At 34.8% G+C, this 72,089-nt stretch overlaps 1 long non-coding RNA gene across 1 annotated transcript; it reads left to right on the forward strand.

Annotated features, from left to right (window-relative positions):
• Positions 1–8,121: 8,121 nt before the first annotated feature.
• LOC141520077 (uncharacterized) lies at positions 8,122–20,412 on the forward strand. The gene is made up of 3 exons (XR_012477537.1): positions 8,122–8,209; positions 17,862–17,909; positions 19,923–20,412. It is a non-coding gene; the product is annotated as an uncharacterized LOC141520077 (long non-coding RNA).
• Positions 20,413–72,089: the final 51,677 nt, after the last annotated feature.

A 72,089-nucleotide genomic window follows, 5' to 3' on the forward strand; every position in this document is an offset into this window, starting at 1 on the left:
TAGGATAAAACACAAACTCTTTTGCCTGACATTTAAAGAGCTCTAAAATTTGCTCCCTCCTGACTTTTTTTTTTAGGTTTTTGCAAGGCAATGGTGTTAAGTGGCTTGCCCAAGGCCACACAGCTAGGTAATTATTAAGTGTCTGAGGCCGAATTTGAACTCAGGTACTCCTGACTCTAGGGCCGGCCCTCTATCCACTGCGCCACCTAGCTGCCCCTTTCTACCTAGCTGCCCCTCCTTCCTGACTTTTACAGAATTATTTCATGTTGCTGCCTTTTGGGCATTCTCCATTCCAATCAGATATACTAGGGATACCAAACTCAAATAGAAATATATCTCTGTGTACCCTACATAGAAAACATCACATTGGACTTGCTCATTCTATCAGTGCAACAACCAGTGACAATTTTGGGCTATCTGCAATGGAGAATACCATCTGTATCCAGAGAAAGAATTATTAATTATTGATTATAAGACTATTACCTACAAATTAGGAAAAAAACATTATCTTATTATGTAATTTTGCTATCTCATACTTCATTTTTCTTTTATAAGGATATGATTTTTCTCTCATCACATTCAACTTAGATCAGTATATACCATGGAAACAATGTAAGGCTAACAGAATGCCTTCTGTGGGGGGTGGGGGAGGGAAGAAAGAATGGGGGGGATTATAAAACTCAAAATAAATAAAATCTAAAAAAGAAAACATCAAATTATAACACAGAATTAGAAATTGAGGAGGTGCCCATCAGTTGGGGAATGACTGGAAAAAACATGCATATGGTTACCATGGAATACTATTGTGCTATAAGAAATGAGGACCTTGGTGGTTTAAGAAAAATCTGGGAAGACTTATATGAACTGATGCAAAGTAAATTGAGCCGTATCAGAGAACATTATAATAGTAATAGCAATAATGTATATTTATCACCTAAGAATGACATTGCTTTTCTCAGTAATAAAACCATTCAAGACAATTCCAAAGATCTTGTGATGAAAAATACTGTCTACCTCCAGAGAAAGAATTAATACAGTCTTTATACAGATGTAAGCATACTATTTATCTCTTTTTTTCCTGTGATATTTTAGTCTGTCTCATAATTATTATGAAAAGATGTTTTGCATGATTACACATGTATAATATATAAGAATATAATATATAAGAACCTTTATCAAATTGGTTACTGTCTTAGAGAGGGGCAGGGGAGGGGAAGGAAGGGGAAACAATTTGAAATTCACAATTTTAAAATATGAATGTTAAACATTGTTTTTATATGTAATTGGGGAAAATGTTTAAAAAAGAAAATCATACAAAAGGGAATTAATTCAAATACACTTTTTGCAGGTGAACTTTCCCAGTCCTACCAGCAGATTGTGCCTCTAGAGTTACCTTTCATCTACTCTTTTGTTTTCCTTATTTGAATATAAGTTCCTGGAGGGCAGGAAATAATTTTGATTTTTCTTTGTCCAGTGTCTACATTGTAAAGGACAGTTCCTGGTACAAAAGTAAGTGATTAACAAATATTTGTTGATTGGGTCAGAAGTAAGCCTTGAACTTGGGTCTTCTAGATTCTAAGCTCTTCAATCCATTCTGCCATGTCACTTTATTTATTTAAAAGGGGGTAACTTAATTTTATTTTATACCAATTTCCCTGTTAATTGGCTGCTTCAACTAAAAAAATCTATTGAACCTTGTATATTTATTGATTCTAAATTAATTTTTCCTATGGGTGATGAATGAACTGAGTGAGAATAAGCAGCAGGTAAACATGATTCTGGTTCATGACTTTTGGGATATGGCTACTCATAAAAATTGTTTTCTTTTGGGGGTCAAAAATACCTGTGTCTCTTGTCTAACAAGAATCAGATGGCATTAGTAGATGCTCATCTGGAGGCAGGGTGGCCTCTCTTCTTTCTGCTAATAGCATTTTTCATCCTTGGGGAGGAATAGACTAGCAATGCACTACCACTATGTGACAGTAAGGAAACATTTTGTCAGTAAATCTCCCCCCAATGGTGGCACATATTATCTGTATTCCAGGAAGCATTGTGCTGCAACAGGAGCTTAAAAAAATTCTTATGAGTTTTTGTTAGTTAGAAACTGCCTAAGGGGTCCAAATTTTGGCACACGCGTGTGCGCGCACACACACACACACACACACACACAAATACATAAATTTTGACATGAAGAGTCTGTATGTAAGTTGCCTTCATATTCTAGAAACTGGCTATGAATGAATTATTTGCATGGCATACTCACTAGGAACAATGTCTGGTGACCTGGAATCCATAAGAAGATTGAATTAGAATTAGAAGGGACCTTATAAATGATTGAATAAAGTGCCCTCATTTTATAAATGAAGAACTGAGACTCATGAAGTTTAAGTGACTTGACCAGGATTGCACTGTTAGTAAGTGTCTGAAACAATGTTTGAACACTGGTCTACTTGATCCCAAATATAGCCTCATGACTACACCATGTTGACTGTAACTACATGTAGCATATATCACACAATTGGTCATTACTCACCAAAAGTTATGTTTTCCTTTGGGAAGTAAATAAATCTCACCAAAATTCCATTTTGATTTTTCAGGATTGTTTTAGATGCTGGTTGGTGAGAGGAGGTGGAAGATAACCCTTCTTTTGTGGAACTGGAAAGTGAAGAGATACACTGAGTGTTTCATTCAGTTGGGAGCAATATCTTAAGCACCATTCCTCTCACTTTCCATAAGCAAGTTAAGTTAGTTTTATTTCACTTTGTTTTTTAAAAGGTATTGAAACAGATCCCAAATTTAATTTACTCAGAAGATTATGATGTGATTTTCTGGTCATTTGAATATAAACTATCCTCCTCCTTCATCTTACTACAGACCCTCAGAATGACAAATACTGACATTGGAATTAAGGGTATATGGCAAGGGTGAATTAAAGGTATATCACAGAGATTAATCAATTAATGGACATTTATTAATGCCTAGTCTATGCCAGACACTGTGTTAAGAACTAGGAATACAAAAAGAGGCAATAAGACAATTACTCCCCTCAAGGAGTTTCCAATCTAGTGGGGGAAATGATATGCAAACAAATATGTATGAAGCAAGCTGTATAAAGGATAAATAGAAAATAATAGAGGGGTTGGGAAAAGCTTGCGGTAAAAGATGAACTTTTAGCTTTGACTTAAAAGAAGCCAGGGTGGGCAGTAGTCAAGAGTTGAGGGTTGAGAGCATCCCAAGGCATTCCATAAGCCAAAGAAAAATGCCTGGAGCAGAGAGGTATAGTATCTAGTTCATGGAAAAGCCAGGAGGTTAGTGTCACTGAATTGAGGAATGTGAGTCAGGAATAATGAATGTGTAAAAAGATTGGAAAGATAGCTAGGTTATGAAAGGCTTTGAATGCCAAACAGCATTTTGGATTTGATCTTGGAGGTATTAGGAAGCCATTGGAATTGATGTCTGTATGTGTGTGTGTGTGTGTGTGTGTGTGTGTGTGTGTATGCACCATGATTGGCTCTGCCTTTGAGGAAAATCAATTTAGTGACAGAATAGAGGATGGATTGGTTTGCAGAGGGAGTTGAAGCAGGTAGACCAACATCAGGATACTGAAATAATATAGGTTTGAAGTGATGAAAGAGTGTACTAGACAGGTGACAGTGTTAGAGAAGAGAAGGGGGAGAAGCTGAAATCCATAGGCTTTGGAAACAGACTGAATCAGGGATGGTGGTGGTAAGAGATTGTTAGTAGTTCAAGATGACTCCTAGATTGTAAGTCTGAGGGACAGGGAGGATGGTGTTGCCCTCTACAGTAACAGGAAAAGGGAAGGGTTTAGGAGAAAAGATAACGAATTCCATTTTGGACATTTTGAGTTTAAGATATCTACTGGAAGGAGCAGCTTGGTTGCCCAGTGGATAGAGCACGGGCCCTGGAGTCAGGAGGACCTGAGTTCAAATTTGACCTCAGACACTTAATAATTGCCTAGCTGTATGTCCTGGGCAAATCAATCCCAATGCCTTAAACGAATAAAATTAAAAAAAAAAAACAGATGTCTACTGGACCCCTAGTTCAAAATGTCTGAAAGGCAGTTGGAGATGTGAGATTGCAGAACAGCAGAGCGTTTGAGACAGGATGGATAGATCTGAGAATCACCTGCATAGATACCAATTAAATCCATTCAAGCTAATGAGATCAAATAAAGTAGAATAGAGGGAGAAGAGAAGAGGACTAAGGACAGAACCCTACAGAATACTTACAATTACAGGCTGTGATTTGGAGGAAGGGTCAGCAAAGGAGAAAGAGGAATGATCAACCAGGTGGAAGATGAACCAGGAGAGAGTGGAATCACCATTGAGGTACTTAAAGAAGAGAATGTCAAGGATGAGAGAAGAGTCACTGACTGAGCCTGAAGGAAAGGTCATTGGACTTGATAACTTAGAGATTATCAGTAACTTTGGAGAGAGCAATTTTGATGGAATATAAAGTCAAATGTTGGATTATAATGAGAACAGAGAAAATGGAGAACCAATGATAGAAGCCTTTTTGAGGAATTTAGCTTCAAAATACTGAAGAGATAGAGGATGATGGAAGAATTCTAGATGACATGGTGGGGAGAGTGCTGGTCAGAAGGACCTGAGTTCAAATGTGGACTCAGACATGTGATACTTTACTAACTGTGTGCCCTTGGGCAAATCACTTAACTCTGATTGCCTCCCATCCAGGGTCATCTCCTGTTGTTCTGATACATATCTGGCCACTGGACCTAGATGGCTCCAGAGGAGAAAATGAGACTGGTGACTTAGCACAGCATCCCCTCACTTAAATCCAATGTCATGGCATCACTTCCCTGATGTCATGGTCTTTGAGAATGAAGGACAAACATCAGGGAGGTGATGGAAGGATGAAATGAGATTTTACCCCAAAGGATGGGGAAGACATAAGCATGTTTGTAGGCACTAAGGAATTAACTAGCAGAGAGGGAGAGATAGGAAGAAAATGAAAGAATAAGAATGACAGGGGTGGGGGTGGGCAATCTGCTGAGGCTATATAGGATAATGTTCAAATTACGATCATCCTGAAGTATTCCTTCTTTCCTTTCTTCTTCCCTATTCCATAATATATCCTCCCCACCTTTTCAGTCTTTTTACATTTTTCAGCTTCTCCTCTCACATACTCATTGATTCAGGATCAAAGGCCTTTTTGCTTTTCCTCAAATAAGACACTCTTTCTCATGACCCCAGCATTTTCATTTTCTGTCCCTCATTCATGGAAAGCTCTTCTTCCTTATCCCCATCTCCTGGTTTTCGTGATTTTGTTCAAGTGAAAGTCAAAATCTCACATTCTACAGGAAATTTTTCCCAATTCATCTTGATTCTAGTGCCTTTCCTCCTTTAACTATTTCCTAGTCATTCTGTATAAAGCTTGTTTATATATATAGTTGTTTGCATTTTATTCATGCCTCATTCCCTTCCCCCCACCCACTATTAGGTTATAATTCTCAAGATTACAGAAGACTTTTTCCGTTGTTTTTTTTTTTTTTTAAATTTGTGGGCCAGTGGGGTTAAGTGACTTGCTCAAGATCACACAGCTAATAAGTAAGTGTCTGAAGCTGGCTTTGAACTCAGGTCCTCCTGACTCTAGGTTGGGTGCTTTATCTACTGCACCATCTAGCTGTCTCCTTTCTGCCTTTTGTCTTTTGCATTCTCATCATCCTTCATTCCCACCATATCTCCAGCACAGTGCCTGGCAAATAGTAGATGATTAAGAAATGTTTATTAACAAACTGAATATATTAATTTAATTTCTTTTCTCTGCTTTCACAGAGTCAAAATAATTTGTATTAAAATAATTTCTTTTGTTCATTTTGAGCCCCCAGATGGGGAAAACCCCAGTAATTTGAAAGAGTATCTCTATTTTCTCTCTGTCCCTGAGAAACCCCAGAGTCCCATTTCACTTCTTCTAGCCTCCCCAGAAACACACGTGCGCGCACACACACAAACGCACACACACACACACACAGACATACACACACTCTCAATATCTTAGAGAAATTGATTTCTTTTGAGAATACATGGTAAATACCAAATGCTTTTATTTTTTAAGGAAAAATGATTAACAGAAATTTGCCAGTTATGAAGGAGGGAGATGGTATTTCACCTATTTTGTTTTCTGTACCAGAAATAGTCACTGCCTTTCTGCTTTGACTGTGAGCATCAGCATCATTCAACTACAGATTTTCCCAAGCACCTCAGTCCAGTTGCCCTGCAATTGAAGTCACTTGGATGTGAAGACTGTGACTTCATTATTGAAACTTTTTAGGCTTAGGGAGTATATCAGGTGCCACTGATAGTCCCCTGCCTCCATCAACATCTCTTGTTCTCCTCTCCATTAGAGAGAGAAGAGGGGCAGCTAGGTGGTACAGTGGATAGAGCACTGGCCTAAGAGTGAGGAGGAAAGGAGTTCCAACCCAGCCTCAGACACTTGATTCTTACTAGCTGTGTGTCCTTGGGCAAGTCACTTAACACTGATTGCCTCACATCCAGGGTCATTTCCAGTCATCCTGATTCATATCTGACCACCAGCACCCAGATGGTTCTGGAGGAGAAAGTGAGGCTGGTGACTTAGCACAGCACTCCCTTTCACTCAAATCAATTAATTCACATGCTTGTCATGGCATCACCTTCCTGAGATCATGGTCTTCTTTGAGAATGAAGGATATCATCATCATAAGAGAAAGAAGAGATTGAATTTTTACTCATAGTCTCCTGGCTCTCCAAGGGTCAAGGAAATATGCATTTGTGAACTCAGTTGCATAACTATTAATCTCCCAGGAAGAGTAAAGTGTAGTTATGTCATGCAAGCTTGTGACTGTGTGTTTTTGTAGAATTTGTATTAAGCATTTCTTGTATTAACCATTTAGGGAGACCTTAGATCTTATCCAAGATTAAACTTTAAGTGATTTTCCCTAGCATGTGATCCAAGGGGGAATGGAAAGATGTTTGTATCCAAGAAGTAAAATGAGAGTTATTACCTTTATGACAGGAAATGAAAGTCTAATGGTAAGGTTTCTGCTTGCACTGAGTGAGGGATGGTGATGAGGAGAGAGAATAATCACAATGATGAAGTCCTAGCTCCATTAAAATTTTAAAGTGTAGTATCTATAACCAATTCCTACTAATATATATTAGAAATAAAAAAGACTGGTAGAGGAGGTCTCAAGAAAGCTAGTTGGATATATTTTATCCATGTGTTTCAAAGAACTAATGAACTCTCTCTGGATGAGTGAATTGGATTGATGATTTTTCTCTTGAAGGTTCGACCTACTTTTTAAAAACTGGCAAGTTAAATGGAGTTCTAGACAGATTTTACAACTACTTAGCATAAATTATACTATCTGTGACAATGAAATCCTTTGTCATGTCACACACATCCACTGGCTGGGAATCCTCAAGCATTTTGCTTTCTCTGATTTTAAAATGATATTTCTCAATTTTCCAGGGAATTTCACATTTTTAATTCATCTTCCAGAGTTCATTCTTGGGAGAAGTCCTGATGCTTGAAGGAAGCCTGGAATAATAGAATGTCTTTTCCATGTTCCTACTACTAGTAGTTCTTTAGTAAAGAAGAAGACTACACTATCCAACAAAATGATTGGAGTCATGAATTGCACAGTTATGACTATTATAGTGAGGGGTATGCTGTGAAAGGTATCCTTCTCCTTTGCCTTTATGAGAATCATTCTACCTCATGGACTCATTAATAGGAAATGGGACTATTGGAGATGGTCTGGCTGGTGTAGGAGTCTCTTGGCCTTGAATTGGTTTCATTTCCTACTCCCCCCACCCCATATCAGCAAGGTCTCATGGTGTACCTTCAATGCCTGTAAAGCACCAATCCTTTTTATTTCATATATATATATATATATATATATAATATATATATATATACACACATACATATATATATATATGTATATTAGTAGGAATTGGTTATAAATTCTTCACTTTTAAGATTTCAGTGGATCTTGGACTTCACCATTGTGATTATTCTCTCTTTTTATCACCTTTCCTCATCCAGTGCAAACAGAAACTTTACCAATAGACCTTCATTTCCCATCGTACAGGCAAAATTGCTTCTCTTTTATTCGTATCAGTGAGGCACCACAGGTACCACCAATGCCAGGCAAGCAGGAACTTGTGACATCTGGCGACATAATGTGAGTACTGGGGATATCCTAACCAGTCTCTTGATGGTCTAATCATCAGTTTTGTCTTTCCTCCCCACCTTCCCTCTTTGAATTCTGAGGTACCCATCTATGATATAATTAGCAATAGCTTTAACACTTGAACAATGCCAGCTTACCATTCTTTATCCTCTCCCTAAAAAATGGGGGGAAAATCAATGGACATTAAATGAAGGACTCAAGGAGTGCTTTCTGGCAGGCCATAAGCATCATAAATCATGGAATGTAATTTGAACTTTTCATGGTTTACAAACTCCAAGAGTTTGCTCTTAATTGAGTTAGATTTATACTCTATTCCATTCTTCTAAGTCTTCTCTCACTCGCTGCTACAGAATAACCACTATTGTCCATGTGATCTAAATCCCATACTTCTATTAGCTCACTGCTAAAACCCATCAAACACAATGTCTATTAATATTGCCTAGAACAGTGGTCCACCATTTATGCAAAGGTTTTTGTTGAAATTCAGCTAGGAAATTACCATCCTTTCTGATGTCAATGAGATGTTCCTATAAACTAATTAGAAGGTCTTATATTTTTATATTTTTAGCTAGTGCATTGAAAACTCACTGAAATTCTCTGTTTTCTAACAGATTGCAAGTTTGTCTTTCCCAATTCTAAAGTATAAGATATAATTTATTTGTATTTAAAGAGATATGAGCATTTAAAAGTTAAGTTTTTAGTTTGGTTTTTTTTTTCAAGGCAATGGAGTTAATTGGCTTGCCTGAGGCCACACAGCTAGGTAATTATTAAGTGTCTGAAACCAAATTTGAACTCAGGTACTCCTGTCTCCAGGCCTGGTGCTCTATTCATTGTGCCACCTAGCCCAAAAGTTTAGTTTTTAAATTATGATCACTGAGTGGTATTATTATTATTATTAGCTAATATCAAACTACTATTTAAAATATGGTTCATTCATTAATAAATAAGTCTATGTTTAAAATTCCTTTGATTATTTTTATTGCTTTTGGTGAATTGTTGTCACATCTAATTAGATTATCATTGTTTTTATCTCATATGATCAGATGACTGGACCTCAGGGAAGGATCTTGTCATTTGGCAAGAATTCAGTATCTACCCAGACTCCCATGAAACAAGATAACCCCCCCCCTCCCATCAACAAGATAATGACTTTCTACTAAGCTCATCCTCCACCATCAACAAGATAGTAATTTCTTTCTGCACAGGTTGTCTCTGAGCTACCACCTCTTATCTGCATGTCCCTGATCACCTCATCTTTGTCCTTACCCCCTTCTTATCTGAGATGCTAGCTTCCTTGTAGACTAGTTCATGGGGAACATCACCCCCATTAGAAAAAAAAGGCCTTTTCTTGAATTTGGAGATAATCTGTACCTGAATTCTTTTGGGAAGACCTGTGACATACTTTCCTGTACTTCATCAATAATATAACTGAAGAATAATTATTCTCTTCAATCCACAGTTTCTTTATAGAAATCTTTTTTTTTTAGGATTTTTCAAGGCAAATGGGGTTAAGGGGCTTGCCCAAGGCCACACAGCTAGGTAATTATTAAGTGTCTGAGGCCGGATTTGAACTCATGTACTCCTGACTCCAGGCCCAGTACTTATCCACTGCACCACCTAGCCGCCCCCTATAGAAATCTTTTAAAGCAATTAATTCACTTCATGAAGGTTAATGGGTTAGTTTTTTTTTGTTAAATCTAGATTAAATAAAACATTTAGATTATATGTACTATAGTACATAAAATCATATTTCTAGATATACATAAATTGTAGTAAGTCACAAAATGCTGAAAGTGAATTAAGGAGTGAGGGCAAAATCACAGACTTCTTGGTATTATATAGCTCTATAAGTGCATCAATAAGGTATATATGAGGATATTACATGCCATATATGTTGTGTCTGTCCAACAGTAAAGCTTTCTTTCTTTTAATAAAAATACGTATAAAGATGTTTAGTATTTTCTATCTGAACCCACATGTGCACTATTCTAGAGACTGCTAATATGTATTAATTTTTAAAATTTTCTAATGCTTTTAAATTTAACAAGAATTTATTTGAAATTCACTAAGTACAAGGCATTATGTTTTCCCACAGTTACTTTCTTTGTTTTTTAAGTTAAAGTTGCAATGATGCGGCTTGTTTTTTAGACTACAATTATTTGCCAATGCACATTCTTTCCCCCCATGAATCCTTCCTCCTAACAAAGAAACTCAGGCAAGCAAAACCATCTGACAAATCAACCATTTCTGACAATATATGTGATACACTTTCCTTCTAAGATGAGGTAAGAGTGTTCCCTCATCTGTTCTATGCGACCATGACTGATTACTGCAATTAATTTTAATTCAGTTACCTCTTATGCTGTTTTCATTTACATTATTGTATATACTGTGTGATCTCATTCTCCTCTTTTGCTTATTTGATCCATTTCAGGTCATCCAAATTGGATCATATGTCTCTTAATTCCTCGTATTCATCATCTCACTGCTCAATTCTATTAAATCCATATACCATGATTGTTCAGCTTTTTTTCCAATTTGTTTGTTTTCAGAATTCTCATACTAGAAAAAGTTTTGTTAAGAATATTTTAATACTTTTCTTTCTGTCTTTGATCTTTTGGGAGATATTTGCTCAGTTTTGGTTACACTGAAAACAAAAGCATGATTAATTTAAGAGTATATTAGTTTGATTGTCATCCTATAGCTCCTCTAAGACTGACTCTTTTATCTATATTAATAATTTATATATATGAGGTAAAATCTTAAAGTTGTTTCAATGTTCATTTATCTTAGAGATTTGGAGCTATTTTTTTTAATAGGGCACAGTTTGAATTTTTCTAGGAAGTTGCTCATGTACTGTGACCACTTATCCTGTTCTCATATATTCTTGTCAATAGTGTGTATATGTATGTGTATATATATGTGTGTGTGTATGCATATGCATGAATATATATGCATATATACACCTCTGTTTATATATGTCTATATAATATGTAATATATATACATATATGTGTGTATATATATATATAAATATGTTGTTTATCCTTCATTTCTGAAGAGGACCAATTGCATCATGATATTGAGGTCAGGGTACAGAGTGTTTGATTGTGGCTGATCAATCCAATATGAGTTCAGAAAGCTCTATCAAAGGTTGAGCACAAATAGTCTGTTAGAATATTTGGGGTGGAGATGTCTATGGATTTTTTGCAGATCATGTTTCCTTTATGCTACTACAATTCTGCTTTGCTTATGCTGGTGGTTCCATGTTAGAAACTTCCATATCTCATAGTCAATAGTAAAGTTCTTCAGAAGACTTTGTAATGTTCTTGTATCTCTTCTTCTGATCCTCATGTGAGTAATGGCCTTGTGTAATTCCTCTTAAAATTGTCTTTAAAGTAAATACACATTTGACATTTGAGCTGTGGATGTGCATTCTCTGTAGTAGAGTTTGAATGCTTGGCAATTCAGCTTGAGAGAGGACCTTAGTGTACAGTACCTTATTTCAGATAATCTTTAGAATCTTTTTAAGACAATTCAAATGAAAACAGCTCATTTTGCTGGCATGGTACTGGTACACTATTCAGGTTTCACAGTAATACAACAGTTAAGTCAGCACAACAGCTCTGTAGACCCTTAGTTTGGGATGCAGCCTATGCCTCATCTTTTCCCCACTTTCTTTCAAAGCCTCCCAATTCTGAGTTAGCATTGAAAATATGTATATGTGAACATTCCTGGAAAGTGTATTGCCGAGATAAGTGAATTTAATCCACTGCATTCAAAATTTCTCCATTTACCGAGACCAGTGGTTACATTTGTGGAAAGTGCAGTGCTACCTGTTGGAGGACCTCTGTTTTCTTGGTGTTAATTTTCCGGTCAAGATTAGCATAAGAAGCAGAGAATTGATCCATATTCTATCTCAGACTCGGAGGCTTCCTTTGACTTCACAGTCATCTGTGAATAAAAAGTTGCTCAACAACTCTCCTTTCACTTTGGTCTTGGTTTATAGTTTCTTCAAGTTAAATAGTATGCTATCAATGTGGTACTTGATCTTGATGCCATTTTGATCCTCATTGAAAGTACCTGATGAAAATTGTGGTAAATGTCATGTTAAAAAACATGCGAGAGGGGCAGCTAGGTGGCAAAGTAGATAAAGCACTGGCCCTGGAGTCAGGCTTAATAATTGAGCAGTGACCTTGGGCAAGTCACTTAACCCCATTGCCTTGCAAAAACAGCATCAAAAAAAGCATGGGAACTGGTGAATGGGAACATGTGAGGGCATTATTCTTTCATGATTCCATTTGGATTCCATCCAGAATCCATGTCAGCATGACATTATGAAACTGAAATGTGTACCCACATACACACACATGCTCACATACACACACATATATGTATGTATGTATAGATAGATATAGAAATAGGTATCTATCTATATGTATGATATCAAACACAATAAATATATTTCATATATCCACTTGACTGGTTCTCATTTTAACTGCATTGATTTTGTTCATGGAAAAGCTTTTAAATTTAATGTAATTGAAATTGCCTACTTTATTTTAAAATGATTATCCCTTGTTTGGTTAAGACTTCTCCCACTAAATATTGATCTGAAAGATAGCTTTTATATTTTCACTTGCTTTTTTAATATGCTTCTTTACATTTTGGCCACATCCTTTTGTACCTTTTTGTAATATAGTGAATAAAATAAGATTACTAGATAAAGAATTAAGGACTCACAATGACAGAAAAACAATATAGAAAGCATTATATTATATTGCTTATTTTTTTTTAATAAAAATGAGAATGTCACGAGCAAAGTTCAAATAGAAGAGGGATGCAGCTAAGGGGTAAGTTGTAGCATTTAGATTGTGAGAAAGGTATTTTAAGAAAACTTTTTCTTTCTTTATATAAGTAGGAGCATAGTTCCTTAGGATAACTGATTCAGCTTCCCCTTTGAGTAAATTTGGCCTACTGCAATGATTTAATAAATCTATAAGCATTTATTAAGCATTTCCATGTAAGATACTATATGAGGAATATGAATTTCAGCATAAAGACAGTCTTTGCTTTCTAGTACATTACATTCTATCTGGGGAGAAAAATATATAAAACCGAGTTGAGAAAAGGAAGGGGAAAGAAGTTATCTGAGCAGGGGAAGTCCAGAGCCTCAGGAATGGGTACCCTGAGAAGAATAAAGGCAGAGTTGACTTAAGAATATCCCAGGAAAATAGAAGGAAGAGAACTTGATGGTAAAATATAAGGATATAGAGATCTGACAAGGTATCTCTTGAAATATTTTTCCATAATTTTTAAATTTTTATTTTTTAAGTTATACAATAAAACAAGCATTCTATAACATAATGTATTTAAAAGATGATTTTGCATAAAACTGCAAATCTACTATGCACAACTTGCTATCCCTTTTAAATATATAACAAAATTATAAAGTAAATTTCTTTTTCTTTTTTTTTCTTCCCTCCCTCTACTTTACCCTAGGGATGGCTACCATTAATAAATAGCTATTGTTGACCTTTAATAACAAATATGAATCTCCCTATTATCAGAAATCACTGAATAGTGCCAACATCCTGGAGGGAAGAAGATTCACATTGCTTTGTGAAGGTCTTTAGAATAACTGATAAGGTACTCCTGTTAATGGAATAGGTGATATTGAGTTCCCCCAACCCATTCTGAGTTGTCCTCTGTCCCATCTTGAGGTAAGGGCCAGTCCATATATGGACAAATCCAGAAGTAGATTTCTAGATCCCTCCTGATAATGAAATTGTATAAGAATCCCTCTTAATTTTGGCGATCCAGTTTTCTAGCTGAACTTCTATATACAATGCATATCTGCAAACTTAGAAACATATTAATAAACATGTATGTTAACCTAATTCTGTTTCTTCTTTTAAATCAAACTTTTAAAGACTAACATTTATCCCTTATTTAAAGGCAAACTCTGAAGGTTAATGTTTAATTTAATGATTTTTTTGAAGATAAAAACTCACAGAGGTCATCAGTAATTATTTGTTAAATTATTCTAAATATACTTTTATTTGTCAGTTCTTTCTCTGGATGAAGATAGCATTTTTCTCTATATGTCCTCTACAGTTAGTTTGGGTATTTATAATAGACAAAATAACTTATTTGCTCAAAGTCGTTCTTTTTTTAATCGATATTTTCTTTTCTAATTATATGTTATGATAGTTTTTCAATATTGATCCACATGCATATGCATATTTTAAGTTACATAATTTCCTTCCACCTTCTCTTCCCACCCTTTCCTCTCAGTAGCAAACAGTCAGGTGAATATTGTACATATACCTTTGTGCTAAACATATTTACAGGTTAGTCATTTTCAGTATAAAGAATTAGGATTAAGGGAAAAGAAAAAAAGCAATAAGATAGGAAAGAAATACATGGGACATTTAAAAAAATGAATGTAGTGTTAATTTAGATTCTGAAGGATACTTTAGCTTGTTTGTTTTGTTTTGTTTTTCTTCCTCTGGATGGAGATAGCATTGTCCGTGGTCTCCTAGAGTTGTACTAGGTCTCTGAACTGCTGAAAGGAGTTGCTTCCATCAATTCATAATATTGTTGTTAACGTGTACAATGTTCTCTTGGTTCTGTTCCCTTTGCTCAGAATCAGTTCCTGTTAGTCATTCCATGAGATTGTTTTCTTATAGAACAATAGTATTCCAACTACTATAATGTGTTCAGCTATTCCTCAATTGATGGGCATCCCCTCAATTTCCAATTCTTTGCCACTACAGAAAAGAGTTGCTATGGATATTTTGGAACATATGGGACTTTTTCCATTTTTTTATGATTTCTTCTGAATATAGGTCTAGTAGTGGATATCGCTGGGTCAAAGGGTATGATCAATTTTATTGCTCTCTCAAAGTCATTCTTAAAACAATACTGCTGTTATTGCAAACAGTGTTTTCTTGGTTTTGCTAATTTTGTTCTTTATTATTCGTGAAAGTCTTTACATGTTTTTCTAAAGTCTTTGAGCTAATCATTTAGTATAGCACACTAGTATTTCGTCACAATCATATGCCACAATTTGTTCAGTCATTTTTCAGTTGATGAGCACTCCTGCAATTTCCACCACAAAGAGAGAGGTGTCATAAACATATAGAAAAAGAACATGGAGGTTTTGTTGTTGTTGCTGTTGTTTAATCAGTTTTGGATCAGACCAAATAGTGGTATCACAGGGTCAAAAGGAATGGGCAGTTTAATTAAGTTTTGGGTATAATTCCAGTTTGTTTTCCAAAATGGTTGGATCATTTCACAATTCTGCCAGCAATTTATTAGTTTGTCAATTTTTCCATATACTGTCCTACATTTGTCACTTTGCCCTTTTACCATTTTATCTGGATTCTTTTTTAAAAAAGTATAACTTTCAAGTTGTCCAACAATTTTTATCCTGTATCTCTTTGATTTGTTCTCCAAATCAGTTGTTTTTTGAATAAGATGTTTCAGATTCTCTCCTATTTTTCCAGTTTTATTATATCTTGGTAACCAATTCGATTTGCTCAATTATGGTTTTCAAGGAGTTATTTTAAGATTTTGTTTCTCTTTTTCTGATTGATTGCTTTTATTTTCATAATTTTCTTGAATTGCTTTTATTTTTTCCTAATTTTTCTAGTTCTCTCTACTTTAAGAATTAGCTTTTTAGTTTTTCTAAGATTTCTTTATGAATTGTAACCAATTGATGTTACTCTTTAGTGAACAAATGGTTTTTATTTAACCACATTATCTTCCTTTGAATATGAACTCAGAACCAGCTATTAATAATTTTTTCCTTTGCTTACACCTTTTGTATTTTTAATTTGTTTTGTGTTATTTTTAACTGATTATTATTATTATTATTATCAACATTTAATCCTGAGTTGTAAGTAATTTTTCCTGAGGCCTCAAGTTCTTATTCTTGTTTTCTGAATTGTGTCCAGGGACACCTCTTTTCCTTCCCTTTGTCACAGCCATACTGGCTTGAAAATGTTCTTGTTCTCTCCAGTACTGTACTGCACTCACTGAGTTTATGCTTGTGCCACCTTGCCCACAGCCACAACCAGGGATCCCATCCAGTCAGTACCTCTAGACTGGCTTTCAAAATCAGCAGGGGGTCCACCAATTTTCTCTCACTCAACACCTGCTGTTCCTTAGATGGAAGTTTGTGAGGTGAAAGTTCCTAAGGTGAAATTTCTTAAGGCTGTGAACTCTTGAAAATTGAAATGAAATTTTTTGAGACTTAGTTTTCTTCCCTTGGAACCTATTGCTTGTTGATTCAGTGGAGAGGACCTCACTAAGACCAAACCTCAGGTCTTGGAGTCTTCTCTGAGGTCCTCTCAAGATGTCTTAGGATGAAAACTGCTTTACCCTTTTATTCTTGCTGCTCTGCATTCATTTCTTGGCCATTTTCTATTTGTTTGTGGAGGAAATCTGAAGAGCCTGGAAATTTCTGACCATACTTGACCATTTTTACAGAATGCATACTTCTCTTATAATATTAAGGGAGAGGATAAGATCCCTTGATGTAATATATATAATTAAGAAAAGTTGAATTTTATCTTTTTTAAGAAAAATTGAATTTGAATCTGAAATGAAAAGTCTATACCTGTTTAGTAGGCAGTACAAGAGAAAATCACCAAGAAATGGGCACTTGTTTAGGAAACAGTAACATTTTAACATCATATTGTGATTTCATTATAGAATAATGTGAATTGTGGTTTTAGAAACAATGAGAGTGTCATTGGACATGTTTTTATAAGCCAGTTACTATTTTAAAAATCTGGAAGAAATATAGGAAAAATTGGGTTAAAGGTGAGAGAGAGAGAGAGAGAGAGAGAGAGAGAGCGAGAGAGAGATTATCCAGATGGTAACAGTCAAGGGGAGATTTGAAAGGAAAGCTTTAGGCTAATAGTATCTTGTGGAAGCTGTTATCATTTCTGTTCTCATCCCACTCCCACTTTTGAATTGTTCCTTTTGGTTCTATAGAGAGGACTTGAAAGCATGTCATATGATGGTTGTTTAAAGAATCTTGATATGTTTGAATTGGCAAAAAGAAGACTTAGGGATGGGGATTTCCCAGAATTGTCATCCTTCAATATTTGAAGGGTTATAAAATAGAAGAGGGGTTTAGTTTACTTTAATTGGCCATGGAAAGAAGACATTTTACTGAAGGATTGAAAATAATAGGGAGGTAGACATTAGTTCAATTACAATTTTACCATCAGGATTACTAGAAAAAGCAATATTAAGTAGTGAGTTTCCATCATAAGTATGGAAAGTTGAATGACTACTATAAAGAATAATCAATTTAGAGCTAAAAGGGGTTTTAAAAATAATATATTCCAATGCTCTCATTTTATGGATGAGAAAATTGAGAGCCAGAGAGAGGGAAGTTACTTGTCCAAAGTCACATATGGGCAGAATTGGGAATAAAATTCATGTCTTCTGACTTTGCACTCAACATTCTTTCCATAATACCATCACACCTCTTTTGTGTAGGTAGATGGTTTATATATTGAATAGGAGATTGGAATAGGTAACATCTAGGATTCATTCCCTACCATAACTCTATAAAATTAATATTTATGAAAGTTGATATTTTATCCTTGTTTTTTTTCTTCTAGTCTTGAGAATCTTTCTGGCTGACAAACTCTACAGAATTTTAATCAATGGTATGCTACTTTTCACTGTCCTCCATTTTTCTCTTTTTACCCAGGTAGCATCAAGGTAAAACCTGATATCATTATGACTTCTTTTTCTGCCTGTATTGATCTTAATCAAAATGTTCACCAATATGTATTCCTTACTTCCCAATAGAATACCTGAGGGCAGGAATTATTTTAATTCTGTTCCAGCACCTAGCATAGTATCTTGCTTATAGTGGTTTTTAAAAAAAAATGTTGAATTGAAATATTATAATACTAATAGCTAATATTTATTTACTTTAGAGTTTACAAAATATTTTTATATGGTCATGAATGTAGGTATGTATATAATACATATATTATATACTACATATAAGCAAATGAATGGACATATATATGATCATATTATACAGTTTATAAACTTCAAGGTATTACATAAATGTTAGCTATATTTATATATATAGCTATTATTAGTTACATATTATTGTTAAGTATTATATACACACTATATGCCTATATATACACAATATGTGTATTTTGCACACATGTATACACACATGTATGTTTTTCTTACATTATTGTCAGATACTGACAGATGAGGAAGATGTGGCTCAAAGAGGTTAAGTGATTTTGCCCATATAGCTTTTAAGCTTCAGAGGTCGGACTTCAAGCTGGTTGGCACCTGATTCTGATTATGTTCTTTACCTTTCATACTGTATCCTAAGGGGTTAAAAAGCCCCCATTGAACAAGGAATAAGGATAAGATTTAGAGCTATGATTCCACTGCTACTGGAAAGTTCTTGGTGAGGATTACAATTTTTGAGAACGCCTCCTCCCCCCTACCCAGCTTTTGTCATAACCCTGTTGAAATTTAACAGTTTGAAGTTAAAACTTATTAGCATAATTATGAAAATATTTTAATAGTTTAATATCTCATAATAGTATTAAATTCATAAGTCTCCAAAAGTCTTCTGCCACACCTTTGAGAACAAATGTTGGTACCTTACTTCCTCTATCCATGATATTAAAGGAAATATTTATTTGGCTTTCAGATTCTTGATCTAGGGCCAATTTTATCCCTAGAGAATTACTTTACTATACACTGACCACTGTAAGTCTCAAAGGAGCTATGAAATCTTAGCATTCTGTAAATCTGACCCCAGTAGAGAAAAAGAACATGAGGCTGCACCATACCTCAAATGTATCATCCTAACTACCTCATTGGTCTACCTCTTTCATTCTCATCTTCTAGCACCTTCACCTAGATGAATTGGAATAGGGGATGGGCAGGAAAGGCTATTAGAGAAAAGGATTTTATAGTGAAAAGATGGGAAAAGCGATTAATAAAAGATGCATTGAGCAGCTAATTAGGACGGCAGTAGAAATAAATTATGTCTACTCTACAAGAGCTGAACCTGTGAACTTGCTAGAATGGGTATTTGCTGACAGTAGTACCAGGGACTATCAGGACTAAATGGTCCATTGTCAACCTTTTTTTTTTTAATATCTATACCCTGAGACCCATTGGACTCACACTAGGACTGAATAATCTTTTCCTCTCCAATTTATTCCCCACCCTTCTAAATCTATGGAGGGGTTTCCCTCCCAGGTAAGAATTGACCATTTCAGGTAAAGTGTAAAACAGAATCAGACCATGGAAAATATGGCTTAAGGGGGTGGCTAGGTGGCGCAGTGGATAAAGCACCGGCCCTGGAGTCAGGAGTACCTGGCTTCAAATCCGGTCTCAGACACTTAATAATTACCTAGCTGTGTGGCCTTGGGCAAGCCACTTAACCCCATTTTCCTTGCAAAAAAAAAACTAAAAAAAAAACCTGAAAATATGGCTTAAGGAGTGTGAGTAGTCCAGTTTGGCTGAAAGATATAGAAGGTAATAGTGAGAGACAAGGCTTGGAAAATTGGTTGAGATAGAAGATGATATAGTCTGGACTTTATTTTAAGAGATACATCAGGATGAAAGCTTCAGATAAATGAACTCTATTGTGGCTTTTAATAGTTCTGTCATTTATCTATCACTTTTAGGTTTATGAAGACTATTACACCCACTATCTCATTTAATTGTCACAACCGTGTGAAAAGATTACTACAAGTCCATTTTACAGATGAAGAAACAGGTTGAGAAACAGGCTACCTTGGTTATTGAGCCCAAGGATGACAGCGGAGCATTAAAGCCCATTCTTCTCCCCAGTCTTATAATCTTTCTATTATACTTCCCTGCTGTTCTCAATTATTATGTACTAAGTTCATGGAAAATTGTCAAAGAAGATGTATTATCTTTGGGCTAGATACTGTGATATAGTACAAGATCAGTCTTTATTTTATAGAGCTTAGTTAAGGTATGTATACAACCAACTATAAGACTTTTGTGAAGTTATCAGTGACAGGTTGCACTTAAGGTATCCTTAAATCTTCATCAAAATAACAGAAATGCTAAAAAGAAAAATTGCTAAGAAGAAAGAAAAACTGGTAAAATATTTTAGATTGGCTGCAAAAAATGGTCACAAAAAGTACTGTATACTGGATAAAAGGCCTAGGGTTCAAGTTCTGTCTCTTACACAAACCTACCTGGCAAGTCAATGAATTTCTCTTTGTTCTAGAGAACTCTTTAAGGCTAAATGTTGCAGAGAAAGTGTCAATCTGCATTAATAAGGGGGATTTCTTTTCCTCACCCCACAGGGAACCAGAAGTTTCCTATATCAATGAAGTCAAAGATCTAGGATCCTAACTACAAAATAAAATGAGAATACTTAAAAACTCTGATGTTATAAAATATATTCAAGTATATACACACATACATATGTACACACATAAACATATAGTACACATATAGTATATCAGGAGAGCTAGGTGGTGCATTGTATAGTGAGTTGGGTTTTAAGTCAAATCTAGTCTCAGACACTTATTACTTGTGTGTGACTCTTGCCAGATTTCTTAACTCTGCATCAGTTTCCTCATCTGTAAATTGATATAGCAAACCACTCCAGTTTTTTTGCCAAGAAAACCCCAAGTGATCTCATGAAAAGGTGGATATGATTGAAATGACTGAACAACATCAACAACAAATATCTTCTGTCTGTCTCTGTCTAGCTGTCTTTCTGTCTTTGCCTCTCTCTCTCTCTCTCTCTCTCTCTCTCTCTCTCTCTCTCTCTCTCTCTCTCTCTCTCTGTCTCTGTCTGTCTAGGAGTGAGAAATATACCAGGATTCCTTAAACAGATAAGTGATAAAGTTAAAGATTTAAATGAGAATAAACTCTAGTAAGAAAATCCAAAGAGGAAATCAACAGATGAACTCTGAGAAATAACAAACCAAAACGAAATGATATCCTGGAATGAACATCCAAGAATAATGCAAGTTCCCTAAAGGCAGGGGTCTTCTTCTTATCTTTGTATGCTCGAAGTTTATCACAAAGACTTTCACCTAATAGAAACACAGTGAATATATGATGAATTGAAGTTCAAACTAAACTATACTTTTAAAATGATGGGATAAAAAATAATGAAAAAAATAGTCTTTATGGAGAATATGTTGTAAATTCTATAATATCAGTAAAAAGGATAAAGAACAGGGTTACCATCATTTAATTTAAGGTCACAGACAATTCAAGAGCAGCAGAAACTACAAAATAACTTCAGTTTTCAAAATTATGTAACTATGAGTAATAAAGTAGTACATAATATCAGAAGCTGTAAAGAAATAAAAGAATTTGATTATTTTACCCAAAGAGCCTATTTAAGAAATCATTCTGGATTTATTCAGAGCAAATCACATGTAAATAGAAATATTCCCTAAGACAAAGACTATGAGATGTTTCAACTTTAACTATCTGGGATATATCATTTTAAAATTTCATAACTGTAACTTCAAGTAAAAGATCTCTGATGGTTCTAGGAGAAGAAATACAGATGCAAACTACCAAAAACTATTTCTTTGACTCACTGGATTTTTCTAGTATAACTGGTAGTAAAGTTTATTTCAGTTAGGGTGGCTAGTTGGTGGTTTGGATAGAGCACTGGCCTTGGAGTCAGGAGGACAGGAGTTTGAATCTAGCCTCAGACACTTGACTCTTACTAGCTGTGTGAACTTGGGCAAGTCACTTAACTCTAATTGTCTCATATCCAAGGCCATATACAGTCATCCTGATATCCTGATTCATATCTGGCCACTGAACTCTCTCTCTCTCTCTCTCTCTCTCTCTCTCTCTCTCTCTCTCTGGAAGAGAAAGTGAAGCACCCCCCTCACTCAAATCCAATTCATGTTTGCCATGGCATCACCTCCCAGATATTATCATGGTCTTCTTTGAAAATGAAGGACAAACATTATTATTTCAACTGCTCACAATTCATTTCATTAGTAAAGTCATCATTTATTCAGTACTAAAAAAATTCTGTATATATCTTGTACCAGGCAAACATAGAGAGAAAATGAATATTGAAAGCCATGACTTCTGAATACTCACTGGTTAATATGCATTTCCTTCAGAAAGCAGTGGTTGAAATTGCATAAAATGTACCAGTATAAACTGTACAATTTTAAAGATTGAGAAGATCCAACTCAGGAAGCATCAGATATACTATCCTTGTTTCACAGATTTTTGGCATCTCAGTCCACAGTATCTTGCAACTTAATTCTACCCTTCTCAGTGAATCCTTTATTATAAAATTTTGCTTGAGCACTCTGCTTAGCTTGCCTATATTTCAGTTTCTTTTTATCACATAGTTTGTCTTGAATGTAGCTGAATGTTGATAAGTGTTAACAAAACTATAGCTTCTTCAGGATCAGCAAGAATCTGAAACTTTTTCTTCTAGTGCCATTCTCTGTTCTAAGCCAATGTTGGAAAGTCATTATTTGTAAGGGTTATAGTTATACATTTTAAAATGGCTAATATAAGTCAAAGAATATTCAAATTTCTTAGTACTTAAGGTATTCGGAATATTTTAGTGACATTAGGGCATTCTCTTCATAAATTCATGAAAATGACAAGCAGAGTCTCAAGTGGTGAGAGACCACTGACCCAGTGCCAGCTACATTAAAACCAACTTCCCTTTAAGCAATTGTTCCAGTTTACAAAGCACTGACTCGGTGTGGCACAATTGAACGAGCACTGACTTTGAAGTCCTGGGTTCAAATTCTACCATAGGTATTTATGCAAGCCTGAACAAGTCACAGGGTGCCTTGGTTTCCACTTTTATAATGAGGGATTTGGATTAGATATCCTCTGATTTCCTTCTAGCTCTAAATATAAATGGATGGGGCAGCTAGGTGGTGGAGTAGATAGAGCACCAGTCCTAGAGTCAGGAGGACCTGAGTTAGAATCTGGCCTCAGACACTTGACATTACTGCTCTGTGGACAGGTCACTTAATCCTAATTGCCTCCTCCTCCCACATCTAAATGACAAAGACAAGATGTTGCCTGTATTTCAGTACATGCCTCTTCCCCATAATAGTTCACAGTAGATGAACCAGTGTGGTTTAAAGTGAATTCAGTTTGGCTAACCAAATTGAAAAAAAGTTGGCTCAACATCTAGAGATTATATTACTCTTTAATTAAAGCTGTAGCAAAGAAAATAAATTCATATATTACTTCAAATTAATCTCAGCTCTGTATCTAATGTGAGGCAAAGAACATCATGGCTATTATCAAGAACTAAAAGCTTAAGGACAAAAATCACCCACTCACTATAAAATTCATCTCAGTTTGCTAATTTAGAATCTTTAAAATTTCATAACCAGCAAGAAAAAGCATTGGATGTATTTTTAAAAAAGCATTTAGCCAAAGTCCATCCTATGACCCCATATAAATGGTATCCCATATCTATTTCAAATAAGTTTCCAGTTGGGAGTCTTTGTCTAAAAATAAATGACAGTTTTTTTTTTATTAACTTCAATTCCTACATTAGGAACCTATGAGTTAATTGGTGCCAGAGTTTCTGCCACAAATTCAGATTTTAAACCTTCCTCTATTCAGTAAATGGCCATTCATGATAATGACTGGGGTTAAAACAAAATTCTGGGGACCAGCCTCTTTAAATTTAGAGATAGACCCTCAGAATTTCAGTTAGAGGGCATCTCAGCAGTCATCTATTGAGACCTGATTCTCTTCTGACAGCTCTATAATCCTGACCTTCCTCTATAATTAGTGACATTTTCACCCATAATTCCTCCTCCTGTGGAGGGATTGGAATACTTTGCCCTTCAGTACCAGTTTCAGTCTCATTCTTTATCTTCACTGCTCAGCTTCTTTTGACGTTCATGGTATCAAAAAATTTCCACTCAATCCATACTTCGGTAACTGTTGCATAGCACCTCTAGATGATTCTACATTTTTCTCAAGGAGTTTAGATCAGATTCACAATCTTCCTCTCCTTCTTGACTGCTGTACTTCTAGATGACTTCACTATCTTCAATGATTTTCTTTCAACCTTCCTAAGCTCCCAATTCTTGATTCTTCTAAACTTCATGACCTATTCCTTTATTCTACCTCAGCTATATTTAGGAATGGTAACATGCTAGATTGTAGGATCACAGATTTAGAGCTAGGAGGAATTTTTATAATTCATCAAGCCCAACCTCAACATTTTGCTAATGAGGAAACTGAGGCTCAAGGTCACACAGCTGCTAAGTGTATAATGTAGGCTTTGAACTCAGGTCTTCCTGACTATAGGACCAGTTCTCTGCCCACTACTCTATACTTACAAGTATTCCACTAATGTAACAAAAAAACTATCTTTAATGACTATAACATGTCATTCAATTACTCACTGTATTCCACTTTTCTTAGCCTCATTCTTTTCTCTCATTGAAACGTTACTCTCTTAGCCCCTCATCACTTTCTCGGTTATAACTACACTGACTACTTTCTTCCTTCTCCAGTCTTGACCCTTTGGTTAGCCACTTCAACTCTATACTATTTTCTGTTCTCAAAAACTCTTGCCTCATTGTACAACCATATCTTATAACTTGTCAATCCTTGATTGTCCTAATAATTTCCTCTTCCATTCATAGCTCACATACTATAAGCAAATTTGGAGGAATATGTAAATTTATTATCTTATGAACTGTGCATTCATTGCATTCCTTTTCTAAATTTTCCTATTTTTGTTGAAGGTACCATAGACTTCCAGTATTTCATGGTTGTACCATCTAGATGCTTCCCAGTCAATTCTGTTTTTAAAGGAGCTGTTATCTTTTTCTTTCATTTGCCCAATTGTATTTTTAAAGGATTTGTTTTCTTCAGTTGATTTTTATGCTTCTTTTTGTACAATGTTGAATTTCTCCTGCAATTCTTTTCCCAATTTTTCTATTTATTTTAAGAATCCTGATTCATATTTTTTTTTTGTTTTTTTGCAAGGCATGTGGTTAGGTGACTTGCCCAAGATTACACAGTTTGGTGATTATTAAGCGTCCAAGGCCAGAGGATACTATATGTGTGTGTGTGTGTGTGTGTGTGTGTGTGTGTGTGTGTGTGTGTGTGTGTGGTGTATGTGTGTGTATTGATTATTCTATTAAACACAAATATTTGCATAGAGGTAGAAATTAAAATGGAAACTAGGATCAAAAGCAGATTCTTCTCTGACTTACAATGCCTGATTAGGAGGTTGAACACTGACTAGTGAAGGTTGCCCAGTCAGGGCTTCTGGTTCATTAACTTCTAAATTACTTGTCCAATTCGTTTTTTTCCCCAAGTAGCTTTGACCCACCTGGCAACAAGATGGAATAGTTTGCATAAAGTAAATTTATAAACACTTCATTTTTAATGCTGTGCTAGAAGATTTAATTACTTGTGTATTTTAATTACTTGAGTGTGCTCAGCAAGAGGGTATGTTGTGGAGAAGGTATCAAAAGTAGTAACAGAATCTCAAAAGTTTAGAGCTATGATAAACCTTGGGCATTATCTAGTCTAGAGATTATTTACCTGTAGTTCATGAACTTTGCTTTTGTAAAATATTTTAATAAAGGCTTCCTTTGCAATTCCATATATTTTGTGTATTTAAAAAAAAACATTTATTCTGGGAGGTACTGATAATCTTCCCCAGGCTGACAAAGGGGTCCATGAAATTAAAAAGGTTAAGAATCTCTGATCACCTTAATGGACTTGCTCATTCCATCAGTGCAACAATCAGGCACAATTTTGGGATATCTGTGATGGAGAAGATCATCTGTATCGAGAGAAATAATTGTGGAGTTTGAACAAAGACTATCATCTTTAATTAAAAAAAAACCATTTTCCTATTATGTAATTTTGCTATCTTTCATACCTTATTTTTTTCCCTTAAGGATATGATTTCTCTCTTATCACATTCAACTTAGATCAATATATACCATGGAAAACATTGTTAAGACTAACAGACTGCCATTTGTGGGGGGTGGGGTGGGGGGGGAGGGAAATGAAATTAGGGGAAAAACTGTAAAATTCAAAATAAATAAATTTTAAAAAGAATAATCTTTGATCTAACCCCAATACTACTCCTATGGGCAAGCACATAGAATTTAAGGCAATTACTGAAATTCACACAGATAGTCATTGGCAAGGTAGAACTAAAACCTGGATCTCCTGACCCACAAGAGATCTCTCTCCACAACATATTCCTTTGTCACTATAAATAGTATATAAAATACTGGTTCTGTGAATCTGGGCAAGAAACATAACCTCTCATTATCCTTAGGCCAGGCTCTAAAACTAAAATTTGCAGAGGAAGAAATTTTACTATGTTTAGCCATAAAAAGATGAGAAAATACATCTCCCTTAATTCTTTGAGGAAGCTGGGGGAATATTATAGGTGTGGAATATAGCATATACTGCCTATTGATATGTTAATTAATTTTGCTGAACTAGTTTTTTTTTTCCTCCCTTTGTTACAGAGGCTTAATCTTTGTATAAGATGGAAGATTATATTTGAAAATGAAGGTGATATAAACTAGCAGTTATTAATAAATGTAAAAAAAACCCAACCTCAAATACCAAAACAAGACCTTGGGGCAGGGAAATATAAGAATTATCCAGGATGCAAAGGCACAGATAAATGGTGATTCTGAGGGAATGCCTACATCAGTAAAACCACAGATCCATCAGAGCACTGAAGCACAGAAGAATTTTTTTAAGTTTTTCTTCTTTCTGGCCCTTTTCTTTTATCTGAACAGAAGATTTCTGTAGTCCTTGTTGAAAGCTTTCTCTTCTTCCTCCTTCTCTACTTTCTCCTTTTCCCTTTTTTCTCATTATCATCTCTTTTTCAGGTAACATATTGCCTTACATTTTTTTTTAATTTTACATTGTCATTCTTGATTATATTCTGGAACCTCCTCATTGCCCCTTAGGTTATATATAATATTGATAATTTTTAAATCATAGGTTCTCTGATTCACAGCTTCATAGAATTATCAGCAAAGTATTGATGTTCTAGAGATGAACTTCTGAAGTGGTAAGCCATTTAGGATCACAGAAACCCTGCATAATTTCTAAAATGTAATCTAGTCCAGTCTCCTTTTAGATATAATTTGGGGCCATTAGTTCTTTATCTAAAAGAAAAAATAATCTTGTTATATATAGGTATTAATAAATATATATATTAATTCAATGAGTTGTCCATTCATCTTTATGTCATAATATGAATTTTTTACCTACTTTGTTTTTCCTATATGGATGGTTAGTTTTACGTTGCTGTGGAATTTTGGTCAAAACTACATTGATCTCAGAACAGTTCCTCATTTCTTATCTGACTACACTACTTGGAGACTTTTCTTCTATATACTTGAGTCAGATATCTTCTCAGTGCTTGCCTCCTCTTCCACCCATTGCACCTTTTGAACTTCTTTTTGGGTGATGCTTTTCTCCATTGGATTGTATGCTCTTTGAAAATAAGAACTATCTTTCATCATATTTATGTCCCTAGAACTTAACACAATATCTGGCACATAGTGTCTGCTTAATAAATGTTTGTTTATTGATTTCAAGGATACTTTATAGTATCCTTTATAGTAGCTCTTATAAGATGGTCTCCAAGGAGGGAGGCATGTACCCAAGGAATGCCCATAATATATTAATGTATTAAAATATATTAAGCTTTGATAATAAAAAGAAACAAATTGATACTGGTACTCTCACTGAGTTTGTATGTCAGATGGTAACTGTCTCTCATCATACAGGAGATATGCTGAGTTAAGAATAGGATTGGTTGACAGTGTGTTCATGTTATTCATTATTTTATTATTTTTAAATATCAAAATTCATTATTCTTCTTTCCACTTTCACCTATTCAATGCAAGGAAAGAAAAATTCCCTTATGAATTCCTATGATTTTGAAGTTTTTCTTTGGGAGTTCATTTATGACTTGTTGAATTTTTCTTCTCATATTGTGTTACTTAAATCTTTTCATATTCTGTTAATCTGGCATTTTATATGTTTGTATGTATTTGCTCATTTTATTTAAGTTGCTAGTTTTATTGGCTTATGGGTGGGAAAAATTTCTGATATAATTTATATTTCTTCATTTATTGGTTTTTGGTTTTATTTTTAGGTTTTTGCAAGGCAAATGGGGTTAAGTGGCTTGCCCAAGGCCACACAACTAGGTAATTATTAAGTGTCTGAGATCGGATTTGAACCCAGGTACTCCTGACTGTAGGACCTGTGCTTTATCCACTGTACCACCTAGCCGCCCTATTTCTTCATTTATTGTAAAATTCTAATTTAATTATTTTGCTTGTGCTTTTTAATTTTCCTTTAGTTTTTTAATCAAATCATCTAATGATATATATGTTTTTAAAAAGCTCTCATTTTTATTATTATTTTTGTTTTTATTCTCCTTTTAGTTTTATTCATCTTTTCCTTGATTTCTCTATATTACAGCTGGTATTGAATTGGAGTCTTTAATTTTTTGCTTTTTTCCTATTTTTTTGAAGCTGCATTCCCAACTCATCAATCTATTCCTTCACTTTCTCTCTTTTTTTAAAAAAATCAATGAACATATTTAATCCATATAATTTTCCCTTAAGTAATACTTTGGCTCCATCTCAAAATATGTGAAAGGTTTTATCATTGTAATTATCTGTAACAAAATAAAATATTATCTACAATTTATTCTTTGATTCACACTTATTCAGGATTAAAGTATTTAGTCTCTAGTTAAATTTTTTAAAAATGCTTTTTTGAATGGTTATTTACATAATGTAATTTTTATTACTTTGTGATCATTAAAAGATCTGTTGATAATTTCTGCTTTTCTGTAAGCAGATTGTTCAAATCTTTACCTCCAGGCCACTGTGGAGACTAAAAGAGAGCTTATGATAACTATAGGTTAATTTGCTATGTAAACACAGACTTGTGAAGGAGAAAGATCAGGTAGCTAGAAGGTGTAAAATGTTGATAATGCCAGAGATGAGTGAAAGTTATTTAAAGAAGTCTTTTAATATTCTTTTTTCTCCCAGAGTTTTTCAAGTGAGTTAGGTCTAGTTCTTAGGTTCAATTTACATTCTCATGTATGAAATGGGACTCAATCAATACAAAAATTTATTAAGTAACTATAATGGAAGAAAAATCTATTAAGCAACTATAATGAAAGAAAAATCCTATATTTAGGGTGTCCCAAAATTTTTAATGCAGTTTTAATTTTTTTTTAAATAGCTTAAATTTTTTATAGATTACGTTAAGCTATTAAAACTGATAATTGAACTAAGACTTTTGGGACACCCTATATATAGATCTGCATAACAAAACGAAGAGATCATGGGAGCATTCTTTATGGTACCAAAAACTAGTAACAAAATAATATTGAAAAATGAGTAAATAAAATTGGTAAAATGGAATATTATTGTGTCTTAAGAAATGACATATGTGAGAAATCAGGATAAATTTGGGAATTATACAATAAATGATTCAGAGCAAAGAAAGCAGAATCAAGAGAAAAATATACCCAATGGCTACAAAAATTTAGATGAAAAAAGTTCACTGAACTTAGTTAATAACAATGGTTCTATAAAAGACAAGATGTAATACATGTTTCTATTTAGGGAGGTGAGGAACTATGGGTATAGAATTTATTATTTACTGTTCATATTGGGGTTTTCTGTCAATTTTGCTGAACTGCCTTTAATAGAAAGCTTTGTTTATTCTTCATTGTTGGGAAATATATTGACAAATAATTGTAATGTTTACAACAAAATTCAAAATGGAATTCTTCAAAAATGAAGTAGTTGAATGAAGTAATTTTTAATGTCCTTTAAGACTGCAAAATTCCAGGATCAGCTCAGTCTTTTTCCAGTTTGCTATGCAAATGCAGACAAACCATACAAAAGTCATTTCCCACCCTTTTTTGGTAAAGAAACTTGACAGCATATTGATATCTTTGAATGAATGGAATTGTTCAAGTGAGGCATAATTTTTTTGTTCTTAGAAATATGCACAGTTGCTGATTTCAATAGACATCTATTGTTAAACTAAGGACTTTCTTGTTCATAAAATATAGATGGTGAAATGTATTTGTTGGATACAGACATGTATAATGATAGAATATATTGTGTGTGACCTGGAAAAAAAACAAAATAAAGCAATCCATTTATAGGTGACAAGAGTATATAATGCAAACTTTTGATCAGTTTTGGCTGTATCTTTAAATCTGGAAAGTTCTCAGAGGAAAGCTTGCAGAATGAATACAAGCAACAAACTGAGATCAATTTACAATGAACAGATTGTGCAAAATATGTCAATAAACATGTTAAAATAATTGGAAAATTAATTAAATGTACATAATTTATAAATTGAAACTGGGATTAATCCATGTAGATGGTAATCTGGTCCTGAAAAATCCTTATAAAATATTTTAATTAAGGTAATTATACGGTGAGTAGCCATGAGGGACTGTTTATATGTCTAGGATCTTAGCAATTTACACATTATTAAATATATGATTTTTTTGCAGCGCTTTTTGTTGGTACCTGATACCAAGAATTCTTGACTCAAAGGTGTCCAATGATGATTGCAAAGGGGGAAATCTGCATATTTCTTTAGAGCAAGAATGGTCCCTAGATAACTAGACTATCAGCAGCATCCGTCATCTATGCATTTTTTATGGTCTCATTTGGGAAATGTCATGGTGTATCAGAGCTGTATAAATCAGAAATTCCTAGATTAAATCCAATCTTTAAATGTCATTGGAAAATGAAGGAATCATATTGAGCCAGTTCTCCATTTAAGATGAAACGAAAAGCATTAAAAACAGGCAGAGAAATCAACTCAGATCTGAGAAAAATACTTGGAAATAAATGAATGGACTAGTGAATTTTCATAAGACATAGGCTTGTTCATGATGATATCAACACTAGAAAAATGACCTTTTTCATTGGGTGGTAATAAACTTAATGGCTTTTTTTTGCAGTCTTTTATATGTAACTGTAAAGTCAGATTCAGTCATTCATTCATTGGACAGATAGTCATTGCTCAAGGCCAAACAGTAGGCATCAAGGTAGATGCAAGGAGGAGCATAAGGCATGATTCTTTGAGTCCTTTTCCAGACTATATTAAAAACCCTACAGCAATATTGATGAAAGAGAAAAGAGAAAAACAATCATATTCCCATTAGTTATCTATCAAGTCTCCCTCCGGCTCCTCAGTTAGCATGAAAAAGGACTAATAGTAGAAGAAATAAGTTGGGGAAAGAAAGGAAAGGCGGACACATTTCTTACTTGTTATGTATGTGAAGTGAAATAATCAACAACCTGACATCAATTTATCTTTCTAATTGTCTCTTTTCCTATAAACACAAGCTCTCTCTCCTTTGGGTTTTTTTTTCCTTTTAAAATGTTTTATTGATTTTAAAATACCCATTGCTGTAATTTCCTAATCTACATCCCCCTTTTTAAAGCCTTTAGTAGCCTGGCTTCAACCCATATTTTTAACCTAATTATATATTACTTCCCACATCAATTGTTCTTACAAACAGGGCTTCTTTCTGACCTGTTATAATTCATCTCATCTCCCATCTCTGTCCTTCTACACTGGCTATCCTCCATCCTTAGAATGTACTACTCCCCAATTACTGCTTCACCAAATCCTCCAATTCCTTCAAAAGTTATATTAAGTACCACCTTCTTCAGGACATCTTTTCTGATCTCTTTCAATTCTTATGCCCTCCTTCTTTAACCCCTTTAGCCATTATCATGTATTCATTTGTTATTTGCTCTGTATTTATTTTGTATGTATATGTAAGTGTATATATATGTGTATATTTTTGAATGCATATATAAACATACATATAGATAGATAGCTATAGATAGATAAAATTATAAAGTTATCTCCTTTGATAGAATATAATCCCCTTGAAAGTATGGATTATTTCATATTTTTGTCTTTGTGTATCCCCTGTGATCAGTACACTGTCTGACTCATTGGAGGCACTGTTTTTTGAAAAATGCTTATTGATTGAATAGGTTGGAGCACTCATCATCAGCAACTCAACTTGGTTTCAACATTCCAGAAGAAGATACCCCTTCCAGAATGACTTGATCACTTCAGATCAGTCATTTTGTAGCTAACTCAGTCTTGGAAGATTCTATATTGCCTTATTTCCTATAACCTCCTTGCCCCTGTGATTAGAGGTCTAAAGGATAGAGTATTAAACTTCATCCAAAGCTTTCCTTTGTAGAGGACAGAAACTGCTCCTTAGGTTTTCTATCAGCAGTTCTGTTTGGTTCCAACTTCAGAGAACAAGATGGTGTTCCATGGTAGTTCCTCCCCTTTTCAGCTTTCATTTGTATTTTATCTTCTCCTACTTGAAGACTGGAACTGGTTTCTATTTATATCCCCAGTGCTTAGCGTGATGTCTGGCACATAATAAGTGTGAATCAAATGTTTTTTGAATTGGACTACGAGGAAAAGATCAATGTGAGATAATATTGGAAAGACAGAATTGGTTGGTTGTTGTCCTTTATCAGGGCATAGTGTGTCCTACTGTGACTGATCAAACTCATATGAGCTCAGAATGCTCTACTACATTTTGGGCAAATATTTGTGCCCAAGTGAACATCTGGAGTGGATTATTTAAATTTGCACATCTCACCTTCCTTTTGTGTTACTTCCATTTCTACTTTGCTCACTAGTGCCAGTACCTTCTTTGATGTGGGCACATAATGGTGGTGGTTCTTTGCCGGGTGTCCCATGTCAAGCAATCAATTCCACAGTTCTTCAGAGAGACTTTGAGAGTTTCCTTATACCTCTTCTTCTGGTTACTTGTCTTGTGTGAGTTCTCTGTAAGATAGTCTTTTAGGCAAGCATAAATTTGGCATTACATGTGACCAGTCCATTGGAATTGCACTCTCTGTAGTAGAATTTGACTTTAAAGTAGGTTAGTTTGAGAAAGAACCTCAGTTTCTGGTACCTTATCCTTTCAGATCAATCTTCTTAAGACAATTCAAATGAAAGTGATTCAGTTTCCTGGCATGGTGCTTGTATACTGTCCAAGTTTCATATAATGATGAAACCAGCACAATGGCTCTGTAGACATTCAGTTTGATAGTCACTAAAATACCTTTTTTCTTCTGTACTCTTCTTTGGTGCTTACTATATACTGATCTAAATCTGACAATGCATGTATCAACCTCATATAAGTGTGTACTGTCCAGGTTTCATAGGCATACAACAATGAGGTCAGCACAATGCCTCTATAGAACTTCAGTTTGTTAGTCTAATATCTCTTTTCTCCTGTACTCTTCTTTGGAGCTTATCATACACTGAGCAAATTCTAATAATGCATGTGCCAACCTCATTATCAGTGGATACATCCCTGGAAAGCATACTACCAAGATAAGTGAATTTATCCACAATATTCAAAATTGTATTTCTAAATTTGATTGCCTGGGTAAGTTCATCAGTATTTTATGTCAATCAACTTGAAAAGGCTAAAAACTTAAACTAAAGTGGAAGGAATTTAGTATGTGACTTTTTGTTCACAGATGATTACACAATCAATGCATTTTCTGCAATTGAAATGCTAGATTGATTTTTTTTGCTGCCTGAGTTAATTATCAATTAACCAAGAAAACATAGATGCTCCACCAGCCAGCATCATACAGTCCATATGTGGAATCATCAGTTAAAGCAAATAACAGGGGAAGCTAGGTTGCTCAGTGGATAGAGCACCAGCCCTGAAGTCAGGAGGTCCTGAGTTCAAATTGAGCTTCAGACACTTAATAATAGCCTAGCTGTGTGACCCTGGGAAAGTCACTTAACCCTATTGCCTTAAATAAACAAAAATTAAGAAAAAAATATAAAGCAAATGGACAGAGGTAGGGTGGTATCAAGTTAAATGTTGAATGAAGAAATCTGAACCTTACTAAGTACATATGGGGAAGCCACTGAAGATATCAAAGTGGGATCTAGCAGGAATAAGGAAATAGATTTGAGATTAGATGTATTGAGAAACTATCAAGATTCTCTAGGAAGTTGATGATGAGATTCTATAATAATGACTGTGATAGGGGAAACAGAAAGATGCTTAAGATTTTGCCAGAATGGAATTATCAGGAGTTGATTATGGGAAAAGTTAAATACAACACCAAACTTTTGAGGATAGGAGACTAGATGAAGGGTCATGTCCCTGATAGAAATGATACATATTGGGGTTTCAGAGAAAGATATCAATTTTGAAAATGTTACACTTGAAGTGTTTGTGAGACATACATGTAAACATGTACTGTGAGAAGTAGAAAAATTAAGGTTGAAAATATATATTTGCAATCCATCTTCAAGGGGGTGGAATGATTTAGTTTTCCAGCTGAGAATGTGGTAAGAGTTTGGAGATTATTTTTAATCCTAATTCTAACATAGGGCTGGGTCTTAGAATGAGCATTCCCAAAATATGGCCCTGTATGGAACACTTTGATTTTTCCCTGTCACTGAAGAAAGAGAAAGACTACAGAATATGAAGGGATATCCATAAATATTTCTTCAAGAAAACTGAAAACTTTTTTCCAACTCCATTCCCTAAGCAGTAAGGATAAGTGATGATCAGCTTCATGCTATATACAAACCCATATAGAGTAAAACATCTCCCAGAAGCTATCTTCAAAAGAAATCAGAAATTCCCTGCATTTGGTAGGTCTCATTCTTTCTGAGATTCTTTCATGATTTCTCCCAAGAGAGAAAGAATGGTACAATGGAGAGAACTGGTTTTAGAGTAAAATTCTTAGTTTGGATTCAAATCCAAGTTCTGGGACTTATTACCTACATGATCAGGTGTAACTGATTAACCATTAGAGTCATATTCAAGTAAAATTGATTGCCTTGGGAATTAGTGAATTGCTCTTACAAGTCCTCAAGGAAAAGACTGAATGACCATTTGTCAAATATATAGAGAATTGTTATTCAGATATGGGCTGGCCTAGATGATCTCTTAGGTCTTCTCTAACTCAAATTCTATTTTTAAAAAAATTTTTAAAAATAGAGTTTAGAGGTAAAATGAAGTAGAGGGCCTAAGAAATTTGCATTAGAAATTTGGTTGCTGTAAGCAATTAAATGAAACAATTGGAATAAAACTATTAAATAATAATTAAAATAAAAAATTAAGTAAAACAGCCCAGAACATTGAAAAGAGTTCTGGATTTAGAATCAGAAAATCAAGCTTTTAACCTAATTCTATCCCTATGTACCTTGTGACCTTGGACAAGTCTCCTAATCTCTATGTTTCTCAATTTCCTTAGCTGTAAAATGAGATGACTGGTTTAGATATTCTTAAAGATTCCTTTGAACTCTAAGTTCTGTGAGTTGAGTGAATAGAAAGCCAGGTCCTTGGGTAAATTGACATTCCCTCTCCTCATCTTCTTGCATACCCATCTCTCTAAGCTATCGTATTCAGTCTGAAGAATCATTAAATGACTCTTAGAGGCAGTCAAGGGGTCAAGAGGATGATTCCCTAGCAGGATCTAAAATCTAGCCAGAGGCTTATGAGAATACTTGCATCATATTGGTCCTTGGGAATAGAGCTGGGTTTCCAAAGACAAAGTTCTAGTCCTCTTTTACACATATTCCCTAAAGCTATAGGTCAATTTTCTTTGATTTCTTTTCCAGTTGCATACCAGTCTTTTTTTTTTTTAAACCTGATTTCTCTGTTTAAAAATAATTGTGGGAATGTACAATGTGATTTGCCCAGAATCTATATTCTTAAAGGAAGATTGTGCTAATGAATGCCTGAAGTAGGCATCTCAAATATTCAGGGGAAGAATGCAAAATGATACTTATTCCTTTAGATTGGAGAATTGTGCTTATAATAATTCAGATTTGTATTATACTTGGTTCAATGTGAATTTATCTGTGATTGAGCTACAACATGAAAAGGTAGTTACTTGAAGATCCAGAGAAGATAAGTCCAAAATGACTAAGAGCAAGTCATATAGAAAGGCCTTAAAGGGATTCCTGCTATAAATCTCCCAACAGTCTAGCCCCAGTACTCAGAAACCTCATAAAACTAAACATATATTGGTTTTGCCAAGTCAACCAACTACTTCACATTCTGTTTTCCTATGCATACTAATAGGATGTCTTACCATACAGGTTGTGGAGTATTTGAAATTGTTTTGACAGAGAGACAGTGGAGAATTTCAAGAAGTTCTTGAAATATATAATGTGTAGTTTGGGGACAGTGATAAGTGGATGCAGGCAGATACCCAAGTTATTTGTCAAAAGGGGAAGTTGACTTGGAGAAACAAGATTCAGGAAAGCCCAGGCTAAGAATGAACTTTTGGTCAAAAGTCAGATAAAATAGACAACCAGTTCATCATTGAACTTCTTGATTTCAAGAATACTTCATGAAGGATTTGCATGAACTGATGCTGAGCAATGTGAACAGAACCAGAAGAACATTGTACACCATAACAGCAACATGGGGTTCATGTTCAATCTTAATGGACTTGCTCATTTCATCAGTGCAGCAATAAGGGACAATTTTAGGATATCTACAATGGAGAATACCATCTTTTTTCCAAAGAAAGAATTCAAAGTTTAAATAAAGACCAAAGCATATTACCTTTAATTTAAATAAAAAGTTATCTTATGTAATTTTGCTATCTCTTATATTTTATTTTTTCCTTAAGGATATGATTTCTTTCTCAACACGTTAATTTTGATATATATATATATATATATATATACACACACACACATATATAGCATGGAAACAATGTAAAGACTATCAGACTGCCTTCTGTGGGGGTTGGGGAGGGGAAACAAGATTAGGGGAACAATTGTAAAATTAAAAAAAAAAAGATACTTCATGAACACGGTCTTCCATAAGATCTTCTCTAGTCATCTACCTACTCCCTTGGGGACATTACTGATATCTAAAATACCAATTTGATGCTTAGAAAACACCCATTACTAATATAGTCTCTGAGGACTGCTTTCCTTTGAAGGGTAGTGTCAAAAAGTCCTTCTGATGATATGTCCACCAATTCTTTCTATATCATTGATGCTGAAAGGTATGCAGACACAGATTCACTACTGTTATTGTCATCACTAATTTCACACTTTAATAATAATAATAACTAGAATTTATTATGGAATTTTATGGTTTGCAAGGTGTTTTACATTAAATTTTTCATTTTAACCACAACAATACAGGGAGGCAGCTGCTTTTTACAGATGAAGAAACTGAAGTATACAAAGGTTGTTTGTCTTGTCCACAGTCACGAAAGTTTGAGGCTGGTTTTGAATTCAGTAATTCTTTATTTTAGGTTTTATACTCTGTCCAATATGTTCCCTTTTCTTAATCAGTCAGCTGAGCAGACTGATTTCATCTCAAGAGATATTAATGACATGAGAAACCACACACACACACACACACACACCCCTATCAAAATAAGTTTTCTACTGTAGATACCGTAGCTGATCTTAAGTGAAAGTCTCTCTTAGGGAAGAAAAGGGGAAGTAAAATACAGCTAGGCTGGAGAGGGAGAAAATCAGCTGAAGGTTTTTATCCCTAGTACAGACCAGGTCCTGGGAGCTAAAAAGCAAGCCAGCAGGGAAGGTCATATTCCCTAGGCAAGTCTGAACCCTGGGAGCATTGGGGCAAAACACAGGACTGGACTGGAAACAAAACATTACATAGGCAGAACCTAGACATAAATGAGGAAACAAACCTCTGCATAGGCAGAGTGGCTGCACAGGCAACATTTTGGCAAGTGATAAATTAGGGATCAGACCCCAGCCCCAGCACAAAAAGCTCAGGACTATACTTCCTATATCCCAGGAGCAGAGTTAAACAATGAAAATGAGCAAAAAAACTGAAAGAGTGCTAAACATAGAAAGCTACTATGCAGATAGAAATGCCAACTCAGAAGAAACAATGATAAATTACCTACATGGGAAGTCTCAAAAGAGTGTATGAATTGGACTGAAATCCAAAACCTCATAGAAGAGTTTTTAAAAGAATTTGAAAAACCAAAGAAGAGAGGAAGAACAAAAATAGAAAAAAAGAAATGAGAGCCATGTAGAAAAATTATGAAAACTTGACCAAAAATATCAACTCCTATAAAAGGAAAAATAATTGATAAAAGAATGTAAATCTTCAAAAAATAAAATCGATCAACTGAAACAGGAAACACAAAAACTAACTGAAGAAAATAAAACTGTAAAAATTAGAATTGAACAAACAGAAACTAATGAATCTATGAGACACCAAGATTTCATCAAACAAAATCAAAAGACTGAAAAAATTGAAGAACACATAAAATATTTCTTAAGAAAAACAAATGACCTGGATAATTGATTGAGGAGAGAGAATTTATGAATTACTGGTCTACCAGAAAGTTTAGGTAAAAAAAATAAGAAAATATCTTTTAGAAAGTTATCAATGAAAACTGTCCCAATATACTAGATAAAAAAGACAAAATAGTTCTTGAAAGAACACACAGAACACCTCAAGAAAGAGATCTAGGATAAAACTTCAATAATTATCCTATGTCAAATTCCAGAATTTTCAAATAAAGAAGAAAATACTGCAAGTAACCCAAAAGAAGCAATTTAAATACAAAGGAAGTACAATCAGAATTACACAGAACTTATCAATATAGAACAATTAACAAACCAACAAATATTCTATCTGTCAGATCTATGGAAAGGGGAGAAATTTTTGACAAAAGAAATAGAGTACATTATAAATTGCAAAATGGATGATTTTGACTATATTAAATTAAAAAGGTTTTCACTAATAAAATCAATGCTGCCAAAATTAGAAGGAAAGCAGAAAGCTGGGAAACAATCTTCACAACTAGAAGTTCTGATGAAAGTCTCATTTCTAAAATATATAGAGAATTTCATCAAATTTATAAGGTTACAAGTCATTCCCCAATTGATAAATGATCAAAGGATATTAACAGTTTTCAAATGAAGAAATTAAAGCTATGTATAATCATATGAAAAAATGATCCAAATCATTACTGATTAGAAAAATGTCACTTAAGACAACTGAGGTATCACCTACACTTATCAGATTGATTAAGATTGACAAAAAGGGAAAATCATCAATTTTGGAGAGGTTGTAGGAGGATTGGAACATTAATGCATTGTTAATGGAGTTGTGAACTAATCCAAACATTCTGAAGAGTAATATGGAACCATGCCCAAAGAGCAATAAAACTGATCATACCCTTTGTCCCAGAAATACCAATACTAGGCCTATATCAAGAAGAAATCATAAAAAATGAGAAAAGTCCCAACATGTTCCAAAATATTCATAGCAGCTTTTTTGTAGTAGCAAAGAATTAGAGATTGAGGGGTTGCTCATTAATTGGGGAATGGATAAGCAAGTTATGGTACATGAATACTATGGAATACTATTGTTCTATAAGAAATCATGAATGGTTGGACTCTAGAGAAGCATAGAATGAATTACAACGTCTGATGCTGAATGAAGGGAGCATATAACCAAGAGAACAATGTACATATTAACAACAACATTGTGAGTTGATTACTTTTGATTGATAAAGCTACTCTCAGCACTTCAGAGACCTAGGACAACCCTGGGAGATCTATTATGGACAATGCTATTCACATCCAGAGGAAGAAAAAAACCAAAACAAAACTAACACAAAATCTGAATGAACATTATGTTCATTTTTTAAAAATTTCTCTTATATTTTTCCTATCTCATTTCTATACCATTTCTTTTCCCTTAATCATAATTCTTCATACAGAAAATTACTAATATGCAAATATGTTTAACACAAATTTATATGTACAATGTTCAATAGGACTGTTTACTGAAGAGGGGAAAGGAGTGGAAAAGGTGGGTAAGAAGAAAATTGTACAAAATAAATCTGCATGTAGATGAATATAGAAAAGTTGTTATAACATGCAACTAGAAAAATAAAATAAAACATCAATTAAAAAAGAAAACTATCTTTGCATGTAGGTGAAAAATAAACAAGTAACATATTATTAATAAAAATTTAAAAATATATCAGGTGTGAATAAACAAATTTGAAGTCCAGGATATAACTTGTTGCTTTTGTTCAGTTATTTCCAGTGTGTTCTACTCTTCATGGTCCCATTTGGAGATTTTCTTGGTAAAGATACTAGAGTGGTTTGCTATTTTCTTCTCCAGTTCACTTTGAAGATAAGAAACTGAGGCAAACAGGAATTAGTGACTCACCCTGGTTGACACAACTAGTAAGTGTCTGAGGCTAAATTTGAATTTGGGGTCTTGAGTCTTCTTGACTATCCACTGAGCCACCTAGATACCCTGTACCCTTATAATAACTGACATTTATATAAATTTTTAAAGGTTTACACAAAGTACTATAGTAATATTATCCCATTTGAGTACCCTAACAACTGCATGAGGTAGATATTAATATCCTTATTTTATAAATGGTGAGATTGAGGCCTAGGGAAGTTAAGAAACTCTGGGGATCATATAGCTACTAAATGTGCTTATCAAGATTTGATATCAGATCTTTTTCACTTCAAATTTAGCAAGCTGATTTACAGCTTCCCAAGATATTCTCATTGGAAGATACACAAAGGAACTTCAAAGCATTATAGGATCAGAGATTTAGAATTATACCTCAAATGCCATTTAGTCCAACCACCTTAATTTTACAGATGTGAAAACTGAGACCTAGAGATTGTGACTTGCCCAAGTTCTCAAGTCATCTAATTAATTAGTAGAAAAGTAAATACAATACAGTTTGAGGATGGGTATTCAGAAGAGGCTTCCTAGAGGAAGTCCCATTTCGAACCACAGTCTTGTGGGAGTTAATTTTTAGGTGAGAATTGTTGATAATATGTATGAAATCATATTTATGGCAGTTTATGTTTGGAAGATTGTCTTCTGGAGTTTATCCCAGTCATCTCAGAGTGATATTGGTCTTCTGGACAGAAGAAAAGTTCCTTAGTTTAATAAAAGCTTGTTGATTAATTGATCCTTAACACAGAAACAATTCCCCCATGTGCTTTTGTACTGACTATTCCTAATTCCATAAAAGAATTTACCTTACCTCATGAAATCCCTCCCTTCCTTTAAAATTCATCTTAGTATAATGTCTGTTCTAATGCTGCATCCCTACCCAAGTTAATACCCTCTTTCCCAACTACTTGTACCATATATCTATTTATTCTGCATATATGTACATATATACACACACACACACACACACACACACACACACACATATATATATATATATATATATATATGTTATCTTTCCTATTAGAATGTAATCTTGAGATCAGTGAAGTTCTCATTCATGTTTTTGTATCTCTGGTACTATAAAGCCTGGTAGATACTTAAAGATGCTTGTTGATCAATAGAATGATTGATTGATTGATTGACAAAATTGGATTACTGTGGGTTGGTAGACACAAATGCAATATTTTTTAATTGATTACTTAAAAAAACACCAAGGTCATATCAAAGATTTTTCTTTATAATATAATTTATTAATTTTGGAAATAGTCACATATTTTCCACAGACTTTACATTTTTTAATAATTGAAAAGTTTGGAACTTATTTTTCCCATTTTGTTTATTTAAATTATGAGTTTGGTTGCTTGCACACATTCTCTTGCTCTTGAGATCATAGGATTATAACTCTCGAGTTGGAAGGCACGACAGAGGTCATCGAATCCAATCACCATATTTTTCAAATGAGCAAGTCAGGGAAGAGACTGTTAATGATTTAGCAAGCATCAGTGACATTGTTGGGAAATGGAAGAGAACTATCATCCAACTCAAAGGATAACCCAATATGCATTTAACTCTTGTTGCATGTAGATATTCTGTTTTAAATGATCCAATGCTACTGGTCTGACTCATAAATAAAATAGGAGGCATGCAATCTCTCTTCTATATAGACCAAGATTTATGAGGGTTTTGACTTATTTGACCTACAGAGACAATTATTTCTGTATTCTAGGCATCCTAGGATTTGATCCTGTTTTCATTTGAGTCTTAAGTAGTTTCTGTATAGAGGCTGCTAAATATGAATTTTTTTTGATATTTCATTTCTTCCCTTCTCTAACCCTGCAAACCTTCTCTTGCAACAAAGAATCAAAAAGAAAAAGAAAAAATTCAACAAAATCAACCAAAGCGTTAATATTATCTGATGTCATATGCAACAAAATATTACACATACACCTTTGCACTGAAGAGAGGGAGTTAAGTTCCTTTAACTCTTTTTTAGGGACAAGTGTAGTTATTAATATCATTTGGATTTCAATTTCATGTTCTTTCACTTTTCTTACATTCTTTTAGTAATTGTATTGATTGTTTTCCTGTGTCTGCTAACTCCATTAATCAGTTCACATATCTTCTTTTATTATATGGTTGTTTTTTTCAATCTTGTCTTACTCTTTGTATTTCCATTTGAGGTTTTCTTGGCAGAGATACTGGAGTAGTTTGCCAACTAATTTTAAAAATGAGAAAACTGAGGCAAACAGGGTAAAGTGATTTGCCCAAGGTCACACAGCTCTGTGTCTGAGGCTGAATTTAAACTCAGAAAGATGAGTCTTTTTGATTCCAGGTTCAGCACTTAACTAATTGCCCATTGTCTTCTTAGGCTTCTCTAAATTCTTCATGTTTATCATATCTTACAGCAAAGATGTAGTCTATGGTTTTCATTGCATTTATGTCTCCATACCACAGTTGGTGGGCACCTCCTTTGTTTTCTTTTCTGCCACACTTGGTGATGATATGTGGTATAGTTTTGGACCTTGCTTTCTGTCTCTGACCTCATCTTTGGAGTATATGCCTAAGAATCTCTGTGTCAAAGTGTGAAGAGATCTTAGTTACTTTTATAGTCACAACTTACTTTTCAGAATGGTTGAACTAATTCATAATTCCACCATCATAATATCATAATATCCATTTATCTGCTTTTCATAGCTCTAGAAGACACCATTTAAGCATATATATATGTATATATATATATATATATATATATGTATATATAGTTCTTTGTGTTGACTGTTTTAAAAAATTTTTTGTATCCTCAGTATTTACCATAATACCTTACACTGATAGGTGCTAAAATGATGCCATTTGGATGGAATTGAATTAAAGAAAGATTAGTCCAAGTTCCATCAGGAGTGCAGTAAGAAAAGACACTTGAAAGAAAAATAGGAGAGAGAAAAATGAGACCAAGGTTTGTGATGATAGAGTATGTCAATTACTTTCCTGGTGCTTTAAAGAAGAAATAAAGTACATCAAACCAAGATAATTTACCTTTTTCTTGACTTGCAATCTTATCACCTTTTTTTTAACTTTTTGGCATGAACCAGGCCTTTGATAAACACCTTAGGAGACTTTTGTAAGTGCAAGCATTATTTATTGATGAAGAAAAGGCAATGCCATTAGGAACAAGAGGATAACATTTAAAAAGGTAATAAATAATGCAGTCTAATGAAGATACAAGTAGAATGATGAACATTGTTCTAGTGGTAAAAAAAATATCCCAACAAACCGCTGTTGATAAAATGGATAGAAACAGGAGTATGCTGACTAGATAATGTGCCTCATTTTCCTGCCTTTCTAAATATCTTCTGGGCAAAAAGATCTTTTAAGCAAAACAAAATTTCCCTAACAAAAATATTAGGCTTATGGAAGGAATAGAGATGGGAAAATTGCATACTTGATCACTTTCCGGTTGCTTGGGTTATCCCATCCAAAGCTATTCTGCATTAAAGTCATTAATAAATTATCACCAAATCCCCATAGAAATTTCACAAGTGCTGTAATGTTATTCATCTATTTGCTCATTTGTAACCTTTATGGTATTGCTCTGCCTAGTGTTTTTATTTGGGGGAGAGGAGACATTAATTCATGTCAAGTGAGAAACAATGCTGTTTCCTACCTGCTAAGTAAAAAATAGAAGTGGAAGAAATAATAATCTATATTTTTGTGAACCAGCTAACTAATATTACATGGTTTGGCAATGATTAAATGTTCCTTTGTATATATTATATACTTATATATGCATCTGTATTTGCTTACCAAGTTCCTAACACAATATATATATATATATATATATATATATATATATACAAACATACATATAAATATTTATCATATATATACCATATATATGTATATGGTAAGCATATGTATGGACATATGTACTTTTGTATATATATTTTTCATATATAGACATATATATTTGAGATAAAGTGGAAAGTGAATGGAAAGTTGGCTTTGTAGTCAGGAAAATCTGGGTTTAAATTCCACATTATCTGTATAACCCTGGGCAAGTCACATGATCTTCAAATGACACTGGCAACTCTTTAAGACTATAAGTTGCAGAGAAGTTGCTGACCTGCTTTGGAAGAGGGACTCTCCCTCTCCTGAAGTTCTGCATATCAGTAAAATGACAGTTCCCAGACATAAATGGATACTTAAATATGCATATATATTATACATCATTTCCATTTGAATGACTCAAATTTATAACTCTAGTCAATATCAACATTTCAAACTAATTGCTTTTTTGTGTCCTGCATGGAGAAATGTCCAAAATGTCGACTTGTCCAAAAAATCAAACTTCATGCCTATTCTACAAATGTGTGTCTCCTTCACACTTCCATATTTACTTAATGCTATGAATGCCCCAAATCATCCAGACTCAAATTCTCCCTAGTTTTTTGCTCTTTCTTCCTTTTATATCCAATCCATTCTGACTATTCAGTTCTCTCCTTTTTTTTCCATTTTTCAATCCCTCAATTTAGTTCTGCTTTTTTGCTTGAACTATTACAATAATCTCCTAATTTATTATCAGTCTCTCCCTTGCTAAACTCTCTTACACACAGCTGCCATATTAATCTTCCAGAAGTATAACTATTTTTATGTCATCCTCCTGCAAAAAAAGCCTTCAATAGTTTCCTCATTGCTTCCTGAATAATATATAAATTCATTTGCTTGACATTCAAGGATCTTAGAGTTTTGGCTCCAAATCAACTTCATAGAATCTTTCCAGTGTAATGGAGGTTTAGCAAATGTGCAGATGCCATGAATTTGCTAGGATAGAACTGTCCATGAGGAGGCTAAGAAGTAGATTTTTTGAGAAAACATGAAGACACATATGTGTGTGGACATTTTCTGTTGTCCTGCCATGTGACTTGAAGTGGGTTCCCCCCCCCATTTGATTGAAATTTTCCCCATTGACTCAGTTGCTGGACCTGTTGATGTCTTTGAAATAGCTTGAAACAGCACCTATTGCCTTTGTTACATTTACATTATAGGGATAATATGACTCCCTCCCTCACTGTTCTTCTTTTGTAGGAACTGACTAAAATTGTGAATCTAATTTCTCTTGTTCCTCAGACTGAGGTATGGAAGGGGGATTATACCATTTAAAAGTATGGGGAAAATTTATGTTTCTTCTTGCTCTATTTGTGAAATAAATATTCTTTTGGAAAAGCCAATCAATATTAAATTGTAAAATGGAACTGTATATGCTCCATTTTCTCCTCTGATATAAACCCTCATCAACTCATGGCTGGATTATTCAAATAATCTGTTAATGGGTCTGCCTACTTCAAGTCCCACCCCATGTTTATTAATTCGCCATTCATCTGTCAAAGTGATCTTCCTAAATTGCAGCTCTGACTATGTCACTCCTCACTCAGTAAACTCCAAGGATGTCCATCATTTCCAAGATGAAATATAAAAATTCTCTTTTTGGCATTCAAAGTCCTTACATGTCGCCACCTACCCTCCCAGCCCCAGTCTTCTTACACCTTATACATCTCCCTGCTCACCTCCTTGCCACCCTTACATACTCTGATTTAATGATACTGGTCTCCTAGCTATTTCCTTGAACAGACAGTCCATGGTCCAAGTGAATATTTTCACTGACTGACCCTCCTTTTTGAAGTGTCCTCCTTCCACTTTCTGCTTCCTGGTTTCTTTCAAGTCATAGTAAAATCTCACATTCTACAGGAAGTTTTCCCCTCTGTTAAGGATTTTAATTCATGCTATATTTAGCATATTTTGTATATGCATGTTGCATCCCTCAATATACTATGAGTTCCTAGAGAGTAGGAAGTTTTTTTTAATGTTTTTTGATTCTCTCATGCTTAGCATGTGTTTAATATATGTGCATTGACTGTCTATGATACCTCAAAACCAGCTGCTTCAATTATTGAATGTAGCAAGATCATTTAGAGCTAAATACTCTATCTACTCTTTCTTCCTTCCCTTTCCCTCCTAAACTTCATAATTAGTACATCTACAAGAGCTTCTTTCCATTGCTACAGATATGCAAGTAATTGCTCAAGTTACTGGTCATTTTCTGGGTATTTTCCGAGACTTGTCTCTCCTGTGACATATAGAAAGGTTCACAGATATAGTTTCTGAGTAACTCATCATTTTATTAATCATGCTAGAGGTTAGAGGCATTCTCAAATGTCAAAAACCCCTCACGGAACCCACTGAAAGCTTATATACTTTTGGAAGAGTGGGTTTTCTTAGAGTGGCAATCAGTTTAGATTGGTTAACAATGCAAACAATGAATATTATAGTAAGGGGTGGGTTTATTTTAATGAGGGGATGGGAGTTGTGATTCTGATCATTCAATCTTTTTTTTTTTTTTTAGATTTTTGCAAGGCAAATGGGGTTAAGTGGCTTGCCCAAAGCCACACAGCTGGGTAATTATTAAGTGTCTGAGACTGGATTTGAACCCAGGTACTTTTGATTCCAAGGCCAGTGCTTTATCCACTACACCACCTAGCCACCCCATGATCATTCAATCTTGAATAGAGATCTTTTATTCAGATTACTCCCACCTAAAGCAATCTAGAAACAAAAAAGATTTACCTCTATTCAGATCTGGCTGAGTGGGTTGGAATTCAGTTTAGATTAAATTCTTTGTAAGGTTCTCTAGTTAGGTGGGGTAATAATTCCAAGATTTCATCTCATCATCTGTCCTGTCCTTCAGAGAACTAAACTTTGTCCTAATCTCCAAAAGAGGAAAGGAAAACCTGGATCTTCTCAATATTAACAATTGGTTATTTAATAATCATTTCTCTCACTCCTAATATTGACTGTTGTGATTGGCATGAGGGACATTTAACTATTCATACTATTAGAAAGCTCACAACTGTAGAAATCTCTCACTGTGGGTTGGATTCATCCTCTAAAGTACTATTAATATAGCAATCATTAGTGATTCCACATGGGCTCTCTCTTCACCAGTAAAGGTCACGGAATTCTTTAGTTGGTATTCATTGTGAATTACTGAGAATGAATGGGGGAAAAAAATCTTTCATTCATGTGTATTTCCTTAGTCACTGGGTTAAGATTTGTGTCTTATGGGGAAGAATATAAAATGGCCTGAGTTAATAGTGAAATGATAATGACATTTTTAAAAAAAAATTATTTATTTAAGGGAATTGGATTAAGTGACTTGCCCAAGGTCACACAGCTAGACAATTATTAAATATCTGAGGCCAGATTTGAAATCAGGTCCTCCTCACTCCAGGGCTGTTGCTCTATCCACTGCATCATTTAGTTGCCCCCATAATGCAATTAGTAATTGGCTAGTCCTTAAACCCCTAGTTAGGCAGTAATATTCTAACAAAGGGATTGGGAATCCTAGTCCTAATCTAAGAAAAGTCATTCCCTCCAATGTGATTCTCAGACATCTCCTATACCATTATGTTGTGAACAAAGAGATATACATACAGAGATACAAAGGGCAGACAACTATAAGTGTTTAGGAGAAATATTATTAATTAGCCAAATTCAGTCCTTATTATAATTTTAAGAAAGGAATACAATTAGGATCAGGTACCAGTTTCACCCTGATGAAGTAAAATGGTGTTGGAGAGTGGTGAAAAGGACATTTCCCCTTTTCTCGGTGCTTCAGTCATTAGTGATGGATGGGCAAATGAAAAAGGGTCAAAGGATATGAACAGGCAGTTTTCAAATGAAGAAATTAGCTAGCTACAGATAAATGAAAAAAATGCTCTAAATCATTATTGATTAGAGAAATGCAAATTAAAACAACTCTGCAGTACCAGTCAGTCACACCTATCAGGTTGATTAAAATGACAAAAAAGGAAAATGATCAATGTTGGAGGGGATATGGGAAAACAGACTCTAATAAACTGTTGGTGGAATTATGTCCTGATCCATTCCAGAGAGCAATTTGGAACTATGTGATAAATAATTCTGTATACCCTTTGATTCAGCAATACCACAAATAGGTCTTTATCACAAAGAGATCATAAAAAAGGGGGTAAAGACCCACTTTACAATAATATTTATAGCAATTCTTTCTGCAGTGGCAAAGAATTGGAATATGAAGGAATGCCCATTATTTGGGGAAAGGCTGAACAGATTATGGATGAATGTGATGGAGTGCTATTGTTCTGTAAGAAATCAAAAGTAGGAGGAAAAGCTGATGCTGAGTAAAGTCAGCAGAACCAGAAGAGCAGTGTACACATTAACAACAGCATTGTGTGATGATCAACTATGATAGACTTAGTTGTTGTGATGGAAAATACCACTCAGAAACAGAGGAAGTCATAATGTAGATCAAAGCATACTATTTTTCACTTTTTAAAACTTGTTTTTTTCTTTTTCTCAGGTTCTCCCCCTTTAGCTCTTATTCCTCTTTCACATGACTAATATGGAAATAAGTTAAACATGATTATTTCATGTATAACCTATATTAGACTGCTTGTTGTCATGGGGAAGGGAGAGGGAAGGAGGGAGGTAGAAAAATATGGAACTAAAAAGCTTATACAAAGATGAAAACTATCTTTGGATGTAATTGAACAAAAAATTTTAAAAAGAGTATTGATTGGGTTTAGGAACATAGATTTAAAGCTTAGAGAAAGGATGAGTTCAACATATTCTATAAATGCTGTTCTCTCACAAAGAGATGAAATGATTTGCCTGGAGTCATATAGCTGAGGCATGATCTGGACTCTGGGTTTCCTGAATCCAAGTCCAGTCCCCATGAGACCTCACAGGACAAAAAAGGAAAAAAATCTCAGGAAAGAAAACCTTTAGGGAATAATCTATTTTCTAAAAGAAAATCATACAGTTGTACCTTGGTAAATGATAAGCTCCTATTAGAAATGACACTGAAAACATGAATTGTTATATAACATTGGTTGTAGAATAACCAAGATTAGCTGTCCCCAAAATTAAAAGGTTTGGGTACAATTTTTTGGGAACTATCACATTTTTACATTCTATATCCTTTTAGAATTATTTATATTGGTTTCACCTCTTTTACTAAATTGTAAGCTACATGAGGACAGAATTCTTGACTAATTCTTGGTAATCCTATCCCATCACACCCCCAGTGGCTGTCACCATACATTTTAATAATAAGTACCATAAAAATATTTGTTGGATTTGATTTAGTTTATTATTATTATTTCAAAAATAATGATGTTTTTTATAGTTTATTATGAAGTCATCATAAGATTTCAAAAACAGTGAAGAATATTTCACTTTGCATGTGCTACTTTTCATTTGTCCTTTCTTTTAAGGATTTTCAGCTTCACTAAATTTGAGAATAATTAGATCAAGCAAAATGACAGTGCCTAGTAGTTCTCAGACCATCAATCTGTTGCTATGGTCCTTAGTTTTAAAATGTTCATTTGACAAAGTTTCACTAACTCATCATAGCAAAGTGAAAAAATCAGAAAGATCTATGTTTTAGTCTATCTATGCCACTAATTCAGTGTATTCTTGGGTATTAGCTGTTCACTTTTCTGTTTCCTAGTCTTAGATGGGGGCAGTGCTTTAAAGCATGCAAAGTATATTACATATATTATCTCATTTAAATCTTACAACCAGCCTAGGAATATTATCATGGGGGTTAGGTGGTGTAGTTGATAGAGCTCTGGACCTTGAGTTGGAAAGACCTGAATTTGAATCTAGCCTCACATTTACTATCTGAATGAACCTGAGCAAATCACTTGACCATAGCCTGCCTTAGTTCTAAAATGGAGATAATAATTCCACTAAGGACATTGCAATGATAAAGTGAGAGAATATTTATATAGCTCTTTGCGAACCTTCAGTTGTTATATAAATGCAAACTGGGATGTATAGAGTTTTCAGGGAGGACTAGCACCTTTGATGTGAGGGTTTGCTAAGCCCTGTCAGGGCTGCTCATCCATCTCTGGTGTATACCTATCACCCATCTCTCACCTGCGGGTCCAAGAAGCTGTAGCATGTACAGTGACCTCACTTAAGTTAAACCATCTTGGCAGATGGGCAAAACCAGAGTGAGGGTAACTGACAGGTCCCAGAACCATTGGTGAAGTAGTGAAGATGTCCCCACAATGGAAGGTGGATGAGAACAGTTAGTTCCAATGGCTATGAAGGTGGCTGAAACAGGTGCTGGGGAGCACTTAGAGGATGACCACAAGGTCATCCACTGCATCCCTAGTCACCCTGACTTTTGTTCTGCCACTGGATGTTCATGACTCTGCAAGAGGAAGTGAGGTTACTGACTTCATGCAACACTGCCTCACTTAGATCCAATTCATGCGGAAGTCAAGATATCACCTTCTTGAAGTCATTGGTCCGCTTCAAAAATGAAGGCCTAACAACAAGAACAGCAAATGCTATTTATTTTATTGATGAGGAATTTGAGAGTCACAGGATTACAAACTACTTTAGACTCTGTCTCACTGGAGTCTTATAAGACTGCTAATAGGCATTTTTCTCATTTTATAATAACTTTCCCAGGGTCACAAAGCTAGTAGTTATGAAAGATCAGATTTGATTCTAGGACTTATCTCCAAAGCTCGAACTTTCACTAAGATATCTCTCATGGTGATGAAGATCAAAGGAGAAAAGACACATCAAAGCACTTTAAAATTGTTTTACAATATGAGGTAGACTATTATGTGATAGTTATTCTCTGTTTATGACCATTAGATACTGATTTTTAATTTAAAAGTTTTAGCAAGATGGACAAAATGGAAGTCTGTATGTATGGATATTTAAGCAAATCTGGTCCCTTTAGATGGGAACCTAAGTTATCATTCAGTTTGTGGTATCCACCACAATTTTGGAGATGTGTTCCCATGGGGAAAAAATAATGGTTTCAGGATAGAATCCTAAATTTCATTTCAAGGAACATTTTTTGCCTTGTCTCCAGGCAGCCCATGTACATAGAATTCTCCTGCACAATTCACATATTAGCACTTACTGAAATGAACCATCAACCCTTAGGTTCTTGTGTTAGAAGCATAAATATATCAAATGCTATCACAGATTGAATCCCATTTCATTGGAAAGGACCCTTTAGGGGTCTTTAGGATATCTTTTGTAGTAATAATTGTAGGGATTTTTGTAGATGTAAGCTATGCTATAGGCAAGATGGCACCCAGTAGGGGAGCTTAAAAATTCACTTATGTGAGACATCTAGATTTAAATATAGAACACTGCTTTAATTTATTAAATATTCATTGTGGAACTTTACTAAATTATATGTGCAAATTGAGGGTTATCAATTTTTCTGTATGTGTTCTTCTGGTGGGATCAGCAGGTGCCCTTTATTGTATTTCCATATGTGGTTGGTTTGAAGGAAAAACAGCTGCCTACCACTTGGCTCCTCAGTTAATCATTTCTGCTACAGGAAGCAACCATTTGGCAAAGACTGCAAAACCCTCAGTGGAAGCAGTACGAGTCAAGCCCTTTATTACTTCATCAGTTTCTCTAAATAATTTGACTTTAGCAAAGAGGAAGTGAAAACTATATCAACTAGTTGATGAAATACAATTTTATATATTCTAAAGAAATGCATGGTCTCTTGAATTGAATTTAAAAAAAAAATCTTGACATTGGCATGAAGCCCTGGAACAAAGAATTGGTGCACAATCACTGATAAACTTAAAACCCAAACCTTGGAAGTCTATTTTTTAATATTGAAAGAATATTTAATTTATAAAATATATGCATGATCTAATCTGAAAAATCACATACATGATTGCCTGAGCTTTTTTTCTTTTGGCTAATACAGTTTTCTACTTTCACATCGACAAAATGATGAAGTTGGACTCTATGGCTACTACAGTCTCTCCAAGCTATAACTTTCTGGCCTTTTGAATATAAGTATTTGCTGTTGCTAACTTAAAACAAAAATAGAAATTCTTTATTCAACTACTAAAAATTAAATGTGTACTAAGTTCAAGGCACTGTGTTAAAAAAGGGGAGCATAAAAATGACGAATGGCACAATTCTTACTTGTAAGAAAATTTCAATCTACAGAAAGGAAAATCAGAATGAATAAAAAGTAGTGTATGGCGGGGTGGGGGAGGTGGGCAGGGAAGGAAAGATCCAGACATATTGAGACCAGTAGGTGGCATCATAGGGCATAGTGCTTGGCTTGGAGTGAGGAAGAAGGGTTCAAATATGCCCTCAGATGCTAGCTAAGTGACCCTGGGAAAGTTACTTAACTGCTGTTTGCCTCAGTTTTCTTATCTGTAAATGGGGATAATAACTCTCCAGGGTTTGGGAGATAGTTAAAAACTCCTAGGATTGTTGTGAGGATCAAATGAGATAATACATATAAAGTGCTTGGCACAAGGTCTAGTTATATAAATATTAACTAATATTATATTTAAGAAAGTTCAAAGAGGGAGTTTACATTTTGAGTGGAGTGGAGAGGAGAAAAAGAGGCTTCATAGAGGAGGTGTCACCTGAGTTAGGTCTTGGAGAAAGAGATTTTTATAGGATGGTTCTACATTTCTGGTCTGAGAGGTGAATACATTGAAGTGAGATGATAAAAGATGAGATCAGAACTAAGAAAGCAGCTTTAAATAGACCATTTTGGCTAGGATATAGAGTGTGAAACAAGGCTAAAAAGTTCAGAGCTAACTTATTTAGAAATTTACTTTTCAGACAAAGGAATAGACAATAGGCAACCACTAATGTGTTTTGAGGAGGACAGTGACATGGTCAGTCAGACCAGTAAATGGTAGACCATTTTTGTGGCTATATATCGACTAGATTAAGAGGTTGAAGAGACTGGAGAAAGAAGGCCAGTTAAATTATTAGAGAAGGCCAGATTCAAGGTAGTAAAGGACTAGACTAGGGTGGTAGCTCTATGAGGGGAAGGATAGAAGGAAATAGACTCTTTATAGTTTGGCAATGGATTGGTTGGAAAACAGAAACAAAGGAGATATCATTGACTTGAGATTTCCAGTCTTCAAAACATATTGTTAAACTTTTAAATTAAATGATAAATAATAATAAAAATAATAAACAATATTAGCAATAAAAATTATAACAATAAAAATAAATAATAATAAACCCCATCACCACCATATTTAAAATATCAGTCAAGCAAGTAGTCATTTGTTAAATATCTATTATGCACTAAAGTAGGAACCCTGCTAGATGTGGGAATACAAAGACAAGAGTGAGACCACTAAGTGGAACCATAGTGCACTAGATCTAGAGTCAGAAAGACCTGGGTTCAAATTAGGCCCAGACACTTATTAGCTGTATGATAAATCCCTTAAACTCTGCCTCAATTTTCTTAACTGCAAAATGGTAATAATAATAGCCCCTACCCCAGATTGGTGCAACTAGGTGGGACAGTAGCTAGAGCACTGGACTTGGAATCAGGAAAGTTCATATTCATGAATTCAAATCTCAGACATTTACTAGCTGTGTGACCCTAGGCAAATCACTTAGCCCTGTTTGCCTCAGTTTCCTCATCTGTAAAATGAATGGAGAAAGAAAGAACTAACAACTCTAGTATTTTTGTCAAGAAAACATCGAATGAGGTTAATAAGTTAATAAGTGCTTTCCAATTTTTTTTTTGGCAAAGTAATGGGATTAAGTGACTTGCCCAAGGTCACACAGTTTGGTAATTATTGTTCAAAGTCAAATTAGAACTCAGGTCCTCCTGACTTCAGGACCAGTACTCTCTCCACTGCATTACCTAGTTGCCCTCTGCTTTCCAAATCTTTTTATTTTTTTTTAGGTTTTTGCAAGGCAAATGGGGTTAAGTGGCTTGCCCAAGGCCACACAGCTAGGTAATTATTAAGTGTCTGAGACCGGATTTGAACCCAGGTACTCCTGACTCCAAGGCCAGTGCTTTATCCACTACGCCACCTAGCTGCCCCTGCTTTCCAAATCTTAAAGTGCTTTTATAAATGCTAGCTGTTGCCTCAAGGGTCTTGTATTCTATCACAGAAGATAGCATGGATATGTATAAATCTATACAAAATAAATACAAAATAGCACTATAGCCTGAGGGAGAGGTCTATATTTAATTCCATAAGCATTTATAAAATACTTACTATTTGCACAGCCCTGTTTGAGAAATTTAGATGAATAAAACTTCTAAATTTAGATAATGAAGTGACATACATTAAATACCTCCAGGTGTAAGCAGGATTGATATGTCCCCTCCTCCAGATGGTTCTCTTTTCCAGGAGAGGCACTTAAGTTGTAAAATGTTTAATCACAATTTAAGGTGTTAATTGGCACTGAAATAATTTTTTAATGAAAAATTATTTTTATGGCTTTGGAGACATTAAAATGGAAATTAGGTAAAAAGAAAAGAAAATGCATTTGGATGACTTGGTAGATATTTGATCAAAAGTGCTTTTACTTTTCTTCTTCAGATATCATTTGATTCTTAATACTTCTAAGATCCGGTGAACAATGAAAGAGGCAGAGAGGAGAAATAATTTTTCCAATGCTTGAGCACTGACCCTTTCTACATCCACTCATGAGGCAACTCAGGTCTGCACAATTCCTCTTTTTTTTTTTTTGAGGATCAAAGGTAGAACTTCCATTCTGGGGTATGCTAACCACTTCACTCCTCCAATATTTATCAAGCAGCTATAATATTTCTGATATTTTCTATAGCAAGGGCAACAAATTTTAACAGAGCTTGGCCTTAGAATCTGAGAAACTGGGTTCAAATCTCATTTATGACATATTATAGATATGTGACCCTTAGCATGTTGCTTAACTTCTTGGTATTTTGAGGCAATATATTTTCATTATATATTGCAGAATGCTTAGCCATCAGTTTTGGTAGAGGGATCTTATTGGAAATTTCTGACATTTATGATATATCATGTCTGCTTACCCACCATCAGATACAACAAGAAATGCCCAGAATTGTTAGAGGTACTATGAAAGCTACAGAATTTTTTTCTTGCCCTTTTAATCTCTACTTCAGAAGAGAGAACACATCCTCAGGAAACAATATATTAGAAAACTGGTTGTACAGTGGACTTAGGGGATAGGAAATACTTGTATCAATTAAAGGGGTAGAAGGAAACATAGCTTAAATTGCTGTACATGCTTCTTCAGCCAGCCATTCAACATGAAATTAGTCAAAATTCTGTTCTCTTCAACCTTGGAAAATGGCACTTCAAGGATGACCCTTGGCTGCCTCTACTGGGAAATATATGCACATTCTGAGCTGCTATAGCAGGAGAATCTAAAATCCTCTGACCAGAAAGGAGGATAAGAAATGTGAAGTCATGTAATTAATTACTAAAAATGCACAAAACACATATAAAAGGGACAGATGAAAAGTGTAAATGATGTTAGAAAATTGTAGGGGTTGATGCGATGGATACCTACAGAATGGTTTGCAATTATAATACAGATATAAAGCAGATCCCTACTTTTCACAGTTGGGTGATCCCTGGAATTTATGGCTTGGGCTGCAGAGTTGTTTCTTTGGAAGAGAATGGGCAGACCACTCTATTTGAGACAGTAGGAGGAGGAGTTCTCCTTGCCAACATCATTTCAATTCAACACATATTTACTGAATTTTTCCCAATTGTAAAGTTACTGTGCTAGCACTATGGGGGGGAGGGATAAAAAAAAAAGATGAATTAAGACATGCTTCCTGCACTGAAAGAACTTATAATATGGCAAGTGACACAAGCTAAATACAAATACAGCAGTGGACAACAAACGATAAGTATTATTTAAAAAAGGTCCTTAGTGTTAGCTTTTATTTCCACATTTTATCTACAATCTGGTTGTGTCCAATGTAAGTCTTTCTCTTAAATTTTTAAAATCCTGAATTTAACAAACACCAACATCAAAATGAGCACTTTTATATATACAGTTAAAACTATGTATCTGGAGCTGCAAATCTCCCCTATGTACATGAAAGTGCAACTCTCTTATGTACAATATGCTTTTCATTTTTAAGATATATAATAAATTCAACATCTGGCTTCCAAAATTGTCCTACTTGATTGTTATTCCTTCTGACTTTTCTTTTATTTTCTTTTGTGTATTACCAAAAAAATATCCAATAACCCCTTTCTTTCTTTTTATTTCTGCTTTACCAGCCTTCTGTCTTCCAACATTCCTTCCCAAATTAAGAAAAAAAGAAACTTCATTACAAACATACATTGTCAAGCAAAACAAATTTACACATTGACAGTATGTAAAAATCTAAGTCTCATTCTGCAATTTGAGTCTATCATTTCTATGTCAGGGAATGTGGAAACAAGCTTCATCACTTTTCCTTGGGAATTATAGTTAATTATTGAATTTAATCATTTAAAATTATTTTATTTTTCAATGTTGGTTTTATTGAATAGATTGTTCTCCCAGATTTGTTTATTGAATTTTATCAATCATCTTCCCACATTTCTCTGAAAGTGTTCATCATTTCTTATAGCACAGTAGCATTCCATCCCATTCACATCCCATAATTGGTTCAGCCATGCTGCAATTTAAGATTACTTACATAGTTTTTAGTTGTAGCTCTAGTTATAGAGCTGCTATAAATATTTTTTTGTATATATTATCATCTGTCATCCAATTGCTTAAGTTTGTAATTATTGTTCTTCTATTATCATTTTTGTTCTGTGATTTGTAGTCATGTATTATCATCAAGAAGACATTGACATTAATCAGATGGCTTTTGTAGCATTGGGAAGATTGGGGTCATTAAAAACATTATGCAGTTTCCCAAATTCTATGTGTGATCTCTTCCTCTTACTAAATTCCAAGACCAGTTTATTATGAATCTCTACAAGCAAAGCACCATGCCAAGATACACATATTGGTGTATTGGTTTGTGTTCTATGGCAAATCTCTTAGCATCAGAGCTACAGATAGGCACAAAGACATTACAGAACTAGTATAGTCTTCAGAGCCTCTGACCCTGCCTTTAGCTGGACACAGTATCATTGAATCCAGGATAGAAGGTTCAGGTAAGACTCGGAGGGTGGACCAATAGGTAGAAATGTGGTAGTCTGGAAAAATTTGTGCATCTAGTGCATAACTAGCTGACATCTGACATCTAATGGGAAGTCATCAGAAACACTTGTGGTGAGAGGATTCTTTAGGAATCTTTTTAAATCTGTAGTTTTACCCTTTACTGCTTCAGAAACAGCTTATGGAGGATCTCAAAGGGTATTTTGAATAATGATGTGATAGTTTCATGTTGAGGACTGTACATCTTCATTTCACCCACTGGACTCATTTTCCCATTTCTAAAACAGGAGTCTCTAAAACTGGCACATGACAGTATGACATGGAGGATAGAATTGTGGATTTGAAAGGACAACAGGTGGTATTCAATCTATTGTTGGATCACAGACTGGGGCAGGGGAGGTTCAAATACTGATTCCAATTGACAGTAAACCTCACATCGTATAGGGTTATCTAGCAATTGTACTTTCAGCAAAGAAAATTACAATCATAATTTCCCACTGCCACCTTTTTTGTTATAAAACATTTATTAAGAGTCAATTACTGTACTTGTGTACAGGTAACCCTGTACTCTTTTTTTCCTTTTTAATACAATTCCTTTACACGATATTGAGGGATGTGATGGTGCTTGATCATAACATGGCTTGCAAAAGCTGATTATTAAATTTTCATTGTGAATTCAGTGGATGTAGTCAGAATCCAAAAAGATTTCGAGAACTAGAAGATTGGGATGGACTTTATGAATAATCAGATTTAACTGGAGTCACTTAAAGATACAATGAAGAAATGCTCAGTGGGATAGGGTAAGGAATGATGCTTTACTAATAATTTATGTATGAGAAGGTATAGGATGTTATTTGGGAAACTGACATCAGGAAAATGTGGGCTAGTCTTATAGAAAAAAAAGTGAAGGATAATTGATTCATGAGGTCATGTACTCCTAGGATATCATACAATACTAAGAAATCTAGAAGAATGTGAGCTTGTAGGATAGATCATTTGTGGAGTATTTATAGGAGGTCTTAGACTAGTAGGAACATGAAATATGTAGGTAGATGATGATCTGCATTGTTTGGAGGGGGTAGTAACAAAACACATAGATCATAGCTCCATCTAAGTATTGAAACATGCTTTAATTTATGATCTTGAATCATTAAAATATAACTAAATTTGCAAAAATATTGATTGACTCACAGCTTTTCTGAAACATATGTTGTGATACAGTGAATAGATTGGAATCAGGGAGATCTGAGTTCAAATTCTACCTCAGATATTTATTAGCTGTCTGTCATTTAGCTTTGTTCAATCATGGAATCATTCTCAACTTTAGTTTCTTCAGGATGTAAAAATGATAATAATATCGCTTAAATTTTGAAGTCCCTATAAATGTTAGCTAATAACTATTGTGTCAAACAAGGCAAACCTATATGATGTAGTTATGTATAGTGGCCTGTTCTAGACAAATTTTTATCCTGGAGAAATGTTGAGATTGTTGGAAGAAGTTTCTTGCTTCTCCCTTGCTGATCCTCAGAACATTGTGAGGGTTACAAATTGGGAGGGAAGTCAAACTGCAGAGATATTTGCTGATTCTTGCTTTACGCTTTCCATTTGAAAACTGCTGCAGTCAGTAACTGATGAAGGGACCAAGGGAGTGTAGGAGCATTTCTATGTTCCTTCAAAGCACAGCTCAGGTATTACTTCCTATTTGAGAACTTTCCTAATCCCTGATACTGATTCCCCATTCCCTCACTAATTTTCCTTCCCATTTTTGGTGCTCTGTATTTTGAAATTATTTTATATTATTTTCTCTATATTTTGCTTTTATGTATCAATGTGTATATATCTATACTGTAGAATGTTAGGCTCCTTGACAGCAGGGCATATTACTCTTTTATATCTTCAGGACCTAGGGTAGTGTGCTTTAAATCCATGTTTGTTGAATTGAATTGGGAGGAGGCAAAAAAGCAGAGTAACATTCATAACAGTAGCCTTAGGGACATATAGTTCTAGGTCAATCCATTCCAATCACCTCTTGTACAATCTAATTTAAGACTATCTTCTCTAATTAAACCTCATTGATTATTCCCTGGCTTTAATTTTGCTTAGCATTTATTCATAGTTTCTGTCACAGGGTTGGGAATCCATATCCTATTGAGGGCCGCTGAATCACAAGGAAAAAGTGATCAATGATGGGCCAAGTACAAAAGCAGCAATTTTTTTTCCTACTTGAAAAACACATACAATTCAATTCATCTGATATTTAAATTAGGAATGAGTAACAATTCCAGTTCCATAAATATAGTGAATATTTTCTAAATTCTTCATTTCTACTTCAGAGCCTCTTAAAGCATACAGAGAAAGAGATAATAATGTTTCTCTTTCATTCTCAAACAAAATCATGACATCAGGGAAGTGATATCATGACAAGCACCTGAACTGGATTTGAGTGAGGAAATGCTTTGCTAAGTCACCAGCCTCACTTTCTTCTCCAAAGTCATCTGGATCCAATGGTCAGATATAAATCAGGACCACTGGAGATGACCCTGGATGTGAAACCATCAGGGTTAAGTGACTTGCCAAGGGTCACACGGCTAGTAAGTGGCAAGTGTCTGAGGCCAGATTCAAACTCCCTTCCTCTGGACTCTATCCACTGCACCAACTAGTTGCCCAGAAAAAAGAAGCGAGGGGTAGGAAGATATAGATATGCATAGGAAGAAAAAAGTTTTAACTTATGTATTGCATTCCCCTACTATACAATACTAATATTACTACTAATGAAACAGTTAACATTTATATGGAGCCTACTATGTGCTAAGCACTTTACAATAATCATTTCATTTAAGCCTCAGAACAACAAAATAGGGAGACCTTATCCCTATTTTATAGATGAGGAAACTAAGACAAACAGAGGTTAAGTACCTTGCTTAGGGCTACACAGCTTAGAAGTATTTGGAGCAATATTTGGACAGTTCTATGCACTGAGCCACCTTGCTACCCTTCATGATACATAAGAGCAGAAAAGGAGTCAACATAGTACTCTGGACTTAAAAGATATTTGAGGAAATGTTTATTGAAAAAATGTTGAAGCACAGTAAAAGGAAGATGAAGAACTTCCAAACTATTATTTATTACCCATTGCCCCAAGTAGTGTGACAGAATGAGGAATAGGATAGAATAAGGACCTAGCTAGTATCTGAGATAATACTGATTGTGTGACTCTGGACAAATCATTTAACTCAATGGTCTAGCAATTCTCTAAGACTATAAGTTGCAGGGAAACTTCATTCCAATGGCAACAGGAGTTTCTTTACTTGAGTTTCTTAAACAATAACAGACCTATCATTTGCCCTAAAAAATATTGATTAGCTCAGAATTTATTGAAAAGTCTCATTGGTAGATTTTGATTCAGCATAAAGAACAATCTGTATTCAAAAGAATTGACTGCTTTTATTAGCAGTGGATTCTCTATCACTAAAAGTCTTTAAGTGGTGGCTCAACGACCACATGTCTAAGATGCCATGAAAGTCATTATTGTCCATTCATATATAGCAAATGCCTATTGTTCTGGGTAGTGTGGGAATATACAACCTTTGGTTTAAACATAATCCCTGACTTCAGAGAACTTAGCATTTAGTAGAGGGATGATTCAAACACTAAAAATAGAATACCCAATATTACAGAAAGGCATTGCAAAATAAAGCACTATACCATATCTAATGAGGTGGTTAAAGGAAGGCTATATTGAATAAGTAGTATGTGCTTTGAATTTTAAGGGTTGAATAGGAATTAGGCAAATGAAAAGGTGAGGGAGGCCATTTTAATAAGAGGGCATATCATGAACAAAATCAGAGAAACAGCATAATGCAAAACATGTTTAGGAGGTGAGAGCTATATAGTTTGAATGGATGAAGGAGAGTAACATGATAAGACTATAAAAGTAGGGAAGTGAATGGTAGTGTAGATGGCTCCGAATGTCAGACAATGCAGTATGAACTTTATAAAGCAGTCAATAGGGAGTCATAGGATATTTTTGAGTGAGGGATGACATACATTCTGAGAGAGTTATGAACAGAAAGAGCAGAGGTATGATGATTTGAAAGGTTATTCCAGTAGTCAAAGTGTATAGCAAAGGCCATGATCCTTAAGGCACCTTCCAAACATTTTTCACAGCTGCTTAATAGCTCTAATTCTCTATTCCTTAGTGGTTCCACTATGAATGGTATATATAGAACAGCTTATCTCAGTTGAAATTATTTTCTGAGTTTCAACCTCACTGACCTGAACATTATCATCCCCAGGGCTAGTGAAATAACAATGGGAACCTAGAGACAAGAGCAAAAACCAGAAGCAATTTGAGATTTCCTACTGTCTTTTTATTCTTTTATCTAAAAGTATGTTCTCTAATTGTTTCTTAAATATTTTTAAAAGAAATTAAATGGACAGTTTTGATTATATAAAATTTAAAAAGTTTTCCCCATGAGATTTTTAAAGTACCTCTAGGGAAGGGAATATTTTCTATATCTTAAGCATTCCCTACTGCACCAGGTCCTATTAAGGGCAAATACCAGGCATTTGTGATTGGATGACTGAACACTGAAATTTAATTGTATTGGGCATGAGGTGATGGAGGATTTGTTTGACTGAAACAGTCTTATATAACAGGTAAGCTACTGGGTTATCACCCCATCACTTTCCTTTTCTCATTCATCTTTCATTTGCTGGGTTTCCTCAGTTCCACATGATTAGAAAATAACTCTCAAACATAAGAGTTGAAAGAACTCTTTGATAGAAGTTTCCATAACCCCTCCTCAATCCCCCCCCACACACACATCTAAAGGATTGGCTTAAACCACTGATTTTTCAGCATTGTTGCAAGCTCAGAAAATTGAATTTTTTTATTTTTTTACATTTTATTTATGTGTACACTTTATATCTTATAATGTAAGCTCCTTGAGAGTAGAGGTTCTTACATTTATATTTTTATAATTCTAGTACCTGACCCTCATTAGGCACTTAATGCATACTTGATTTATTGATGGACTCCAGTTTAGAAGTCCATGTAATTTTATGTATTGTCTTTGCATTACCTTACTAGTGTCTTTTCCATGAAAAAAAAGTCCCCTCTGATCCAAGCTTTTAATTTGTCCTGAAATTATGGTGTGGGTAACTCTTATGTCCAAAAAGGAAAGGGATAAGGTGATCTGTCAAAGCCACACAATAAACCAAAGGGTTTTAATTCATGGACTCTGAGTTTCCAGAAAGCAATGTCCACTGAAACATGAGGTAAGTGATCACTGAAATGACTTTTTGGGTTGAGTGATATTACAAAAGGTACTTATTAATAATGGTTCATGATAGTTCATGAATAGAATAGTCCATTTCATTTCATAATCCTGCAGAAAGATCTGGGGAGTAGGAAACAAATAAAGCACCTTGAATTGTGGGGATTCAATATCTGCCATCAGATATTTTCCACTTAATCACCCATTCTGAATCTTTTGTTATAGCAAGCTGGTGTTATAAGATTCAGGGGCACTTAATGTTTGTTTTCTATTCTAATTGCAAAACAATTTTCCTTCTAGGATCAACCAGAAAAGATAAGAAGAAAGATCCTGGGACCAAAGTTCTGCTGACTGAAGTGCAAACACATCCAGGGTACCTCTCTGAAACAGCAAGAGGCAAACTCTAGGGGCAGCTAGGTTAGGAATTTTCAGCTCCTGGTCAATGTGGAGAGTCAGATGTCTGAACAGGGGAAAACGGGGAACCTTGGCTGATAAGGGACACCAGGTGAGATGCAGTCCTGGACAAGAAGGAATCAGTCGACATTTTCTGTAGAACTGAGTTCTTGGTCTTGGTTCTAGGGCAGAGGGCAGAATGGAAGGTTATAGCCACTGGGCGGGGGGGGGGTGGATTTTGGTAAGATCATTTCCAGTACAGAGTGTTGAGACGTCACAGTTATGACTTGGAGGAGGAAAGGAAAGCATGGACTGGGCCCAGGACAAAGCTCCTGAAGTCAGAGATACACCACTTACCCCAAACACAAACACACTGCAATTCTAGAGGCGATTATAACAATATTTTTTTTTTTTTTAATGAGCAGACTAAGGTGAAAGAATCCAACCCTAGATAATCCTAGAGACAACCCTAGAGAAACCTGGGATCCATCTTTAGAGGAAGATGCTAAAGCAAGAAAAAGCTTCTCCTACCTCAAAGAGTGATATCAAATGGCTACATTGCTCAAGAAGAATTCATAGGGACTTCAAAAAATACTTTACAAATAAAATAAAAGAAACTGAGGAAATACTAAAAGTGAAAATTAGAACAATGTAAGAAAAACAAGAAAATTCTGAAAAGGTGAAACAACTAGAAAAGAAGATCTAGAATCCTAAGGAAATGACTCTTTGAAAATCATAATTGAGCAAGGGGAAAACACTGAAGTTATAAGAGATGAAGAAGTAATAAAGCAAAATATAAAGAATGAAAAAATAGAGAAGATGAAGCACCTCACAAAAAACCATAACAGATCTGGAGAACAGATGAAGAAGAAAAAAGTAATAATTGGACTACCTGAAAGAATCTTGGTACAATAATGCAAGAAATAATAAAAGAAAATTATCCTAATGTGTTAGGACAAGAGGAAAAAAGAGAAATAGAAAAGATTCATTGATCACTGAGTAAAAGGTTTCCTAGGAGGAAAACTGACAGGAATATCATAGCCAAAATTCCCAGGTTAAAGGCGGAAATATTAAAAGCAGCAACAACAAAAAACACAATCAAAATATGGTAAAACAAAGGGGGTGGGGGGGTGGGGTCAAGATGGTTTTACTCCAAAAATAAAGACAAATATTGGAGAGCCATAATGAAAACTGCACAGAGACCTTGCAGTGGCAAGTATAAAAGACTGCAGATCTTGAAGCACAACCTACTGAAGAGCAAAAGAACTGGGGTTGTGGTAAAAAAATATCATATCCATCAAAGTTAAACATAATCCTGAATGGGAAAAAAATGGATATTCAATGAATTGTCAGACTTCCCAGATTTTGTTACAAAAATATCTGAGCCTAATAGAAAATTTACTTTACAAGAGTCAAAAAAGATATAAAGTAGATGTACAAAGGTCTCAGAAAGAACAAATTGTTTACCATCTCTATGTGGAAATGTAAAACATATGTGCAAGATTATCAGTAATTAGGAAGTTAAAAGAAAATGGGGTAAAATAGGGATACTTAGGAGCCAGAAATGAATATATTTCAGATATAGAACACACTGCTAAGACACTGAAGAAGTTAGAATATTATATAAAGGGAATATATATATATATATATACATATATATATATATATATTTAACAATTCCATTAACATTGATGTGAAATTACAGTTATCTATAGAAGAGTTCCAGCATTAGAAATGTGAAGGAAAAAGGAAAATAGGAACAACTTTTGGCATAGGATTATTAATCTAAATAACCCATTTAATCTTCCCTTCCACATCCTTTGAGTCCACCAATTCTAATTTCTCCTTTGAATTAATTTTCTATGTTGACATTAGAAGAATTTCATCAAAGCAAGGCTTTGATCATGTTATTCCATTCTTGTTTTAAAAACCTTCTATGGGTTCTCACTAATTGTAGAATAAAGTCTATTGATCAATCAACCCCCCCCCCCCCACACACACACACACTTAACTGGTGCCTGTTATCAGTCAGGCATTTGCTAAATGAAAGAAATACTAATATGAAGAATGAAACAAATACAAATTCAAGGAAACTTGGGAGAATGGGCACCAGGGATTGTAAGGCTCAGAAAAGACCATGCAGAAGTTTGTGCTTAGTGCCATTTTGAAGAAAGAGAAGGACTATAAGAGGTCGAGGTGGGGAAAGAATATGTTCAAAGGATGGGGAATGACTAGTGGAAAGGCATGGAGATAGGAGAAGGGTTATGATCTAATTAACAGTAATTAGTATTAGATTATAGAGTGCAGAAGCGACTCAGGTCCAATGAATCTGGAAAGATAGGTTTTTTAAAGGAATTTAAAAGCTGAACAGTGGAATTTATTTTTGATGTTAGAGACAATAGACTCTTCTGACTACCCAGAACTTCTAATTCTCTCGTGGCAACCTTTTTTCTCGAGATGTCTCTGCTTCTGCAGTCTCCTCTCATTGATTAGTTTCTGCCTGGACCTTCCTTTTGAGGAAGGATCCAGGTGAGCCACAGCTCTCTTCTGGTTCTGCTCTAGACTTTCTTTTGTTTTTTTTTTACCCTTTTATTATTCCCCACCACCTGCTCCTTTTAATTTGCTTTTTTGTGATATCTTCCTCCATTAAAATGTAAGCTTCTTGAGGATAGGGACAACAATTTTATTTCTGGAGCAGATCTATGATTCCAGTGATATAGGAAACTCCCTTCTGTCAATGCATGGCTGCAACCAAGGGTTTGATAGAACTGTCTGGGGTTAAGCGACTTACCTATGGATACATGGCAAGTATATATCAGAGGTAGATCTTAAGCCCAGGTCTTCCTGATTCTGAGTCTGGGTCTGTCTTCTGATTTGGGCTACTTGTCATGCTCAACACAAGCTCAAGAAATGAATAGAAGGAAGAAAGATCCTTGCCTCCTCCATAATACCAGATGTGTTTTAAGGTAGATTGATTGAAGAGGGGTGGTTGAAAGGAAATTACAGCAGTGTATCTTTCTCTGGAATTTTTCTGATCTTTTAACCTTTGTCTTCCTCCCATTCTTCCCAGGCAATACTAATAAACATAACAAATATGTACGGAATCAGAATTCCATTCATTTGATATACATTTATCTACATCAAGGTTCTGATAGTACATTAATCAATCAATATTTATAAAGCATCTGCTATGTGCTAGCACTTTGCTAAGCTTTTGGGTTACAAAAGAGGCAAGAGTCCCTGCCCTTAAGGAGCTTACAAGATTAAAGAACATAAATTATAGCTACACTAAATCTACAACTTAATGGAGATTTAAAGAAAGCCCTTCTGTGGACTATTAGAAGACCATAACATAATCTCATTTGAATCTTCAGTGCATTTGAATACATTACTAGAAAAAGACAGGAAACTTTGCACCTACATTATGTTTTCATTATATTTGGCAATCTTAAATTAGATAGGTTATATGAGATATGTAGTGCTGAATTCTGGTACACACACAAATCACTTTGACTGCTCCTCTTGCACCAACCTACAAAGTTTGTTTAAACTTAAAATGGAATATAACATTTCTGAAGGAAGTTTTTAACCTATCCCAATCATGTGATTTTTAGAAAGGTGTTTCTGGAAACAGCCTCACAATAGATCACAGCTGGAAGAAATCATTTAAGCTATCCAGACCAAGACTCTCATTTTCCAGATGAGAAATTGAGGTTAAGAGAGGTGAAAGACCTGCCAAAGGTCACACAGGTAGGGAGGTATTTTGGGAATTGAACTTAGGCCTTCTTACTTCATTGTTCTTTCCATGGTATCTTATTGCCTCAGTCAAGAACAAATTTCCATAAATGGATTACCTTTTTTTTTGGTAACCATTGCATGAAAAATAAAGCCCTTCTCCTTTGAGTTTGTTGAACCAGACACAAGGTTCCCCTTACCATGCAAGATACTTTAATATTTCTTTAGCGAGGATATACTTAATCATGATGGATTGGGTTTTCCCCAACTCCCCCTACTAGCACAAACCACCTGGTAAACAATAATTTAGCTCAGATGCTTTGATACTAAGTTAGGTTGCAAATAAATGAGGCTGGTCATCAGATAATACCCATACAGTGAGTAGATCAAGAGTTGGAAGTGATCTTAAGGTTTGTCTACATCCACCCACTTTTTAATGATAAAGAATTGGTAGTTTCAGTAAATTGTTCAATATTATCTGACTCTGGAATTATTGTTTTCTCCTTTGTCACACTCTGCCTTTTTCACTGCACCTCTAATGGAAACCTAGGACTTGTGAGAATTTATGTTCTTCAGATAGTAGTCTTTGAGAATCCAAGAAATCACCTCAAACTTCAGTGAAGGATCAAGTAGTATTTTGGTAGAGTGCCACTAATAAAAGCACACAAGTAATAACCAGTCCCCAAGGAGGGTCCTAGGGAACAGGATAAAGGAGAGGAAAATTTTAGTGAAGAGAAAAGATTTATAAAACAGAGCTCCACATAAGAGTACAGACCTTTATAAGGCACCTCACTGGGAAGCTGGGGAAGTCACTTTCCAAGTGGAGAAATTAGTATGTGGGACTGTAGAGAGGCTGAGAGTGGACTGGATGAAACATGCTAAATAACTTTACATCTTTTCTATGGCTACAGCAAGGAAGAAGTTTGGAAAAGCTATTTAGAGGAGATGATATCACTTATAATCCTAAGCAGAGCTGGTTTTGCATTTTTACTTTTACCTCTACTTTTAAATATCCCTTCCCGATTGCACCTGCCTGAAATCCCACCTGGAGACATTCTCTTGAGTTCATCAGAATCTTTTAACTAAACAAACATTCTGAGGGAATTAAGGAGAAAGGCCGCTCACAATTTTGATGCCATCAGTTCACGCAAAAATGATATCTCAGATTGTTTTGTATCCAACTGAGATAGTGTCTGTTGAAGAAATAGAAGGTTTGATTGGGATAAGTGGCAAAAAGTACCTTTTTTTGGTGGGGGGAGAAGAATACAGAAATGGGTTGAAGTATTGCAGTGGACATCTTACAGCATCACCATCACAGCATAAAATTCTACAAGGCAGGTGCAAGAGGAGTGAGAGGTATAGACTCACCACTGCTCAGTTGGTCCCACATAGGCAACAGATGAAACTATAACAGGTGTGAGAGTTTTCCATAATAGCATAGCTGTTTTTGGTTTCATTCACCATATTTCTCATGGACACCTAATTTCTACTTGGGACATAAAGACTGGCAAAGGTCCTTTGCTGATGATTTTTTGCTGGAGGAGTTATATCCAGAATGATTGTCATGTGTTTTGTTGGCTTTACAATCTCTCAGAACTACAGCCTTGAGGAGGATCCCTATAAATCATAGCCTTCTAGGAGTTCTTTTTCCTTTTAGTCTTTTTGTATGAGTTTCATTTGTCTTCTCTGGTAGCTTTTGTGACTGCTCTTTGTCTTAGGGAAGAATGTTCTTATGTATGTGGGTAACTAGGAAAGATAGAATTACTCTAGTCAATGGTCCATATACTTGTTCCTGTCTGTGGTCAAGGGAGAAAACCAGAATAATTGGAACCAGCTATGATTCTCTAAACTGAAGCAATGATGAAAAGAGGCTGCAGATTCTGCCAGTGAGAATATGTCTCATACCAAATGTCTGTGACTTCCCTGTTTGCATTCTTGAGATTCACATCTCCTAAATAGGAGGGAACCAGGGTAGAGATGTACAAACAAGGTGGTGGGGGGATACTACAGGAATGTTTTGATTGTCACCATTTTTTCTAGGTCTGGTCTTGAATCCAGAGAAAGAGGACAGGGTTGCACTCTTCTGTTCTTCCTTATAATTTATAGCCCTCTATTCCAAAGACACAGGATTCAGATTAGTGCAACTGGTGCTCTTTTACATATTTTATGGATAAAATCAGTGATGATGAGCTAACTATCATTTATAACAAGATTTCCATGGGAAAGAAACAATTTCAAAACAAGGGACTGAGAAGCAAACTTTTGAAATAATATTCCTAAGTTGGAAAGCCTGTTAGAGACTATGAAGCCTATATTATATTTAATTTGTTTTTTGTATTATTAATATTTGCAAGTAATAGTTTAATCAAAATTGCTTCTTCTGACCCTCTTATGAGCACTTGCCCTGTGAGTTCTCCATAAAATAGTTTTTTGGTAAGCGTATGTCTGGCATTCTAACAACACATCCAGCCCATTGTAGTTGCACTCTCTGTAGTAATGTTGGAATGCCAGGCAGTTTGCTGGAGAAGGGACCTCAGTATCTGGCATCTCCTCCTGCCAGGTGATCTTCAAAATCTTCCTAAGACAATTTAAATGGAAATGATTCAGTTTCCTGACATGGTGCTCATAGACTGTCCAGGTTTCACAGGCATACAGCAGTGAGGTTAGCACAATGGATCTTTAGACCTTCAGTCTGGTGGTTAGTCTCATACCTCTCCTGCACTTTCAGAGTCTCTCAAATACTGATCTAGCTCTGGTAATGTGAGGGTCAACCTTATTGTTAATGTAAACCTCCTTGGAAAGGACACTGCCAAGGTCAGCGAACTTGTCCACAGAACTCAAAACTTCCCCATTTACTATAATTAATGGTTCCATATATGGATAGTGTGGTGCTGGCTGATGGAGCATCTTTGTTTTCTTTGTGTTAATTGTTAAATCAAAATGAGCACAAGCAGCAGAGAATCGAACCATACTTTATTGCTTCTCAGCTTCAGAAGCTGATTGTACAGTATGGGAGACACTGGCACAGGACCACCCAGCATGGCATGCCCTCATCAGTGAGAGTGCTGCACTCTATGAGGAAGGCAGAACTGAAGCAGCTCAATGGAAACGTGACATATGTAAGTTTAGAGTAGCCACCCAAGGTGTTCACATGGACTATGTGTGTCTGACCTGTGATAGAGCAATCCAGGCTCATATTGGTCTGATCAAGGACAGTCGGACACGCTGTGATTTGTCTCAAAAATAGTGACAGGTTTTGGTCGTCTTTGATAAAGAAAGACAAGAACCAACTAACCATAATCACTATAAATAATCACTACAATACTACATGGACCCTATATACACAAAAATTTTTATAGCAGCTCTTTTTGAGATAGTAAAGAAAAGGAAATATAATTTCCATCAGCTGGGGAATGACAGAACAAGTTGTGGTATATGAATGTAATATCGCTCTACAAGAAATGAGTTGGTTGCAACTAGGTGGTACAGTGAATAGAGCACCAGCCTGGAGTCAGAAGGACCTGAGTTCAAATGTGACCTCAGACACTTAATAATTGCCTAACTGTGTGACCTTGGGCAGGTCACTTAGCCCCATTGCCTTAAATAAATAAAATTTAAAAAATGAGTAGATGAATTTCAAAAAACCTGGAAAAATTACATGAAATGATGTTGAATGAAGTGAATAAAACTAGGAGAACATTGTACAATAGCTACAGCAACATTGTGGGATGATCAATTATGATCAACTTAGCCTTCTCAGAAATAAAGTGATCCCAAAAGACTTGTGATAGAAAATTCCATTCACATCCAGAGTAAGAACCATGGAATCTGAATGCAGATTGAACCATACAATTTTCACTTCTTTAAAAATTTGTTTTTTATTTTTGCAATTTTTCCTTTTTGTTCTGATTGTTCTTTCACAACATGACTAATATGGAAATATACTTACCATGATTGCCTATGCATAATCTTTTATCAGATTGTTTGCTATCAGGTGTTCAAAGGAACAATCAATGAGGATAGGTACCTCTGTAGTTTAGAATAGAGAAATTAAATGTCTTACTCCAAGTCACATAGGCAATATATACACCAGAGACAGTTTTGAGGTCAGTTCTCTATCCAATAATATGCTGTTTTTCTAGATAGTAATTATATAAAATTACCATATTTTAAAAATTGACTGTAAAAATTAGAGTATTAAATGTTTGATTTGAGGTCAAGCAATCTGAAGCTCTCTGGTTGAGAGGAGATTGAGGTTGAGGAAAGAGACTCTAGCAGTGATGCTGACACCATCACCATATTGACTAAAAGTCAGGTTAATATTCATGCAAAAAAAGAGAAAAGGGACATCTATGGGAACTGATTATAAATATCAAATATAAATAATAGCTTGATAAGAGAGGCTAAGAGTAGAGTTAAAAAAAAAGCCAGTCTGAGTGTCAGCATATGCCTTACTAAGATTTTCTACAAGTCAAAACTGAAAAAAAAATCTAGCTTATGTTCATAGTAATGAGGTTGAATCTTATGAAAGTCATAGGGGAAAAAAAAATAAAAAACCTAAACCACAGCCTAATCCTGCCACAAAGCATTTAACTAGATAAGAGACTTCCCACTCTGATCTTTAATGCTCTTAGATTTTTGAAATAAAATCTCATTTTTACTCATAGCTTTATTACCATCTTTAGTCTGTTTGGAAGCATTCAGTCTCCTAAGATCATTGAAGAAAAATCTGCTTTGAATTTTAGCATGCTATAATGTAGTTCTTACAATGGATAGAAGCTTTGTGGTAGATTTAAAATCCATCAAATGCAAAAATATTGTGGCATGTTAACCTGACTGTAGAGTAATCCCTTCTCATTATAGAACTATGATATATTTGTATAAGCCAAAGCATTTATGGAACTTGGAGAAACTTGGAAATTATTTATTCTATATATGACTCTAAGTGATATAATTCATACTATTTGATTTTCATTATAGAGAAGTAAATTTGAAAATTCTTGCTGAGTTTTTTCCTACATGGATCAATAGAAGAATGATAGGCCTGAGGAGAAAAAGAAACTACAAACATCTTATTACATTTGTATTAGATGATATTTTCCTGAGAATATCTTTCATAAATT

Source organism: Macrotis lagotis, chromosome 4 (genome assembly GCF_037893015.1).
Source record: "Macrotis lagotis isolate mMagLag1 chromosome 4, bilby.v1.9.chrom.fasta, whole genome shotgun sequence".
NCBI lineage: Eukaryota > Metazoa > Chordata > Mammalia > Peramelemorphia > Peramelidae > Macrotis > Macrotis lagotis.